Raw genomic sequence first — 71,591 nt, 5'->3', positions numbered from 1 at the left:
GGTAAATTTTTTTGAAAGAAAGATATAGGTTTAAAATGTATTTTAAAAATCATACAGTTTAAAAGTGGTTGTGTTGAAACCATAGTATTTTTCAAATATTTTTTTAACATGTATTATTTTCTCAAAATTTTTATTAAACTGAGTTATAATTACAAAAGACCCATGACAGTACATGCATGAAATCTCTTTAAACTACGTACATACGGTACCAAAATAATGATAACAATTACGTTAGAAAACGAAGCATATGATTTTAAGAGAAACAAACATTAAAAAAAAAAAAAATTGGACCGAAACCATCGAAGGAATAGAAAACCGTGACCATTGTCAAATATTAGAAAAAAGAAATGGTTATTCACGTGGATACTAACTTTTGCTGCCTAGAGAAAAGGAAAACTTCATCACACAATTTTTTTCCGTGAATTGTTTTTTCCTGCCAGGTGTGTAACTTTCATGTCCATCTTCATTTATGAAGTTTTCTAGCAAAAAGAGTTTCTTATAAGAGCAGCTAATCTCTGGAAGATGAAAAAAAAAAAAATCAAATAACAACATTTTCAAAGTAGTAACAGCATGTTTAATTTAGCTTACTAGCAGTCGAAAATCATGTTATGATCAGCTTTAAGATCTTCATGAAGATAAGGTATCCACTACACATAAAGTGATTTACTAGCTACCTATACCAAAGTGCTCCTACTACTTTATACAGAGAAGCCAGTTCCAAGAAGCAAGGAACTTGTAGCGGCTCATGATGGCTCGTCTAAAAAGGCAAGACTTCAAAAGATTCAGATCTTAGACACAGAGACTCACCTGCTTCTTCAACTAATTACACCAGTGAGAGAAGATTGGATAAAGCTGGAGAGGGAGAGGGAGGGAGAGGGAGAGAGGAGGGAGAGAGATGATTGTTGTTGGGGGTGGAGAGTGGCCAGCTATTTATAAAGGTTTCAACTTTCATGTGATTAACAGAAACCCAAAATCAATGCGGCATCTAATGGCATATACCCACTTAATGATAGTCAACTCTTTCACAAGTTTGCCTCTTCTCTGTATCCTCTCTGTTAATCACAACCCCTTCTTTATTGAATGGATATTTTAGCTTTTTTTATATATATATACTTGTGCCCTTTAAATAGTTATTAATCGTCATCTCTAATTGAGGCGTTGGTATGTTCAAAACAAACTGAGTTGTTGGTGGTCTATTTACAAAGAATTTAAGGTCAAGGACCATAAAGTTACTGGGAAAGTAGAAATCAAGGGATTTTCAGGATTCTTACCAACTAGAGGATTGGTAATGATGAAGTTGCTATAACCACATTAGATTTAGTGTTTAGATCTAGCAACCATGCTAAACCCGTGTCTTGGGTAGCACCCGGGTCTAGTAGCCTAACATGGTTCCAGATCCAAGAGCTTAGGTCTGGCAACCACGCCATTCCTAAATCTGACAACCCCTCATGATATTTATAATAAAATCATATAGAAACAACAAAAACATCCCTATATACAGCTTTGTTTCTTTTGAAACTCAAAAATAATTTCATATTTGAACTGTTTCAATAAAAGAAAAGATGGAGAAGCAAGCCCCTCAATACATGCATATCTTTCACCCCCTTAGGGATATGGTTGTATCTTTACTGTTGATTTTTTTTTTAAAGACAAAAGAAGCCCCCGTCCCAAAAATTAAAATTTTGTGCCCTTCAAACCCATGGCGCTTAAGATTTATGTGGTTCTAGACACATGGGGCGGGCCTGACGTGGTTGCCAGACCCATGTTGTTTAGGCCTGACGTGCTTCCAGACCTATGATGCTTGAGTCTGGCATGAGCGCTTGGGCTTTACGTGCTTCCAGACCCATGACGCTTGAATTTGACATGAGTGCTTGAGCTTGACGACGTTACCAGACCCAAGACACTTAGACTTGCAATAGTTATCAGACTCAAGTATCTTTCCTCTCTTTTGATTCACTGTCATTATCTTCATGATTTGAGTTGTAAAAAGTTAATAGAAAAGGAGAGAGAAGAAGCAATGAATAAAGAGAAAAAAAAAACGTTAACGAAATATTTATTCGCTCGTAAAAAGATAATAAATTGAAAGTAAAACTACTATTACAATTCATAATAAAAGATATCTTGATTTACATTGGTTTTCCAATACCATTTAACTTTTATTATAATAAAAACATAATGTAAAACTTGGGGATTCCATCATCCTTTTAAATAATTCTCTTGTCGTTATCTTCATCCTATTTTTTAATCTAACCAAGGGGGCGAGTCGTTACTTCAAAAGGAGAATTTAATCCTACCATCTCCAAATTCTTTCAATTGAATTCATTCTAACACCCATTCTCCTTTTCTAGGACTAAAGCAAAACCTAAAAAGGTTGTACTACTAACAAAGTCTCCCCCAAATATGGGGACTATAATAACACTTTAAATCAGTCTCTCAGTTCTGGTGGATTGCGGGCCACCATTGATTCTATGGGACAAAATTCATCTCAAACAGAGCATTTTCTCATCCTCTCATCTCCAAAAATAAATAAAAAGATAAGTGAAGACAAAAGAGAGAGAGCTAATCCATTTTATTAAGGCTGCGTTTGTTTTCCAAAAAGTAGTTTCCGGGAAACCACTTTCCAAACTTTCCTGTGTTTGTTAATAGAAAAGTTAGTCAACGGAAAATACTTTCCAGTTAAAGGAAAATTTAGCTTGGTTTCCAGGAAAGTTTTTTCTTTTTATTTTGGGCGGAAAATATTTTCCGGAAGTTGTGAAAAATTTAGAAATGTCATATTATTTACTGATTATATCAAATTTGGTCCTCAAACTTTTGATTGCTATATATATATATATATATTGTTTTGAATATATTTTTTTCAATTTCATCCTTTAGAATTTAATTTTTATATTAACTTTGGTTCTCATTTTTATAATTGTTATTTGCTTTTCCCAAATTATTTTTTTATTGAAATCTTTTATCTATCAAATTTGGTCCTCATTCTTTTAATTATTACTTATTTTATTTGAAATAATTTATGATATGTTAATTATTATTAGTTTTATTTCTTCATCTTTCAATTTTTTTTATTTTTAGATTTGATCTCTATTATTTTGATTATTATTTATTTTATTTGAGATAATTTATGAAATTATATTTTTTTTCAATTTCATTCTCATTCAATTTTTTAATTAGAAAGATTTGTTCCTCATTATTTTAATAAACTTGAAAAAAATAAAACAGTAATAAGTTATTTTTCACCTCATTTTCCATGACATAACCAAATACTGGAAAGTGTTTTCCAACTTATTTTTCATTACACTATCAAACATCGGAAAATAATTCACTTTCCTAGAATTTATTTTTCCAAAATTCACTTTCTAAAAAAAACTATTTTCCAGCAAACAAATGAGACCTAAAAAAAGTTTAAGGGAGTTCAGGGAATGTAGCCGTGAATTTAAATACTTTGTTGACCCCACCATGAAAATGATCACGCAGTTTTTTCTGAGATATACTTGTAGTTTGTTTTTTTTTTAAAAAATATTTTTAATATATTTGAGTTTTTCTTAATAATTTTATATTATTTTGATATGGTAATGTAAAAAATAAATTTTTTTAAAATAAAAAAAGTATTATTTTAATATATTTTTAAATAAAAAAATACTTTAATAATCCATTTCTATCAAAATTATAAATTAATACCTTGTTATTTATAGTTAAATGATTAGAAAGAGAAGGTCAGAGTACTGAGTTTCCTGCAAGAAATACGAGGGATTTTCAGAGCACCTCGGCGTCCCTCTGGTGTGAAACGATGTAACCTTAACAACTATCCATTGACTTTTAAAAATGAACATCAACGTGTAATTATAGTAATGTTGGTTGCAAGGAAGGAGACACAAGTAAGGTACAGATAAGCTGCAGGGTCCCACCCTAAGATGAAAGTTATCGGATTATTTGATAAACCTTTCGAGGCTCACCAATTTATTTTCTCCCTAAAATCAGGGTAATTCTATTGATGATCAGTGTAATGTTCCGGATTGCAAATGAGCACCTTTGAACCCGACAAATTTTATTCATAAAAACCAATGCTATATATGATATTAATAAAACATCAAGAATGTTTTTCGTTGAGTTCTTTGATCTGTATAAAACAATTTATGATGACATTTAAATAATTAAATTATATTTCTTAATCTTTATGAAGTTGCTAGAGAATACCTTAAAAATACAAAGAAAAACCTTGAGGCTTTCTGTTATTCTTGTTAAAATATATTCTTTTGCGCATCAGATTTGTTCCGATCCTAGCACACATATTGCTAGTTAAATATGCAATTATTTACTTCTTTTTATATTTTTTTTTATTAATGTAGATGTTTGGGTTAATTTGCGTATATTTCGATTAATCTCACGGATCTTAAAGTTAATGACCATGCAAGTCTCCAGTAACCATCATATTAACAATCACATGACTCGAACTTGAAAACATAAAAAAAAAACAAACACTTTTATCCCAAACAATTTCTTTTTTCTTTTCATATCTTCATCATGGACGTCGTCGTCGTCCTGCAAATCCACAACAGCTAAAGTCTATGGGCATCGTGGTTGTGTCATCGCATCATAATTTAGAACACCAGCAAATGAATCAGAAGCAGAACTCGATCTTTTTAAGGCCGCAGGATATATAGGAAAACCAATGTATGACGTGTCCACTTGATTGTTTATTCTGTATGAAATGCCAATTGAGTGCTTAGCAATCATGATCATCATGTCTCGTACATGCTATCCTGAGACCAGTTCGTCCAGAGTCTAGACAGCTACAGGCTGATATATTAAAACTTCGCAAATTTCGATGTCTACTTGGTTGTGGTTGACAATATTATGCATATATTTTATAATTGGTCCCGAAGCCTCTTAGAGCTCACCGTATAGCAACCCTCTACGTTTAGTCTCGTCTCGTTTAAATAATGTGAAATGATTGATGACTGACCAATCAATTGAATCTAAATATAATTAAATTAGTAATTAATTGAGCTAGAAGTTAAATAAAGAGTTTAATTGAAGTATTAATAATTAATTACAAGGGAGATCGGCGATTGTGAATAGTTAATTAGACATCATTTCTGGGTATTTCTTTCGATTATATATATATCTCATAATGTATAGCAACAAGGAAGGGCATGATGCAAGTCAAAGAGATCTTTCACAGCATATGCCATATTCCATGCCATACAAAAACTAAGAGTCAACACCCGTTACCACTTACATTCCCGGAATTACCACCTGACGATGGTTAAGTGGCTGCAGGCAAGGGCGGAGCCATGAATTTTTTTTATCTTGAACTATTAAATAAATATATAAATATTTTTTAAGATTGATTATTAATTCATGTACATAAATTTTTGAAGTTAATAGTAAAATTTTAATTCAAATACACTACCCAAAATATTAAAAAATAAATTAAAAGTACATAAAATTAAAACGAAAGTAAAAATAAACTCATTATTAAAGTTACATCCTTTGATGTTTTGTGGAATATAATTAATCTATAATCGAATCTGAATCGATATTGTAACAACCCCTTAATCGGGATAAAATAACAATCTCATGTCAACTGAAAAACAAAGTAATTAAATTTTTTCCCTCTTTCATTTCCTCCTTCCTTCACTTGATTCTTCCCTAGATTAGTGTTTTATAAGTTGAACTTTGTAAGTTTACGAGGTTATTCTTTCATTTTTTTTATTTTTTTCCTTAGATTTTTTTTTTATGTTTTTCCCTTACTTTTTTCTATTTCTCTCTCGCCTTTTTTTTTTATTCTGCCTCTGCCCAGTCGGCAACATATAAAAGAAAGGAGGAGCTGATTTGTTTTATTTTTTAATGGAAAATAACCATTTTACTCTTAATGAGTCATTTTGCTTTTATTTTACGATCTTTTTTTTGTTAGCACTACCAAGCTCCATTCATTCTAAAATTTTAACCAGATTTTATTCAACATATTTTAAGATCCCTCATAAAATTTCAGCTCGATCTGATGGTCGGATTGAAAATTATGTCCAATAACGTAAAACTGGTCAAATTATGATTTTTGGTCAAATTGTGATTTTTCATCAAATTTCTAAATTTCTCTAAAAATTCTGAAATTTTAATCCAAGCTAAAGCATCATATTAAAAGGCTCCACGTAAATTTTCAGATTTTTTTTATAATTTAATTGAAAATTATAAATTTGTTTTACATAAAACTAGTCAAAAAATATTGATAAAATCCTGAGGTTGTTGATTTGACTTTCACATGCATTCTCTTCTAACTATTTTACCTTTAAATCTGCTTTTTGGACGAACTTTTTACCATGTTAATGAGAACGGGTTCGTTGTGCTATTTTTTACCTTGAAATTTAATTTTTGAGGATTTTTAAAAACATTAGCATAATAAATTAAAAATATTAGTGAAATAATTTTTTTAAAAATAAAATAACATACTTTCAACCCGGTGTGATTTAGAAACACAATATTCATGACAGTTGACAATGTCGATAAATGAATCCCAACCTCCCTCTTTCCCCTCAATAAAAACAAACCCAGTCATGATATTTTGTAATTTCTTTATATATCATGATAAATTCAAACCGCTTTATTTTACCAAAATTTCTTGTAATCATTTTAAATTTCTTAGATTATTTTACTTGTTAAGCAGGCATTTCTTCCCATTATTTTTTTCAAGAAAATATCAGTGATATATAAATCTTGAAATCAACGGTTGGGTTTTGAAATTACTACCTTTCTTGGTGTGAAAAAGAAAAGGAAATGCATGCTGATAAACCTTGATATCTTTTTTTATTTGATTACAGAAAACATATTTAAGTTCAATAATATAATTTATAGTTCATAGGAAAGTTTAGGAAGCTGTTTGTTTTTATGGTTAAAACTGTTGGCAACTTGACATGAAAAAGCTTATGCACAAGCAACTATGATTTTTTGTGTGAAATGAATATATTATTTTCACACAACCTGTTAATAAAGAAATATCCATGCGTATTGCAGCAATTTCAACTCTGTGCTCACGACATCAGCCGGGAATGCAACAGCAACAAGCAAATCTCAAATGCATTTGACATTACCTAATTAAACCAAAATAAAGTGACCGTTTCGTTAATCTCTTTAATAAAAACATCAGCTTTAATCATCTATGAAGACATTCAAGATGTTACCTTAAGAAAACAACATTTTCAGAAGCTGTCTTACCCTAAACAAAAATAAAGCGCAATTAATTAAGAATGTAGGGACGTCAAGGTACATAGAAAGTCAATGTCTTCTTGTACTCAAGTGGATTGTGTGCCTTTTTTAGAGGATGGGAGTAATAAATTTCACATCATAGAACCACAGTTAAGCGTTTTCTATGGTTTGTTTCTTCGAAGTAGCCTCTAATAATAATGAAACGGGTATGCTTCGAAAGAATTTCAAAATGAAATGGATTAGGCCTTGTGTTCTTTGAGGTCGATAGATTTCTCTGTGGATGTGGACCGTGTACTGTGTCTATTTCAAGCTTGCCTAATGCCAAGGGGTTCTAATATAAATGTCCAAAGCGAAGAAAAAGGGCTAAGGCCCGAGAAATTGTGAGTGGGATGGCATTTATTAGTAACTAACTTATTCAATTCTCGAACAAATAAGCCCATCCTGACTTCGGGCATGATTTTTTGTCCATTCATGATCGAAGCTTTTTGGGCCTCGGGTGTGTGTGATTGCCGAGAAGCCTGTTCAAATTCACACAGATGAATGAAGAAACACACGGACGATACTATATATTTACACATGAACAGAGAATCCGACACAAATAATAAACAGATGGCAAAAATAGTGAACCTAGAGCTAGCAGGAAGCCAGCAACATCTTGGAAAAAGAAAGGAAGAGAACATTTTTAGTGGAACCCTCCGTCGTCTGCAATATTCTCAATTTTAAACTTTAAGGGACTCCAGGAACACTTACGATCGCCTCAAAGAGACCTCGAATTTCAATCCCCCATGATGTAATTCATGGATTCCCAAATTTGAAGTAACAAAAGTGGATTTTGGGCCACAATAATTTCAAATAGAACTGTCATAGCCCCACAAGCGATCTAAGATAATGAAGAATAAATTAACTGTCCAAAAGATCAATGTCAAAATCTCACACTAGATTTCCACTTGCGCACTATAACACGCCATTGAAAAGGTTAAGACTTGAAAGAGAACCCACTCTTTAAGATCATTGTTAATGTTTGGTAGGTACAATGGGCCATTCTAATCTAATTTATGCAATGGGATAACGGTCAACTTTGCAGATATATGCTACCACTATTCGTGTAATAGAAGAGATAAGCCTTCTTCTATTCCCCTGCGTGGCAGGTGCATCTCTTGTTGAAGCTGGCAAATGCCCGCAAGAAACCCATTTATTTATCTATTTATCGTCTAGATGGGGGCATTTATTTCCATCCTTGACAGACCAACACCCGCCTTTGGGACGTACTAGAGTCATGTCTGTAGTTCATGGTTTAAATCTTGTGTTTTTTCTAGTTTTCTCTCCTATTACAATATTCGTCAATAATTACATAATCACTGCAGGTTTTACAAAACAAACTTCTAATCCATGTTGTCAAAAAACAAAAACAGAAGTGCTTGTTCATCACCCGGGCAAGTTATCTCTTATTCAGTGTTCAAGATAGAAAGGTTTGCTGTTAAGCTCAAAAGGTAGTCAAGAAAGAAAATAAAAGCTTTAAGATGAATTGAATTAAAACCGCGTATGGGGGTCTGCCTGGAGAATTAAAATGAGATGAGAGGAGCTCTCTATTTTATGAAACTAATGACCTAAACTTCTGTTTTAATAACGCTAAATTACTTTAGGAATCTTCCATGAATTTTTTCTGCCACATCGCACGTTCCATTTCATTAACAAGTCTCGTAATCAGTAGATTAGAAGTTCCCATATGTGCTGGTCGATGCTTCGCAGCTTCTCCCTGAAACTTTCTTATCTTGATCACTCTCTTTCATAAGAATCAACCAACTCACATCTGCTCAATGGGAGATGTTTATTTTGGGTGTAATCAATATTAAATATCATTATGTGCATGGAATACTCGTATGTGATGCTTATCGAAAAACTAATTGACCAGTTTTCAAGCACTATATCACTTGGAGAAGGCATTATAAGGCAGAGTTGAGGAAACACCAGGTAACTTTTAATGATTCCTAGGTGCTATATCTAGATACTGCCACTCACAACCAAGACTAACTAAAACCTCAACATAAAGCACATACGTGAACGTCCAACAGTGCTGATGAAAGCATTAATCGAAAAATCAATTATCGGAATCTTTTCACAGCATCTTTTTGACCTTCTGTGCTGTAGATGAAGATGAAGGCTTTAATGTTAGAAAGACTCCAAGCCAGTGAACTTAATTATCAAGAATCAATAAACCTTCTAATCTGATTTTTCTTACTTCTAGGGAAAAGGAAAGGATAAACGATGAGAAGGAATTCCCCTGGCAATGAAACCTCCACTAAGACCTACACTAACAAATGACCATGGTTCTCCAAAACAACCACCTAAAACCCTTTTGGAATATTATTTGTAAATAAAATAACAGGTATGTATACTAGGAGGAGGGTGGACTGCATATACCTTGATTTTATGTGGAATGGTGCCACTCTTGGCTGTAACAGTGCTCCCAACACCAAATTTTGGCTTCTTCGCTGCGGGTCTCAGTATTTGGAAAGAACATTGTGGATTCTCATCCATGGTCATCTTAGCTATTTTTCATATCGCTTGCCTGCATATTTCATAATCTACCAATTCCAAAAAAATTCAGCAGGCCAAATATTAAAACATCACCTAGATCTCATTTTTTTTGTGCATATTGTCCAATGAGCTGTGCTATAATTATAAAGGAACAGAAGGGAATATATTCAGAAATGAAAATTTTCAACATTTAGGCAATAGATGAATGCACTCACCACTTTTATCCATAAAGCACATCTCAACACCAATGTCAAAAAATGTCATCACATTCCCATAAAGAACAGAGTTCAGGCAGTTTCACATAAGCCTTGATCACTACCAGTTCAAATTCCAATCAATATATACATAACAAATCCACTTTGAATTGACGATCTGCTTTGACTGTCCTAACATGCAAAGTTCAATTTTCACATTATAAATATGGTTGAGAGAAAAATAATGGGGTTTTATAAAAGGATATTTACCACAAATCTTGATAGGAGCTTCAAGCTCTAGAAGATTGGGCTGCTTCAAGAAAATCTCCCTCGAAGTGATGCAAAGTTGCCTAATTTCAGCCTCGGAAAGCTGAACCTGGTTTCCCCCAACTTCAAGCAACCTATTAATGATTCCATCAAGAACAAAAGGCTCCATTTTTTATTTTTTTTTGGCCTCTGTTAAGTCTTCTGACTAAAATAAAAGGGTGAAACAGGATTAAAGGGAATAGGATCTCTTTGGGGTCTGGGTTTATTTGTAGCGAAGTGTTAAAGAACCATCTCAACCTAAAAATTTAAGCTATTAGGTTGAGATAGTTCTTTGACATGGTATCAGAGCTTACCTGACTTACGTTAAATTCTTTCTTCCTCCCTCACCATGTCTATTGTAACTGTTGCTACTCAATTTTTGACCCATATTTTGATAAATTTTCAAATAAAAAATAATAAAAAAATAAATAATAATAATAATAATAATAATAATAAGGGCTTACATGTGGCGGTAACATAGAGCATCAGGGTTAAGGAAGCAATATATCAATGAGATAATTACTAAATCATATATAATTACCGCAATATAAAATACCATAGATATATGATTTGATTCGTGCTGGTTAGGGAAAATAATCACTGCAATTAAAAAAAAATACCATATATATAAGATTTGTTGGTGCTAGTTATAGTAGACAATCTCTGCAATAATTATTGCAATATTTCTTTAAATAGCACGTGTAGAGATTTTCTATATAAAAGAACACCTGGCCATATAGAAAAGGGAGGGAAGAAAATGGAGAAAAGAGAATTTTAGAGAAAAAAAATAGAGAGCAAGCAAAAAACCTAACCCTATTCTCTTTATTAAAAAAGACTACAGTGGCTGCCCCCGTCCTTGGCCAAAAACAAGCCAACAATCCGGCGCCCCCTCCCTTTTGATATATATTTTTTTTCTTCCCAAGCCTCCAGCCAATCCCCTCTCTTTTGGCCAAAAGCCAGAGAGCCGCTGGACACCGCCTCCCTTCCCCCTCTCCTAGCCAACAAAAGGCAGCCGCTCATCCTCTCTTCTTCTTCGACAGAGCCCCACCTTCTTCTCCTCTCACAGCCTCCAACAGCCGTCCCCAACTCTTCCCCATCTTCCTCCTATGGTCGCTCTCTCCCTTTTAAAAAATAAAAACAGAGCCGCCCTCCCTGCTTTTGATTTTTGCTCCCGTGAACCAGCACAAGCCTTCCTCTTCTCCATCCAATAGCTCACAAACGCCGTCCCTTCCTCACGCTAGCCGCCCACTCTTTAGGCAAACCAGCAGCCTCCAGCGACACCCATCTTCAAGTCCCACGTCTCTCCCCATCTGTTTCGGCCTTCTCCCACAAACCCATGGTTCCCTATTTCCTCTGTTTCTCTCCCAAACCAGCAGCCGTCCCCACCTCCTTCCCCACAGCAGCCGGCCACTAAACCTCTCTCAGCCTCCCAGCACACCACAGAGACCGTCCACTGCACTTCCTCATCTCCCTTTCCCGATCTCGCAGCAGTCGATCTCCTTCACCGCCAATCAGCCAGCTCACCTAGACCAAATTTCAGCCTCCAATAAGCAGCGGCCAAAGAAATAGCCCGAATCCAGCACCGTCGTCGCCCAATCGCAGGAGCTGCCACCGGGAGAAGAAGGAGAGAACAACAAACTGAGAAGAAGAAAGAAGACAGAAGTTAACAGATTTAAAAAGGAAAAAATACAAGAACAATCTGGACAGAAATGGATTAAAATCAACTGCCTGCGTTTTCTTTTTTTCTTGTTGCAAGTCACCGCCGGCGAGGAAGGGAAGAAGGGGTGAAGCCAAGTCAGATCCACCCTGTCCCTTGCTTTTTTCTTGCGGCGCGTGAACCCACGCGCCGCCAGTGGCAACGACGCGTGGAGGAGACGCGCCGCCATTGTTCCTGCAGTCCAGATGACCTCCCCTGCAATTCCTGGATTTTTGAGGGTCTGTTTTTTTTTTGTAATTTTTACATGCTGGAATATGGATTTAAATTATTGTTAGTGGTTTTGTTTAATTTCTGTATTTGTTTAACATATAGGTGTATGAGAAAAAAATATAATAAAAAGGGATGTGTGTGTGTTTGTACCTTTTTTTTTATGTTAGTAAATTAAAAAATAAAAAAGGATAAAAAAATTTATTTAATGTTTTAATTTGTATATTGTCAAGTATCTGAAGGACAAATAAAATCATGTTGTATTTTCCGTGAAAATGTAAGAATATGTTTCTACATATATTCTGGGATTTAATAGCTGATTTATTAAAGCCTTAAGAATTTGACTAATATGTTTAATTGCGATGAACTGTGATGTGTGTTTTACAAAGAAAATAAAAAAATGTTTTCTTGCGTGTTGCATACGGCCAATACCCTAACATGTTTTGAATGTTTTTTTTTATATATATAAAAAAATATATTGGAAGTTTTGAAAATGTGTTTTTGCATGGATTTCTTAAACACAAAAAATTATTTTCTTGCATTTCTGGATTTTACAACATGTTTGTAAAACTCCAAAGGGTGTTGGCCAATATTTCAAAAAATATAAAAATCTTATTTTGTGGAGAAATCATCTAGTACGTATTCACCATTAATGTTTGGATAAAGAAATCCTAAAGGAATGAATATCCAAAATATTTAATGGGAATAACTTGTTATTATTCACTGTTAATATTTGGATAAAGAAACCTTGAGTGGTAAATATCCAAAATAATTTTCTAGGAATAATAAATCCGCACACATCCTTGAAAGAAGCTTGATTATAATCGAGGACATTTCAATTTTTACTCCACGGTTTACGAGCCGTGAGGATATAAAACACTAAGGCAAAAATAGGCTTTTAAAGCGACCTAGATTTCTAAATTTTTGTCCCTCCTCCTGGCGATTTACGAGTCGCAAAACTCTTGAAATACTAAGGGAAAAATGAGCTTTTAAAGCACATGGAATCTCCTTGGATTTCTATCTTAATAAATTTAGTCTGAATCAAACACAGATTTCAAGAGATCTGCATTGGTTCTCCTTGACACTTTGTAGACATATCTAAAGGTATGATCTATATTGACCAAGAATTCTTGCTTTTAGACTTTGAACCCAAATCCATTCATCATAGCAAACCTATCATAGGAAAACTAATTAAGAGAACACCAACACCATAGCAATCATAAAGCAAACCAAACACCAAGCAGCTTACCTTAGGTAGGGCATACTAGGGGTGCTAATACCTTCCCTTTACGCAACCAGTCCCTTGCCTTAGAATCTCTGAAAGACCAGTCAGGTTTCCTAGTGACCATAATACTAGGTGGTGACTCCCTTATTCACAATAAAACAAAAGACCCCGAAACCAATCGAGGGTCGCCGCGACGCCGCGCTCCGCTCGCGAGGGTGCGACAGTAACAACCCTCTCCTCCACTCAAACATCTCCTTTGATCACCTTCACCAACTTCAATCCTGTTAAACTCACTCAGGACAACTATCCTCTATGGCTCCCTCAAATCGTTCCTCATCTTAGAGGCGGAAACCTCTTCGGGTATGTCAATGGCACTACTCCCTCCTACCTTCTATTGTTTCTTCCACCATTAATGGTGTTACCACCACTTCTCCAAATCCTGCCTTCTTACATTGAACTATGCAAGATCAAATCATTCTTGGTGCAATCAATTCAACTCTCACCGAAAAGATGTTTACCCGTGTTACACATTGCACTACCTTCAGATCTAACTGGACAACATTAGAGACATTGTTCACATCCCAATCTCGGGCACGCACCATGCAAGTTCACTATCAATTGGCTCACTATGCTGCCCGTGGAGGAAATTCTTTCCTCCCCCATCGTAGCAACCACAATTCTATTCTTGGTGCCCCACCTTCTGGACGGGGGCCTTCCCGTCCATTTTCCAATCGGCAGTCATATGGCCGGGGGCGTAACACTCACTCCTTTCTTGGTCGTGGCTCTTCCTCTCGCCCTGTTTGCTAAGTTTGCAACCGTGTGGGCCACATCGCCCTTGATTGTTACAACCGCTACAACGAGTCCTTCTCCAAAGACTCCCCTCAGCTCCCACAAGCCTATCTTTCGACAACTTCCCATGGTCCCGAACTCAATTGGTATCCAAACTCTGGTGCAACTCATCATATCACCTCTGACATGACGAACCTTAACCTCAAAGCTGAGGAATTCCATGGCTTCGATCAGATATGAATTGGAAATGTTAAAGGGTTGTCCATTCATCATATTGGACACACCCATCTCTTTTCTCCGACTCTTCAATTTGATCTTCTTAATGTTCTCCATGTTCCTAAAAATTTATTATATGTTCATAAATTCACATATGATATTAACACTTTCTTTGAATTTCACCCGGATTATTTTCTTTTAAAGGATTGACGTTCGAAGAAGTTGCTACTTCACTGCTCGAATAGTCATGGTCTTTATCAATTTCCATTCTTCAATAATAAACCATACCTTTCTACTTTAATTGGTGAACACGTATCTCTTTCTCAGTGGCACTCACGGCTTGGCCACCCTTCCCTCAAGCTAGTCAGAAAAATTTCTTCCTCCTTCCAACTTTCAGTATCCATTTCTAAAGTCACTAATCCATGCTCTGCGTGCCTCCACTCAAAATCCAAACAATTACCATTCTATAAGTCTCTCTCCCGCTCCATTTGTCTTTTAGAGCTCATTTATACGGATGTTTGGGGCCCTGCCCCCATTTGCTCTACATCTGGCTTTAAATATTATGTTTCCTTTTTAGATGATTTTAGTCGATACACTTGGTTGTATCCCATTTCTTGTAAGGGACGAGAACTGTTTTGTCATTGTTGTGGTTAGACAGATGAATGGAAATTAAGAAAATTCCACATCTGAAACTGTGGGCGCCACACTCTCCCTCGCATCAATTTATTTAACAAGGGTGGTTGGAGCTCGGGGGTACCAATTCAGATACAATATAATTTGAGGATTAAGATGTAAACATGCATAGAAGGTGTGAATGAAAGGAAAAATGTGTGGAGATGATGCATGAGTTGTCTTTCTTTAACTGACTGATGATGGTGTTACATGTATAGCTCTGATACCAAATCAAAGAACCATCTCAACCTAAAAGCTTAAGCTATTAAGTTAAGATGGTTCTTTGACATAGAGTAAGAATGAATGGTGTTATTTTGAAAAAAAAAAGATAAATGGAAAGCAAGTAGCGAGTGTTTCGAGTAGTAGAAAAGTAGTGGCTAGGTGAAAAATAGACCCCAAGAAGAAGCTCTTCCTCAAGAGAAAGAAATGTTGATAATGACAGCGATCTTGACGCTCGTTTTTTTTGAAAATTTTCAAGCGGGGCAGCAGGCTGCGACCACCTAATTGAAGTGTTTTTGCTTTTTTGGAAAGTGATGATGGTGGACCACTGTCCATTGCCATTTGAGAGCCCGACCTTATCTCCATCTCATATTCACTTCTTATGCCTTCTCTCTGGCCTGAAAAATTGCTACCTCTTGGGAGTTCTTTGGTGACCTTGAATATTATACTCAACCAACCGACACAGAAAAGGGCTCCGAAGAGAGGTGGACATGGTTACTTAGGCCCGTTTGTTTGCTGGAAAGTAGTTTTTTTTAAAAAAGTGAATTTCATTAAAGTGAAGTATTTCCCGATGTTTGGCAGTGCAATAGAAAATAAGTTGGAAAATACTTTCAAATATTTGGTTATGTCATGGAAAATAAGCTGAAAAATAACTTATTAATGTTTTATTTTTTCAAGTTTATTAAATTAATGAGAAACAAATCTTATAAATTAAAAAGTTGAATGAGAATGAAATTGAAAAAAAATATAATTTCATAAATTATCTCAAATAAAATAAATAATATCAAAATAATAGAGACCAAATCTAACAAATAAAAAAATTGAAAGATGAAGAAATTAAAATAATAATAATTATCATTTCATAAATTATTTCAAATAAACTAAATAATAATAAAAAGAATGAGGATCAAATTTGATAGATAAAAAGTTTCAATTAAAAAATGATAGGGGAAAATCAAATAATAATTATAAAAATGAAGATCAAAGTTAATACAAAAATCAATTTCTAAGGGATGAAATTGAAAAAAAAATATTCAAAACAAAATATATATAGCAATCAAAAGTTTGAGAACCAAATTTGATATAATCAGCAAATAATATGACATTTCTAAATTTTTCACAACTTTCAAAAAGTGTTTTCTGCTCAAAGAAAGTGTTTTCCGCTCAAAAGAAAAGGAAAACACTTTCCTGGAAACTAAGCTAATTTTTCATTTGATTGAAAAATATTTTTCATTGACCAACTTTCCTAATAACAAACAAATACAAGAAAGTTTGGAAAATAGTTTTTAGAAAACCACTTTCTGTCAAATAAATAAGACCTGGGATTTAAAATATAGTGTTAAAAGATAAAATATTAAAGATGTATAAAGTGATCAAAGGATAAAATATCGAGAATATTTTATTTCCGTGTAAGAACTATGTATAATGATGGAATCCAATAAATTTAAATTTAAAATCAAAATCTAAATTATATATAATAAATATAAAATATAATATTTATTTGTGGCATCTATTGATTATTTGTAAAACAAATAATAGAAAATAAATGGTTAGTTAGATAAAAATAAAACTTGCACGAGTCTTAAAAATTCTCTCCTCAACATTTTGTTACCCCATCCTACAGTTACCCCTTAAAGTTTACCCTCTATTCCTAAAGTTTTTCTAACATAGTTTAAACGAGATTTATAGGAAATGTATTAATGATTAATTTTTAAAGTGTTTATTGTTTTAAAATATATTAATTTTTTTTTAAATTTAAAATTTATTTTTAACATATCCATGTATTAAAATAATTTAGAAATATTTAAAAAATTTAATTTAAAATAAAAAAAATAATTTTTTAAAAAACAATTTTAAAATGCAAAAACAAGATAACCTTTTCCACCTTCGTGCAATTATAACCTAGGCTGCTGTAATAGGAAAAGTCAACGAAGCTTTAAATGCCTGCACAAGTTGACAAGTGGCCGCCGACATTTGCAGCCAATTCAGTGAAACATTTATGCCTTATGGAGTATCAGATTGAGCTTCTTGTCTCAGCCCATTAACTAGTTAGTGAGATGCACGTCATCACATGGATTTTTTTGGAATTATAATTAAAACCCAATTAATCTCGTCACATGGTAACTCCTCGACCAGCTGGCTTTTAAATTGAGCCGTGTTTCAAAATGAACAAGGTATGAGTTGATTCATTTCAGCATATGACTGAGGTAATGGCCCTGACCTGGGCTGACTTAATTTAATAATCTTGTTTTTTAAAAATTTATTTTATATTTAATTAAATAATTATAAATTTTTTTTAATAAATATGATAAAATAATGTAAAACCCCCATCAAAATTTTTAAAGAAAAGTAAATTTATTTTCATTGAATATTCATGAGCAATATTTTATTTCTTGTTTTTGCATGTTAGGTATCAATAATTGAAAATAATTGTTAAAAACATCATAAAAATAGTATTATTTAAGAATCATGATAAAATTAAATAGTGATTTCAATAACATGTTAAGCCCTTTTATCAGAATACATTTCAATGAAAATAAAACAAAATAAATTTATAGGAAAATACATAAAAATAGGCTAGGGTGCATAGGCAAAGGAATCGAGGCAGGCAGGCAGCACGCTTGAACCAAAAGAAAGAAGGGTTGTGCATGAGAGATTGTAAGGTTAGGCCCGAGTGCTTGACAACTTCTTTTTTTTTTTTCTTTTTTAAGGCAAAAAGTATATTTATTTAAAAAAAAAATAGATGGCGCACTCTCTATCAACCTAGATTTTCATCATTAGAGAGGTAGCTAGTTGGAAAATCAGGATAAGATTTTTTGTACCTACTAAATTATTTTTATCCTATTTCTATCTTAAAATACTTTTAAAATCTTAATAAATTAATTTCTCAACTTAAAGCATCCTTAAATTAATTTAAAAATACAATGATAATTCTCTGTCTATCAACCTAGAAAAAAATATCCTTGTCTGATTTTTCTAACAATATAAAAATTTAAAAAAACCTCAAGGATACTTTTCTCATAAAAAAAAATACAATAATATCAAATTTGGCTTTTTTTGCTCACAAAATTTAGGTGACTAATCTTTTTCTCTCTCTTTTATTGTTTAATTTTTGGTGACTCTGCTTTTCTCTTCTCTCTCAAATTTAAAAACTGAAATACGAGTAAAATAAAATTTCAGAATAAAACATAAAAGTTTCAAATTAAAAAACCAAAAATAAAATTAGAAAAGTCCCATAAGCAAATTTCTTAAAAAAGGCACTAGATGAACAATACCAATAAAGGGAAAACATTATTTCTTGCCTCATTTTTCAATTTTAGTCCCTAAATTTTTAGTTTTTTTTTTAGGCAATAAATCGATTTTTCTTTTGTAGAATCGAGTAATATTTTTTTTTTTTTACATCGTGATATCTCTATAAAAAAAATTAAAACAAATAAACAAGTCCAATTCTAAATCAACACAACATAAAAGAACAAATTAAATAAAAAATTCAATAATAAATAAATATGATTTTTCCTTTCTTGTATGTTCTTGTTAATTGGTTGATTATTTTTCTTACAATTTAGTAAAACAACAGTTATTATATAACTAAACTTGTGGTGATCACACTCATAAATTGATCTGTAATTTCCGGTTCCAGCAGTGTTTGGCACTGTGATTGAAATATATTTTTGAAAATTTTTATTTTAAATTAATATGTTTATGATATTTTTAAATATTTTGATGTGTTAATGTCAAAAATAATTTAAAAAAAATAAAAAAAATTATTTTAATACATTTTAAAATAAAAAACATTTATAAAACAATCATTAACACCCTATCAAACACTCTGTACATATCTGCAAACTTTCGATGTACAAGCCACATTAAGCAGCCACAATGTGAAAGGTTTGAATCAACTTTTGCTCGCAATTGTAACTTTTCCTTTCTTTTTCTTTTCTTTTTTTTTAATGTGAGAATTGGTGTTGCGGTGGAAGTGCAGCTTTAATAAGCCGGAATCCAGTGAAAGCAAAAGATCATTAAAATCATATATACCTTTCTTCCTCACATGGTGTAAACAACTTAGCATTTGCCCCCATTTTCAAAGCTTTCGACTCAATGGGACCTAAATGCACCCTTCACATAAAATCACACCTTTCCTTCTCACATGATACGGTATAAACAACTTAGCATTTGCCGACCTAAAAGCATAACTTGAAGCCCGATTCAAGTGAAACGCAAGAGATAATTAAAATGACACCCTGACATGTATAAACAACTTTGCATTTGCCCCCATTTTCAATTTTTTCAACTCTTTTGAAACCAGTTCACAACCTTGTACTTTTTTTTCTTTGAAAAAGTTTTAAATTAATATTATTTTAATATATATATATATATATATATATATATATATATATATATATATATAAACAATTTAAAAAAACAATCTACACTCCACTACTCCACTTCCAAAGAGACTCCTAAAATCACATCTTTCTTCCTTCACAGGGGCCATTTGCCCCCATTTTCAACATTTCCAACTCCATGGGACCTAACTTCACCCACCACAGTTATGTCTCAACTTAAATATTAAATTTACCCTTGACTTTTTCACTAAAATACGAAATGCATACCAATAAAAGATTTGACACGTGTACGTCGAGGAATGGTCCGAAACAAGTATTAAAGGGCAACGCTTTCTTCTGATTTTTCACGACGAGAAGCCTCAAAATGCAAATCACATCCTTGTTAGTGTTGTTCGTGGGAGTAGTTGTTTTAGTCACTCCCTCTTTCGCAGATTACTACAAACCGCCCAAGTATGAAACTAAGCCACCTTATTTCAAGCCTCCTAAGGTAGAGAAGCCATTCCCAGAACACAAGCCTCCAGTCTACAAGCCTCCAAAGATTGAGAAGCCACCAGTCTACAATCCACCAAAGATTGAGAAGCCACCAGTCTACAAGCCTCCAAAGATTGAGAAGCCACCAGTCTACAATCCACCAAAGATTGAGAAGCCACCAGTATACAAGCCACCAAAGATTGAGAAGCCACCAGTCTACAAGCCTCCAAAGATTGAGAAGCCACCAGTCTACAATCCACCAAAGATTGAGAAGCCACCAGTATACAAGCCACCAAAGATTGAGAAGCCACCAGTCTACCAGCCTCCAAAGATTGAGAAGCCACCAGTCTACCAGCCTCCAAAGATTGAGAAGCCACCAGTCTACAATCCACCAAAGATTGAGAAGCCACCAGTCTACAAGCCTCCTGTTATAGTGAAGCCACCACCCTTTCACAAGCCATTGCCACCTTATGGTCACTATCCGGGACACCCTCCAGTTGAAAATGCTGAATATATCAAGCCAAAAAACTGAATTAAACTTTATATATATAGATATGCAGGAGTAATATTAGTAGCTGAGAATAAGTGCCATGGCTGAAGCTCATTAATTAGGCTTTCGAGTGCGTTTTCTATATCGATCAGTTACACACTGCAAGTGAGGAAAGCTCTCGTTGAAACGTCTCTTCTTTTTTCTTGTAATTGATGAGCATATCCTAAACTTTATTATGTAAACCAGTGAACTTCATTCGCAGGAATATTTATGAATATATTCGATCTTGTGTATTTGGTGCGAGCGTACGACGTGGTTTTGGATGTTTAAACCATCTTCAAATATTAATCGCTTTTCACTGGTGAAATTAATCCATGTTAATTAGTAAGTGGTGATCCTTCCCTCATTTCAACCAATACATGTGCTTCTAACCTCAAGCGTAAAGAATTAACTACTGATCAATGACTGTCAGCATGTGTATTGCTTGTTATATTACCAGTAACATTATATTAAACACACTGCAGAGATCAAATCTAAACGTTTTCTAGTTCTTGAGAATATGTTGATCACGAATATATAGTTGTAATCGTGCGAGAAATTTCCATTGCAAGATGATGTAAAAAATATTAAAAATTGTTATAAAACCATCCCCCCTCGTTTAATAAATTAAACTCCTAATTCGAGAAGTTTCTTAATGCAATATTGAAGTTTCATTGACGAAATGGTCTTGAGGTGGAATCCTAACACTCCTACTATTTCTAATTAAAATTAGCAGAAGTTAAAAAAATATATATTAAAGAATTAATATAGAAATAAAAGAAAATACAAGACACATCTTAAAGCAAGCGGATTTTGGGAAGTACTCGGTAGTCATGAACTAAAATTTAATTAAACAGTAACTACAAAGCTAGTGCCAAATTAATACATGTATACATTAATTAGCTTGGGGGTAACGATGACATTGTTATTCACAGAAAAAAAAGTTTCATTTATCTTAATTAGCACAACGTCTACTTATATTGTATAATTCATAAAGTATTTGAATCATACAACAAATGTGCGTGTATAGTCGATACATTTGTTTTTTTTTTTTTTTCAATTAAGTTATCTTCTCTTATCGACCGTTGTTAAACTCAACATGGCTTATTAGGTTGATAAAAAATTCGAGACTTGAAACCTCGCTCAGACTAGATTTTTAATCAAACAAAAAAAATATTGATTTGACCAAGTTTGTTTAACTTGATTGTGTTTTAATGACCTGAGTAATTGTCAGGGTTGATCCGACAATTGATATGAAAAAGAGCCTAGATGGCTAAGTTAGTAGCTAAACTAGGATCAAAAGTCTCCGTTGGTCAGTTTATCCATGCACGGGTCCGAAAAGGTCCTGTTTGGAAATCTTTTATTTCAAGCTTCAACCGAATGTTGCTAGTCAATTCAAGAGAAAAATGCCCATCTTCGAAAAATGGCCATCGAAAAATTAAAGATATGAGCTAATTAACTGATTTCAGCCAGTAATGTTAACTCGGTACATTATAAGATTTGTCAAAGACTAAAGAGAATTCCTGTGGCTCTCAGCCTCTCCTGATGTCGGTACGTATAATACAACCCCACCTCCAACAAATTAATTTGTCTTGTTCGAGCAAGCTTTTAATGGACTTGGTTCGATCGCTAGTACTTGATATTGCGGATATAATCGAGGTCCTAATCCCACCGGCATCTTCCATTAACTAAATTGAACAAATCTTTGTAAAATACTCTCTGGAAATCCGTCGGTGATGTTTTAAAAAAATATTATTTAGAATAAATTATATTAAATTATACAAATTAATAGTAAAAAAACTAATTATACAAATAAAATTATATTAAACATCAAAAATATAAAAATAAAGTTAAATAATATTCATCTAAAGATTCATTATAAATTAAATGTGTTTCTAAGAAAAAAAAATTAAACTATAACAATGACGAAGCTAAAGGAGAAGAAGGAGATGGTGGAGATTGGTCGTTCTTGGGACGAAACGACCAAAAGAACGCGCACATCTATCATCACCCATCTTTAATCTAATGTCCATGACCATTAGGTGGAGTTGTTGATAATCCGCTGAGAGTTGAGTGTATTGTTGTTTCAAGGCCATGAACTTTTCAGACTGGGTGCTTGATACTGATTGGGAGCTCCCGACGGTTAAGATACTACGGGCCGCCCGCAAGTTTTTAGTCGTAGAGTTGGAGAGCCCGTACACTCGATTTTTATCAGGTCCACCAAATGATCCTACCTCCATCCACAAATCCGGATTGAAATCTGGATGGGTCGAAGGATCGTCCCCATATCTCTCCCTCAACCGGCTATTATAAGTCTTTTGAAAATGAAAAAAGAAATCATCATATTCAATTCTAGAAAAATAATAATTTATGAAATAAAATGGTTGAACGAACATACCACGAAATGTTGAGCGCGGTTGTCAATGAACTGTTGCACCATCTTTTTGCAATCTTCACTCCGCACGTGCGTCTGTAGAAACAACTCCATTGGACTCGACTTATGTCCAAGAGACATAACCTGTAAGAAAAAAATTTATTAAGTAACAACAAATTAATTAACGATATATTTTATTTAAATTAATCTTACCATCCGTTTTGCATGTGCAGCAAACGAAACGGAGTCGCCGATGTGCGTGGTCACCGAACCATGAATTTGTCGATTCCGGTTGTCAGCACCAGACTATGAGCGTCGTGTGAACTGCTCAGACGTCACATGCTCAATATATTGCAGCCATATATCCCCCAGAATGTATGGCAGTTTGAAATTTCTCCAAAGTGCCACGTCATTCCAGCCTTGGAGATCGTTATCCCTCGTGCACGTATTGGCCTTTTTTGTGTTTCATACCAAAAATCACACAACCTACTTCCACAGTGAAAATTTTGATTTTAGAACAATTTTTTTAAAAAAATATCGTATTGTTTTCGATATTACCTAGTTGCCGCGTGATTTTTTCACACCCTCCTCGCAACATTGTCATGGGCGTTGTCCCATTTGAATTTGTGATGTGTATAAATAATTTATTTACAAAAAAAAATTATTTACAATTATAATAATAATTTATTAAAAATAAGCTGAAAATTAAAAATTAACACCAACTTAAAATCTTCAAAACCATGCATCGATATAAGGTCTCAATTCAGAATGTCTGGAAACTTGACTCCATTGAAATAATAGAATTTTCATCGATGATTTAAACGCTGATGATATTATTCGAGCGGCCTCAATATTTGTGAACCTGAAAATAAATTAAATTAATAAAATATTGATTTATTATTGATAAATTATGTTATAATTAAAAAAACACTAAAATCAAACAGAAACAAATTTACATTGAAAGGTTATCCTTTGAATGTACTTTGTATTTATGGATGAATTGATTTTATTGTGAAGATACACCGAATGTGCGCTGTTGAAAATTGTTTTTAACGTCTGCATATGTATTACAGGTGGGAACCATTAATCAATAGCTAGCGTAACAGGGATCCGGTATGGAAGTTGATTTAGAAATGGAAAGGACCGGAGAAAATCAATAGTCTATTGACGAATGAGACTCGAGTATTTAGGAAGATGGCTGAAGATCGTCATCGTCATCACTGCCCATTGGAAGTAGAACTTTTCATGCATGTATTGAGAAATTTGCCCAAAGCTCAGGTGATCTGGAAGACTCTAGTCAAGCCTCGTGAAAGATCAATTTTAAATACAAAATAAGGAAGAAAGAAATTGGTGCACATCTAAGCCCATTATGGAAAACAGAAGGCCCATTTACCAATACACTTTTGGTCGATATAAGCATCGTTTGGGCTTCAAAACAGGCAAGTATGAAGACGAATGAGGTTAAGTTTCTTGCATTTAGAAGTTCATCAACTTTGTTATATCTCTATATTCTATACCACACCCCATAATCAAAACCTCAAATCAGTCCCGAGACTGTAATTCCATGCTGATTCAAGTCCTTAGAAAACATTTTTCTTAATTGGATTCTCAAATGTTCAAAATTTTCAATTGAGTCCCTATGTTGGATTTATCAATGGATTTCTATTTGAAATGCATATGATTTACACAGTAAAACGAGACTATTCCAAGTGAAGTTTGGTATTTTTTGTTTGAAACTGTGATGATTTTAACTAAGAGCACTCATTGAAAATATCTGGAGAGATCTAATAATTGTAGTTAATTGCACATAACTATCATAATTACAGAAAAATTAGCTAGATTATAAAATAATATTCAATATTTTTTAATATAAAATAATACTAGCTAGATTACAAAAAAGTTTTTAAACTAACGAGTAATAAAATAAATTATCACATTACAATAAAATAAACATATTTAATATTTTGTAATTTAAAAACATTATAATTAAGTGCTTGAAGTTACCACATCAATTGACCTTCGGCCTTCCTTCGGGTACGAATTGTAATAAGAGCAGTTCACCAAGGCCCAAAATCAAGTCCCTCAGGTCTCATGCAATAAGAGCAGTACCGAAACAGATCGAAAAGTCTTTGGGCCCTCTTCTTTTTCGCGGTCCAATTCTCAGGGTCCAACTATTTATCGGGTCAAAAACTAAAAGTTAGGCCCAACTTGTAATCATGTCAGCGTATGCTAGTCTTCTTGGAAAGCAGATTGTGATTTTCAACCCATAAAAATATTAAAGACAGAAATATTGAAGGACTTCCATGCCGGAGTCGGGTGGGGATTAGCCGACTACCCAAGAATTGGCTAATTTATCTACACAGATTTCTTTTTCTTTTTTCTTTTATAAATTAAATTTATTTTCCAGATATAAAGGACATTATAACCAAAGGTAATCATAGGAGTCCTTCTCGATATAAAGTGTGTTTATTTTTCCGGTTAAAAAATGATTTTGAAATTTTTTAATGTTTTTAAATTATTTTAATGTATTAATATTAAAAATAATTTTTTAAAAAATAAAAAAAATATTAGTTTAATATATTTTTAAATAAAAAATATTTTAAAAAATAACTACTATTATAATTCCAAGTAATACTTATAATTTCATTTAGATGGCACATTTTTATATATGTATTTTTTTCTACCTCAAGGCGAAATTTTTAGTTCGTTTATCTTCAAAAAACGGGGACCACAAATTCTTTTTGACATGGATATGACTCAGAGGTTAGGGACACAATCCTAGAAAAACAAGAGGTTAACGGAGAAACTATAAAAACAAGTTAATTTCATTGGTGGTGGAGTCAAATACTTTGAGATTGGAACTTGATGGATATAAATAAAATGAACATCTTTTTTTTTTCAAAAGAGACCTAAAGAAATTCTCTAAAAAAAAAAAAAAAGTAAAACAAGAAAAAGCTAAAATTTCCAAGAAACATGGGCCGAGTCAAGAGCTTGGGCACATGCTCCTTCCATAGGCACATGGATGCCTAGTATGTGGGCACCATGCAATGCATTACATGTTTGCCTAGTGCTTGGGTGTACCACACACCTATGTAGGGCGTACACTCATGCAATACACCTGAATTCTTAATCAACATAATATTGAATGATGAAATATAAAACAAAATTTAATAAAGAAAATGAGTCGAGTCAATTCAGGTTAACTTATCAAACATAAATTATAAGACTAGAATAACTCCATAAAAAAAATTATGAAACTCAATTTTCAATTAACCCAATGTTGAAAGGTAAAATTAAAAAAAATAATTTAAAAAAGGATACAAAAAACCACTTGAATCAATCGATCAAACTCATGACCCAAGTCATAAGATCAAGACAACTTTATATAATGTAAACTAAAAACATTATGCAACCCTAATTCTCAATCAGCCTAATATTGAAGGAAGAAATTCAAAAACTTCAACTAAAAAAAAAAAGAAAAAACCCGATTCAACCGGCCCAACTTGCCACCCGGGTTATAAGACCGTGATAACCCCATATAAAGTAAATAAAAAATATCAATCCCAATTTTCAATTAACCTAATTTTGAAGGACTGAATTGAAAAAAGTCAAATAAAAAAAGGAAAAGAATAAATCAAGTCAACCTGGGTTAACCTATAAAACTTGGGTCAGATGATTAGTACAACTCTGTAGAAAAGGAATTAGTTTTTTTTATAAAGTCAAATTCTCAATCTACTTAATGTTGAACGATAAAATTGAAACAAATTAGTAAAAAAAATGGATAAAACAAATGACCTGAGTCAACACGGCTAACCTGCAAAACTCACGACTCGGTTCATGAGACTAATATAACTCCATAGAAAGTAAATAAAAAAAGATTATAAAGTTCAATTCCTAATAATCTCAATATTGAAGGATGAAATTGAAAACAAAAAATTAATTATAAATGGATAAAAAATGACCCGAGTCAACATGATTAACCTGTAAAAACCATGACCCGAGTCATGAGACTGAAATAACTCTATAGAAAAAAAATTATGAAGTCATATACCTAATAAACACAACATTGGAGAATGAAATTAAAAAAATCCTAAAAACAATTAAGGATCAAAATGAAAAAATACTTTGTTTTTCACTATTCATACTACAATGAAAAACAAAACACTTGTACCAGACATGAATGATGAGTAAATGGTGGGCGGGACAATTCCATCCAAAATTTTAGAAAGGGTTCAATTTCGTATGTTTTTGGTGCTCTTTCCTATGATTCTGAACTCATACTAAAAACTTAGAGAGAGGAAAATAGATTAATTGATTGATATAAGCGTTATCCTCACTCAGAATAAGATATAAATCCTTTTCCTGAGAACAACAAAAATCACCATCTCGCTCCTTTTCCTTTAGGCATTTCAATTTCAAATTAGTTTGATAGCCAAAAAGTTATTGCTCATGAGCCTAATGCTTGTTCTAAAAAAACATCAATCGACCTGTACCTCTACTTGGTTTCGCCCAATCTTTATCATTGTTATATATAGACCCCTACCATTCATTTTGAACAACAGAAAGTGACTAATCAAGTTTTACAACGAGCTTTACAAGGAGCTATATCAATTCCTAATAGTAAGAGTAGTTAATCAAGTTCAACCTCTAGCGTTCTTGTCATGAACAAAAGAGTGGTAAGGCAAACACTAACAAAGAGATGGTGATTGTTTGGGTATAAGAAAAAGTCGTTATTATGGCTTGTTTATCTTATTTTACTTGAGTTCATTATTTAATTAGATGGAGTTATCGATCGAAATTAAAGAAAAAACTAAAAGGTGTAAGTTAAATACTATACACCCCATATAATAACAATTTAGATTGAAGCAATGTTTTTCCTTTTTTTTATGTTGCAATGTTGAAAGAAGATTTTGATGTTAAATGATGTTCGATCACACAAAATCAACTTTAATTTTCTTCATTAAATATAATTAGAAGTATAAAGATCGAAATTGACACCCAAACAAAATCCAAGACTTTTTTTAAAAAAAATAATGTAGCAAAGGCGCATTTTTAGCTTTTAGTCCTTAAAGTTTTTTTTTTCATTTTAATCCTATTTAACAAAAATTTTACATTTTATTCCAACATTTTATTTTCTTTATATTTTAGTTTTTGAGCTTGAGAGAGGAAAGAAGGGTCCCCGAAAAACATGAAAGAGAGAGAGTTTCAGTTGGCTCAATTCTATCCATGAAAAAGATCGATTTTAGTGTTAACAAGTTCTATTTGATGAGAGTAATTTCATTGATATGTTCTTTGGCCTTCATCTTACTTGAAAAAGGTAGATATAAGCTAAGAAAAGTTTTTTTTTATTCCAGGTTGGTTTTGAATTTCTTGCCAATTTTTTGGTTGTTTTAGAGCCATTAATGAATTTGTTCAAGTATCTAAGATGTTTTTAGATGTTTTCAAGTAAAAAATAGTTAAAAATTAGATTTTTGCCACTTTTTAATGGTCATGCTATGAACTATACATGACATGTGGTTTGTGTCATTTTAAAGAAAAATGAACGGATATCGCGTCTCTAGTCTAATTTAATAAAAAAACTTAAGGCTCACGCTCATGAGTTGACAGGATCACATGCCTAAGTTCTTTTTTATAGGGCTTAGACATGCTGGGTCACTCAGACCCGTGTGCCTAGCTTTTTTTCATTTTCTTTTTAATTTTATTGTTTGACATTGAGTTTTTTTTTTAATTTTATTTTTCATCATTTGCCTTTTTTTTAATTGATCTTTGTGATCTGTTTTTGCTTGTTTTTCTTGGGATTATCGCGGTTTAGGACAAACATCCTAATATTTGTTTGGTTTTTAATTCTACGAGCATCTATTTTTTTATCATACAATTAAATAACAGGTAATTTCATAAAAAAGTTATTGAACCCAGTTGGGTGCATGACTTATATCACTAGATTGACATTTTAACCGGAGTTCTCTTAGGTCTTCTTTTTATTCCTTTTTTTAACATAATTTATTTTTTTATTTTTGTCTTTGTAATATTGAGTTGATTGGAAGTTAAATTTTATAATTTATATCAACTTGCTTTTTATAGGTTATCACAGATTCATGATCTGAATTGCGAGTTTAACGGATTGACCTGGATCTATCCAATATACTACTATCTTCAAAAAATATCATCTTATATATTATTGTCTCTATATTAAAAAAATATGTCTATAAATCTAATTTTGAAATCATTTAAAAAAAAAATTCTTTTGAAATACACGTTAGACACGTCTTAATAATTTGTTCAGACCCATGCTATAATGCAAACCAATAAGCTAATAACTTTTACACGTGGTAATCTATGCTAAACACAACTACGATGATTAGAAGTAAAAACATAAAATAAATCTTTTCTATGAATTTTCTAATGTTAACAGATAGGAAAAATATATTGTTTGAGACTTCTTTTATGAGAAACAATTACATCCCTAGAAAAGTACTTTCAAAGAGAAAAGCTTTTTTTTTAAAAAAAAAAATGCTCCGAAGTGAAAGGTATAGTCCATGAACAGAATGCCGACTGGAAATAAAATCATAAACTTAGCGGTCACTCAGGCCCCAAAAAATTAAAAATGAAATAGCTAGGAAATTAATCAATGCAGGTAGAAGTTGACACGTCATTAAATATTAGCCACTAAAATTGAGAAAAATCTATGGTTAAAAATATATAATATTAGTGGTTTTTTAAAATATTTGAAAATATTTTATTTATTTAATTTTTTTTTGATATCAGCACATCAAAACAATTTAAAAACATTAAAAATATATATAATTCAAAGAAAAAAACAAATTTAAATTTTATCAAAAATACTTTTAAAAGGCAAAAATAAATAGACACTTAGCAGATCCATCATAAGAACTTGACCATTATTAAGACTATTTTGCAAGTAATTTTAACTTTTGCGAGGCATGGAGAAGAGATAAGGTTTCACTTTCGAATTCGAGTTTCAAGAATCGAAGTGCACTCCGTGTGTTCATATTCCAGAGGGAAAAACTGAACGTGCCTGCTCATGTCTTGTTGACATTTGTTCAAGTTTTGAGTGAAAAAAGAAAAGTGAGAACAGAATTGAGACAGAGTGAGATAGAAAAACCTAAATTGTCTCTTTCCTTAAAAATACATGGCCAAGTTCAGTTAACCGAGGAGAAAGGATAGTGATATATCCGTTACCTGTCAAAGTGACCATTCAATTCTATCAAATTGAAGACAAATAACGATCCACGTTGAATGAGTAGATATTGACCACTCATGACTCTTAATCTTGGTGTTGAATTTGGAATAATCAAATACCACGTGACGAATGGTATGGTTGCTGCCGAAGTTTCTTGGTTCATAAATATTTGCCTTGCAGGCTAGTTGTTTCGACAATCTTTCGAAAAGAAGATACGAAACCAGAGAAGAGATGCTTGCTTGAATAGAAACTATCAACAGATGAATTGATTATTTATTGATTGCTAATAACTAATTTGTTAGGCCGAGAGTATGACGTTAATTAGATATTGTAATTAGTTAAATCACAATTCGAAATGGAAGACGCCTCCGAATAATAGTAGATTAGATCACAATCCGACGAGGAAATAATATTTTCAACCAGCAAAGTACGGTGTTAATAATAATGCTTTACAAGAGGAAATTCGGTGGAACGAGTAGAAGATAGGGACGATGAAACAATAAAATATTAACCTGTTCGTCGGAAGAATTGTTTCTTAACGAAGAGAGGTAGCCATACTCCACCTAATCCAAATATCATTAGCTGTAAAGAGTTATTTTCTCGAGTCTCGAACTCAAATTAGACCCTAACAGTGTTTTCAAGATGAAATGTAAGACCCTTTTCTTATTCTACTGCCCCCTGTTTACAAAGATACTTTGCAATTTGCATAGGTCCGCTACTTGTCAGTTTCGAAGATTGCTGATATTATTATCTTTTCGAATGCTATCTATCCCATTTGCTTACCATTTTTTCTTATTATTTATATACTCAACAAGAATGTTCCTTCATGACTGAAATTCGATTAACACGTGCACATTGATTTTTCAAAGGACGAAAAGTATTGTCTAGTTGCTGTTTTAGGATAAAAATCAATGAAAAAGAAATGTATTTGATTAAAGAAATATAAATAAAAATATAAAAATAAATGTATTTCTAAAATAATTTTAAAATGAGTTTCTATACTTTAAAAGATATATTTAAAAATATAATATTTTTTATTTCTAAATATCCTTATAAAAAATTTTCAATTCTAAAACTATCAAACAAAAACGTGGAAAAATAAAAATGATTATTATTATAGTTTTAAAACTTAACTTAAAGCTCGATTCGAGACAAAGCCTGAGTTAATGGTAGAGGCCCAGGTTAACATTAGAATAAAAATAGTTATTATCATAATTTTAAACCTGATTCGGGTGTTGATTCAGGGTAAGACCCGAGTCACGAGTAGAGTTGATCATTGATCAAGGTCAATATAAAGATAAAAGTAGTTATTATTATAGATTTAAAACCCGACTTGAGGTTTGACATGGGACGAGGCTGGTGTCACGTGTTAGAAGGATGAACTTGAGTTCACCCGAGTCAACATAAAATAAAAGTTGTTATTATTATAGTTTTAAAACTGAATTCTGGGATCAACACAAGGCAATACCCCATTATAGACCAGGAAAGTCAACCCGGGTTGACCCAAATCAACATAAAAATAAAAGTTATTATTATTGTAATTTTAAAACCCAATTCAGGGGTCAACCAGGGCAAGAACTAGATCACAGATCGGGAGGGTTAACACAGGTTAATATAGATCAACGTATAAATAAAAATATATTTTTATATATTTTCAGATTGTTTTGATGTGCTGATCTCAAAAATAATTTTTTTAAAATAAAAAAATATTATTTTGATGCGTTTCTAAACAAAAAAACACTTTAAACTGTAACTGGTATCACAATTCCTAACAAGCCGGAATATGTTTAATTAGTGTTTGAAAACACTAGTTTTATTTATCAATAAATTTTGGTGACGAATGCCTTGTTGAACTGCAGGAGGGCAACTTAACTTTGTGTAGATCTGGGTATTTTTACCCAAAACAGAGAATGAAGCAATTTTTTACTCTGTTTAGCCGAGTCTCTGTGGAACCATGTTAAAAAAGTATTTCAACGAACGGCAGCAAGTCACCTCGTTTTGTTTTGTTTTTTTTTTTTTTTTGTTCCATTGATACGTTTTTTATGTGGTATATTAGGCCCACGTACAAGAGAGATACAACAATCTTCAATCCCTTTACAAGGGAAAAAGGGAGAAAAGAGAAGAGAAAAAAAGAAAAATACACATGTAGATTCAGCATATGATCAATCCTACCATTTCAATAAATTTCATGGAAGGAGAAAAAAAAATGAAATATATAAAATCAAGATACTTCACCAAGGACTCGCAGCCTTTCCAGATGAATTCAACAGTTGTTCCAAATAATCAGCACCTAGATCTTCCAAAACCACTACATTTTCTATCCTTGCATTCCTCTCTTTCTTGCCCCTGCTTCCCAATTTCCTTCTCATGGAGTACTTTCTCTTTAGAGCCACCACAGGTGAGCACCCATCCTCATAATGATGACTACACTTCATATCCTTAAGCGACTCCCTCACTCTTTCAACTGGGAAATTTAGTATAGTCCCAGGTCCTCTCATCGAAAAAGCAGCTTGATCATAAGCCAAAGCAGCTGCTTCTGCACTGTCAAATGTGCCTAACCATACCCTTATGCCATTCCTTGTGGAATCCCTTATCTCTGCTGCGAATTTGCCCCATGGCCGCCTCCTAACACCCCTGTAGGACTTTTCCTTGTCGGGAGTTTTTTTGGCAACTGAACTGACCTCTTCTTCCTTAACAATTCCATTACAGAAAGTTGTTCTTGATGTTTCTTGAGTAGCCTCCGAGATTAGTTCAAAAAGAAGCATTTCGTCGGAGTCATTTTCATTGAAAGGGAGAGAACTTTGGTTAAAAGATTGGCTATAAAAAGAGTCTGGTGATCTAAAAGAAGATTCGGATGAGAAATCAGAATTTGCAGAGTGAAAGATGGAGGCATCCATTTGAATTGGTTGGGGATTTTTGGTTTGTGTTTTCTGTGGCCTCTTCGTTTTCTTGATGTCTATTGGGGTATGCAAAATTTGAAGTCTTGTGCACTTTATATAGTATATACCAACAAAGGGAGGCAGTCAGGTAGGCAGGAATTTGAGCTTTGACAGTCATAAGAGTGAATGAAGTATTTACCTAAAATGGTAAAGAAAAGTGATTCCGTAGTAAGATATTGATAACTGGTTTTTTAAAATATTTTTTTATAATAATATTTTTAAATGAAAAAACAAATACAATCTAAATTAATTTAATTTTTTTTCAATTAATATTTGTTTGCAATTAAGTTATTTTGCTCTTTATTTATTATGCAAGATCTCAATTTTTTAAAAAAAAAAGATTGTAAGAAAATCTTTTGTGAATATATCACGTGGATATTCTACATGAAAATTAGCACTTGAAAAATAATTAAATTTCAATTTAAAAAGCTAGTATTCATATAAAAAACAAAATATCCTAAACAACGAAGAAGATTGGCCAAAGTGAATATGATGGCATTATGTTTAATCATTTAATTAAGTCTGGGATCCGCATCGCCTATGGGCTAAAATTGCTGATTTGTCAACTGAAGATAGATTGCCAGGTCAGAACGGCATTTGTTATGACATCATCTCAATGATCTCAGTTTTTATCTGTCTCAGATTTGCTGGTTGGCATAGTTTTGAAACCCGTCTGGTCTAGCTGCTCAATTCAAAATTTAAAATTAAAATTAAATTGAATTAAAAAAAATAAAATAAAATAAAATCCAATATGATCTGATGACTTAGTTGACCTGACAAAATATGATCATAAACTTAGTTGCAACCCATTGATTTTTATTTTTTTACTAAAACGATATTGTTTTGATTTAAAAAAAATGACCTGGACAACCCGGTCAAAATCCAGAAACCAGATCTTAGATCAGGCCGGATCTAAAAACTATGTTAGATGGAGCATTGTCCACTTGCCACCCACGTGGAAGATAATGGTTTTTTTCTTGATTTATAATTAAATCTAATCTAATTTTTTATATTTAAAAAATTATAAACCTAAATTTATTTAATTTTTAAATTTAAGTGTGTTAGATATATATAGGATTAATTTTTTTTTCATATTATATATATTAACAAGTTTGATTTTTTTTTCCATGTATTAAGCTTATGTTAATAACTTAGCTCAAAACATATTATAGATTATAACAAATAATTTTAGCTTAATAAACCAACTAAATCAATTAACTATAATAAAAGAATCAATTGAGAATATATATATATATATATATATATATATATATATATATATATATATATATATATATATAACAATAAATTAAGTTTGTTGTTATATAATATATGAGTTACGTTGATTTGATCAATTTTTAAAAACTTTAATACATTATTTAAATTGTAATATTTATTTTTTAGATATTTTAGTTGGCAATTATTTATAATATTTATATTAACTAATTTTGAATAGATAAGTTTGGAAAATAATTTAAATATTAAATAAAAGGTTTTTTTTACACCTCGAATTTTCCTATTCTTTCTCATAATCGGGATCGTGACAAATCAGGATTGGCTCCTGCATGTGCCCTCGAAGATGGTCTTCTCCATAGTCTCCACTTGAGAAGCCATCTCTCCCGTCGGTAAGTTACTTTGTTTCGCTGCCATGGCTTCACCTTACGAGTATTACAGCAAAACAAAAAAGAGTATAATTACTTAATCCACTCCAAGTATTTTTCATATAAAAACAAAGATTAGATACGAAAATGTGAATAAACTTACTTCAAATTCAATAATAAAATTACCATAATTGTGGTTTTCAATTTCCAAAAATGGAAGAAACTCCAATTTTTTTTTCCTTTTAGAGTTATATATCATCAATGAGCATTAAAAAAAGTTTGTGCAATCACTCAACTAAGATATGTACGTTTGATGTGATAAAATTATTTATCAAATAAAAACCAATTCTATGTGATAAAATTATGTCCTTTTAATTTTCTTGATGAAAAATAATATTTGAAACCCAGTATTCAAGTGCAGGGCGTTATTGTATTTGTATATAAGCAAACAGCTTTCGGATATTTTATAAGCCAAAGACAAAAAAAAAAAAAACCATTTCATTTTGAGGGGAAAAAAAGAAGAAAAGGAAACCAATTTTTTATTTGTGTTTAAAGTTTTTCTGCATGAATTATTTCTTGGTTTCGCAATATCTGTTTTTTTTTTTTTAGATTATGGATTAAATTACAATACTAAAAGAGTTAAAAAAATAAAAAAAATTCAAAGTTTAATAGTTTTGGAGTTGAGGGATCATTATTAACAAAAATTAAGATCCATTAGTATTGTTTTCTAGAATAGTGTAATAATATTTTTGTTTTTCTATCTAAAAAGCTTTGCACTGACTTTTAAGAATATTATAATATTTCACACGATTTATTTGTTATTTGTAAATTGAACAGGACAAATAAATATTTTTTTTATTTTTATTACATAGTAAAACAACAAGGATACTTTAAAAAAAATATTTTGTATTTTATTCGAGTTAAATTCAGAATTCCGAGGGAAATGCATTTTGATTTAATAGCGTTATTGGAGGAGTACTTCCCCCGAAGTTGAAGAGTGTTTTAAAACTACTTTATTCATTAATCAAGATGAATATTTTTTGAGCGATTTTAATTAAGGGTAGATTCTTAATAATTGATCTAGTGTATTCAGAGAACAAAAAAAAAATTCCAAATACTAATTTGAAAGTTTATATCCAGAAAATTAAAAAAGAAGAAAAACATCTTTGAACACGAAATGTACATGATTATATTCCCATGAATAGGGACTTTCTTAGTAACTTCCGATTTGATGTTGTTGCGTTTTGTTACGCCTCTCCTCTCTCATCTTTTACTATGAAACATTGGGATTCATGTGAATGATGTCGTGATCATAATCATAATCTCCAGTCAACTCTGATGAAAACTTCTTCTAATACATGTATAATCTAAATTACTTCACAAAAAACAAGTAAAAGAGCTGCAAACTTTTCCTTAAAGATTGTTTATCTACTATCGGTGATCCAAACGTATTATTATCCTAGATATAGAGCCTATGGATCATGATTTTGAAAATTAATTTTGTGATTTTGAAATGGTCCGGATACACGCCCCCTTGAAACCCAAGGAAATTAACATTTCAAAGTCGCCAAAACTGGGAGATAATTGTTGAATGTTTGAAAGTCTCCCAGAAAGAATGGATACTATTTTGTGGATGGTGACCACCTCTTCTCTTCTTTAACGCACAAGAAGCTTTGATGTTCACGCATGATACGCAGCTTCTTGGAAAGCCCGTTTCAAGAGAGCGGTCTTTTCAGATACAAATTGATCCAATAAAATTTGGAAAATTCTTATGTCTTGACTGAGAACACCATTAGAATCTTGTTTTTCATGTGGCCCTATATATTTTGCAGTACTTTCATCTGTAAATATTCTTCGGTCTATTTTTTCTTCCTTGTTCAGATACTACTGAATTTTGTGTCTAGCAATTTTTAATTATTGTCCCAATGCGACAAGGGCAGAAATCTCTTCTTTGCTAGCCAGCGCGCAAGTCCTCGTCATTTTCACACCATGCATCTTTGTGCATCTGAATGAGAAGCCCTCCACCGCTGGAAAAGGAAAAAGGAAAAGGTTACTGAAAGAGACTAAATTATAAATACCATCCAACATGTCCATAGAAATCAGAACAAAGACGAGTGTAAAATGATACTCAGAGGTTCTTCATATGTAACTTTGGAAGAAAAAGAAACGTCTGGTTTCCACTCCCCATTTTCTTTCCAGATCCTGACCTGTTCAGATAGTGAGAGTAACATATGTTTATACACACACACACACACAGAGCATCAGTGGTCTCTACTCCTTCCTCTACAACCACCGCTTGGCCTTTGATTCTGTTTCGTAACCACAAATAGCATTAAAAAAAGAAAAGAAAAAAGAGGATCTAATTAAGGCAGGAGTGACACTCCTACTTGACTGCTAGTTAATTAGGCGAGCTATGATGCCAACAGATTCACGGTACATAGTCGATTTGTAGATGTTCACAATTCTCTTTGCGTCCATGTCAAGGCCCCACTACCAGTGCTCTTTCCACTAAACCAACGACCTATTCTCGGCGGTCTCATTCGAGCCATCCCACAACCTGTCCGGCTATAAACTTTGGTGGTTCCCCGTTGCTCTAATTGCTTACAGAATATTCCCAGCATAATGTTTGAAATCCGACAAAAATAATTTACACCCTTGCTATTGTATTGGCATTTGCAAAACTGGGTCATCTAAAGATATTTGCCAATTTGAAAAAAAAACTAAAAAAGAGTGCAAATTATATTTTAGGTTCTATTTGTTATGCTTTCTGAAGAGTATGAAAATAAATTTTTTACAGGTATTTTCTATAAACAATTTACGATAAAATAATTCGAATTGGAAGTAAAATAACTCTTTTGAATAATAAAGACGACAAAAGTAAGAATTAATAAATTGAAAATTAAAGATTTTGACTTTTGATCAAATTTCAAAACGATTTTTTTTTATTCAAATGAAATGTATTTCTATCTAAAAATAATCGTAACATTCTTTGAATCAGATTAAAAAATAATTTATATCGATATATAAAATTTATATATAACAGATAAAACCTTAATCTACAATATCAAGATTATATCAATTTTAGTCATTTTGGAAAAATCACCGTTTTGCTCTTTGTTCGTGGCAATTGATGGTATTATTCTCTGTTTTTTTTTTTTAGTTTAACGTGGGTGTCTAGGCCAGTTTGTGCGCACCTCAACTAATCTCACGGACCCTAAAATTAACGATAATGTAAACTTTCAGTGACCATCATATGAGCAATCACAAAACTTAAATCTGAGACCACAGAGGGAATAAACCTCTTGGTCCAAATTCTTGTCACTAAATCACCATTTAGATGGTTTTATTGTGTTTTAATTGGTCGATCGGCACCAAAATAGATGAAATGTGGATCAATTCATCTCAATCAATTATATAGAGAGACTAAAATTGAACCTTCTTTTTTGTTCTTTGATAATTTCGTCCCATTTGGTGTTTTATTGTTCACGTCATTTCACAGCACCAAATCACAAATATCTCCCAAACAATATTACAATATTAAAAACCATATTTAAAAAAAATAAATTCAATAATCAATTTCATTTCAACAAGGAGAGATTCGGTCCTCTTCTAACGTGCAATTATTGATTTGACCACTTGACTGACATTCTAAATTTTGATACCAATCGACCAAGTTTCAAATGCATGAAGGGTAAGACAACCAATTACCATAAACATAGATGATACAAAGGCGGTTTTGTCATTTTAATACAATTGTTAAATGTCAATAAAATATTAATTTTTTTAAACTCCTTTGTTGAAAATATGGCAAAACAAATTGTAATATCACAATATATAATCATTAATATACCATTGGTTAGCACTGCATCACGGATTAGATAAATTATTTTTAAAAATGTAAAAAACATATTCATTCATTACTAATGTGTTTTTTTAAATTAATAATTAATTAAAAATTTGTTGTATATTGGATGATATTTTTTTAATATTGTGACGGTGATTTTTTTAGGATATTTTTTTATAAAAATTAAAATAGCAACATATTAGATCAATTTAGATCAAATCGAGTTAACTTGTGAAACTCACATATCATGTAATAAAACAAATTAGAAAGTTCACTTCTTAATTAACTCAACGTTGAATGATAAATTGATAAAAAAATATATTAATTAAAAAAATAATTTAAGTGAATCCAGGTTAACCTATAAAATACACACTCGGGTCATGCATCTCACTGAATTTAATAATTTCTTTTATCTTTTAGATTGTTTTTTATTGAATTATACAATAACTAAATGTGTCAGATTTTTTTGTATAAAATAGTTTTTTAAGAAAAAAAAGAACGGACATGTCGGAATAAAATAACAAAAACATGCTAATTTTTTAAAAAATTAAATAACAAAAAGATATTTTTTAATTTTAAATTAAATAAAAAAACAAATAATTAAATAAAAAAACAAATGTTTTATTTCTCTTTTAATTTAAGGGACTGAGAATGCATTAAATAACAAAAAGAAAAGGCTAGGCATTTGGGCCAACCCATACACTTGCCCATAAAAAAGACCTCACCCATATGCCAAACTTTTTTTTTCTGAACACGTCATGCATCCTCAAATTGTTTTTTATTTTTAAATAGATGAACGATACGTTATCTCCATCCCTAAACTTTGGTGACCATAGGGTTACTAAAAAACTAAGGTGGAGGTTTTTTCACTCTAAAAATTACCCTAAATACCTATATAAACAACAAAAATTCAAACAATAAGAAAATTAATTAAAAACCTAGAAATCAATCTGAATTAAAAAAATCTCTTTAGCTTATATTTACATTCTCAAACAATGAAAAAGACAAAGAACACCTAGAAAAAACCATTCATTAAATAAAAACCGTTAATATTAAAATTGAATTTTTTTTAATCAAAACAAATGACAATCAAGATTTTTTACTATCAAAATCCAATGACTCTCTTTCTCTTCTTTCAAATTAAAAACTAAAAAAAAATTATATCAAAATTGAATTTTAAAAAACTATAAAGACTACAAATTGATCATTTAAAAAATAGGAGGACAAAAGTGAATTTTTAATGCCAATTTTGAAACCCCAACCTAGTTTCGTTGCCCGTTTCACTTTACTTATCTTTCTTTCAATTCTGCTACCAGTTAACAAATCAGAAGCAATTGCATATCAATTTTGCAATTGAATGACTCAATCAAGCAGAAAAATATTTGATGATCAAAATGAAAAAAAAATCACCGCTTGAATCCATGGTGAATTGTGAATAGAGTGCATTTTATTTTCACCCCACCTTTTAGTTCTGTACTAGCTATAGGGCCCGTACCAGGTTGCCGGTTGCACTTATTTTATTTTTTTTGCATTAAAAAATATTTAAGTTATGAGAAATTTTTTTAATGGCCAACGCGTTAATATTAAAATCTTCTTTTCCTGTCTCTTTGCTTATATTTAATCAAACTAAATAAAATATAATGAAATGACCATGTATATTTATATTTAATCAATTAATTTAATTTAATTTAAATAAAAAATAAAAATAAAATATTTTTATAAAAATCTAATTTTAATAAAAAACAATAAATAAAAAGACTCGAGATAATTCAAGTTATTTTTAAAATTATTAAAAAATTCATATACAAAGAAAATAAAAAATAATTATGGAGCCTAGTCTTCAATTAAAACAAAAGAAATAAATCTGAAAAAAAAAATTAAAGGACTACTTTGAGAATTTATAGATAAAACTCCGTGCCTCCATTTCCTTGGAAAATCACAATCAAACCCTATTTTTTCTTTTCCTTGTTATATGCTTCATCTCTTGCTTCTGTATATTATACAAAAAGGAAAAAAAAATTTAAAGAACTCACAGTTCACAGTACATGTCTGATCTCTTTTAATTTTTTTTTTCTAATATATATATATATATATATATATATATATATATATATATATATATATATATATATTGATGGAAAGCAATAAATGACATTGACCAAAGAATAAAATAGTAGATGTGTACGTGGACACCTTAATGTTTTTTTAAAGGAAAGGTTGGTGAAACAAAACTGGAGTTCTGTTGATAACACACGCTGCCTAGGAATGAAGAGATTGATGAGCTGATTCAAGCACAGCCTTTTAAATTTAATGTTTGGTCGCCGGGCACCGCTGCAAGCAATGCTCAAAGAGTGCAACCGCTACTTAGTCGCTTATCTTTTTAATAATATTTATATCTGTAAAATTAAAATATTGTCTCTCCATCACTTGATAACATAAAAAAAAAACCCAAAGAAAAATACAAAAACACACCTAAATATAAGTAAAAAAAGAGTTTATTTTAAAATTATTTAAACCCAAATAGAAAATACAAAAACACCCATGTACACTAGTTTCAAAAGATTTTGATTCTAAAGGTAGTATAGTTATTTTACTATGCATTATAATGCAAAAATACTGAATTTTCCCTTTTTAATCTTAAAATAACTAATATATCCATGTCATCAATAACTAGTTATTTAATTATGTTTCGGAATTTTAGAGTAATTTCTTATATCGTTGCAGTGAAGAATTTTTTCTCTCCTTATCCACTGATATGGGAATGATGTGGGAACAAACAACAAGAGTTGCTTAAATGCATGCACTTTGAAAGGTGGGAGACATCTATGATGTCAGATGTCATTTTCTATCAATTTAAACCAAGAATCAACAACAGTAAAAGCTCTTCCTGAGTAAACTTTGATCGAGAGCCTCCGCTTTTCAACTCTTCATTTATTTATTTTTGTAAATCAGTTCCACTCTCTTAAGTTGTAACATTGATCATGGCATATATTCCACGGTTAACAGAGGCTTCAAAACATTCTTAGCAGATTAAAGCAAATTTAATAAAGAGCGAATCAACCAAAAAAGGTGAGATTAATTGAACCAGTCAATACATTAATCAATAGCTTAAAGATTCAAACTCTCACTGTTTCAGGGTACATGAACCGGTACCTAAGCCTGAAAAATGTATATAAATAACTGAGAAAAAAAAATTATATCAGTTCAGTTTTGCTTCAATTAAGCGAGTGATTGTCAATGCGATTAGATATTAAATTAATATTTTTTTGATATTTTTAAATCGTTTTAATGTTTTGCTATAAAAATAAATATTAAAATGTTTTTTAATATATTTTTTAATAAAAAATACTTTAAAAAACGATTTAATCAGTATAGAAAAAATTTCTATCTCAATCTCAGATGTCCCCGAAGTCAAAACCATAGTGCAGAATAATTAGTAGCAAGGTATGTGTCCATTACTGTGACAATTTCATGAGTTCAATCTTGATACCCTCTCTATCCAACCCCATCAACCTCAAACCCTTTATGCTGTTCACATTATAAACAAGCTAAAATAATATTTTTCAATGCTACCACGTCTTTTTTTGTTTGGGACGATGAAAAAGAAAGACTTTTCATCGTTTATGGCTGGGATCAATGTACCTACGATATCGATAAGGTAGGTGGCAAATCATAGTTTTTATCTTATTAATTAAGGTTAATTGTTTTTTTTTGTATTCTTGTGATTTACCAATAAAAAAGCGTAAAAATTACTAAAATATGTTTGATCAAGAATCTAATCGATTGGATTACCGGGAAGAGGTGAATTATGCATCGCCGCCTCTAAGAATTTTTTTTAATATGCACGTGGACTAATTAAAGATTTGGAGCCACCAGTCACAACACGTCTCACTTTTCTTTGTATAGAGTTGATTATCAGTCAAGTCATGTTCAAAGAATTATATTAGTCAAGTTCAAAATTGTGTTTCTTCATTTTGATCCAAACTTGAAGAATTATAGCTCAATTTAGATTGTTCTAGAAAACCTTAGGAACACCAGTAGCGTTATTCTACACTTCTCCAATTTGTTTACGTTGTGCTCATAGAATTGGCTTCGACTTCTTCTATTTGAGGATTTAAAATTGTTTATTTTTATCTTCATTTGAATTGAATTTTCTTAAGTTTTGTCTTCAGGATTTTTTGTTTAGTTCATGAAGCAGTTTTTGACTGGTAATTAAGATTCAAATTGAAGAACTGAAAAAAAATGAAGAAAAAGACGAGATACGGCTGGATTGGGCTGGCTCAGCACTCGAAGCTGTATCTCTCAATGATCTTCGATCGCCTCCTCGAGAATTGAGATTCCATGCGCGGAAAACTTTTGGGCATGGACATCCATACAAAGTTGACCCCTAGCAAAAGCAGTGTTTTATTTTAATTCAAATTGTGATAACTTGTTCTGGAAAAGTATACTATCATTTTTAATTGATGTGTTGAAGAAACATTGTTATAGAACCAAGGGATTGGTAGGCAAAGGCTCGTTAAATTCGAAATCTTAAGTTCGAATCTTGTTGTTGGTTCGGCGTACGTAGAAGTTGCATTATCACATTTCGGGGCATAAAATAATTCATGTTTATGGGTTGGGTTTAAAGCCCAAAATTGATTAGACATGCTTTCCATGTTAGAAAATTGGGGTGTGTGTTCGTTAGAAATTAGAATTCGATAACTCATGATTTGGATGGCCAAATTAAATTGATTTATATCAATAGTATATTTGTGTGCATACGCAGATAAGTTTTTTTTTTGTTTTTTTACATATGTATGTAACCTCTAATAAATTTATTGTTATACAATATTTTATAAAATTGATTGAGTTATATCGTCTTTAATAAATAAAAAAAACATGTTAAAATATTAACACACTAATTATTATTTTAGATTATAGTTTTCTAGTTAATAATAAGGTTTTTGTTTGAGTAACAAACTCAACCCAATCATTTACAGAATTATTTTAATTTAGTTCATATTACTAGACTAGCATATATATACATTTTTTCTAATATCAGGGCATATTATCTAAACACAAAAATAAATGGTTTTGATATACTTTTTTCACATTTAGAAGATTTTAATATACATTACATGTGAAAAAAGATAAGTTCGTATACCCACTATATATTATTGTTACAAACCTCTTATTCCGGAAACATTTAGGAGGGGCTAATTTATAATTTCTTAAGGTATATATAATCAAATGATTTATATAAAAATAAGGATCAAAATAAACTTTATGTATAATTTATTAGGAAGTGGAGGTTCTATGATATATCCTATCTTTTAGTTTTTATTAGGCTTGTCTGATTACTTGGAAAGTTAGCTATTAAACCAGGAGGCGGCTTCTCTACCCATAAATAATTAATTGTTGAGATTCATGATGTTGATATCTATGATATATCCTTTCTTTAATAGATTGTTTATGATCTAGACTTCTTACTTTTAAAAAATAAAAATTGATTATGTTCTTGGCTTCGTTGCGCCTTTAGAAGATGATGATTATGGAGCATTTCTATTTTAAAGTGACAACACAATTTTGCTCATTCGACTCTACGTGTTAAAATCAATGTATTCGTTTGAATAAACCTTCTAATTTCTTTATAGAAAATTATGTTCTAATCTAACTTAGATTCTTTTAGGTTCTCAAATTACCATAAAAATACTTTAGTTTTGGAAATGCTTTAAAAGTAGGTAGACTACATCCTAGAACCTCGAAGGCTTATAGGTCACGAGACTCATGACACATAATTAAAGAATATATATGATAATCTGTTTTTTTTAAAAAAACAAAAATACTAGATTGAGTTGGATATCTGATGGATGTACAACAATCTCTTTAAATCCAATTTGAATGATTTAGAAGAAAAAAAAGAGGTGGGTAGAAAAACTTGTTCCCACTAATTACCATGTCGTGCATGAAAATTTTATTCTAGCAACAAATCAGATTGAAGAGCCATGGATACAAATAAATTGAACAAAAAAAAATCTCACAAAATGGACCAAAAGAACCCCTCAAAGTAGACCTAAAAAATCCTCAAAAAAAAATCCAAAAAAACATAGGTTCGAGTGTGGTAACACGAGCCCAAACAAGATGTATGCCCACCCATCAAGAGCATTGGACGCATACCTATGCAGGGTGTATGCCACTACCTTTAGGGGTTACTAATTGATCAAAATAAAATAAACCTAAAACCCCCCCAAAAGTGGACAAAAAAATTCCATTAAAAGAAGAAAAAAACCCAAACAACACCAAATGAATATAGAATCAAGTATATAGCCCGAGCCTATGCACCTAGTGCATAGGCGCATGGACGGCCAGTACATGGGCGCCATGTAAGGTGTACGCCCATGCAGTGCACTGGGTGCATACCTATACAAAGCATATGACCATGCAATGCATAGGCGTATACTCATCTGGTGTTGAGCATGCACCCTAACATCCTCTTGGGCTTGAGTTATCTCGCCTGAGCTTAGTGTGTTTGGATTCTGACAACGTGTCAAGACCTACTTTCACCTCTAATGGACTTAAGCACCTTACCTAAACACAACACTCGCCAGAGAATTTTTCCTGAACCCAATGTGAGTCCCTCAATATTTATATTGATTTGAGACATTATTTTAAGTAGGATATAACTCAAAATATCACAAAGGTAAAATTACATTTCACTCTCCTTTTCTTCATAAAAGAACAAGATTCATGAGCTATAAATATCCAATGAACCCTTTAAGGACTACGTTCACAATTTCTTCATTCTTAATATTTTCAGCATATATATTTTCAGAGCTTGTCTCTTTAAAACACCATTGCACTTTCTCTCTGCACAAAGTTATTGATTTTATCAATAGAGAGTTCTTATGCCCACCAAATAAAACTTTTTACAGGAATTAACTATTGATCATTTGACTTACAAAACACCGACTACTACTATTACTACTACAGTTACCGATCACCTAACTTACTAGGCATCACCTGCTACTACCACAATTATAGGTTACCATAGCTTACCAAGCGTCACTCGCTATTAGTTACCAGCTCCCTGAACTTTTCATATCAAGTTACACACATGAACTAGAAAAAACAAATCAAATTAATTAAACTAAGAAATCAACTAATTATCCGCCACATTAATTTTATTTCAAAACATTTTAAATTTTAGGAATTATCAAAGAGGCAAGAATCAGAACCATCAAATTAAGTAACATATCTATACAAAGAGATTTATTACACTTTAAAAATTCCATTATAGGAAAAGTCCAACAATCGAATATATATGTAGATTGCTCGATGCGAGAACCTTCCTAGAAGTTGGTATGTTTTTTTATGTTTTTTATTCTTTTTTAATTTTTATTTTATTTTATTTTATTTTAAAAAAACTCTAAATCTAGATATTGTCAAACCACGTTGTGGAAAATTCAAACATCTATCGTCAGATAGTACATCAGCTCCGAAATACATATATAGGCATTCACCAAATAATATGACTCAAATACGACCATCTTTGTCAAGAACCAAATTTGAAACAAGGGCATGGAAGAGCCTGATAAAGGGAAGGAAAAGGAATTGAAAGGGAGAGAAGAGGTTCGATACCGGGGTGTTCGAAGGAGACCTTGGGGAAAATTTGCGGCGGAAATACGAGACCCATCAAGGCAGGGAGCAAGGTTATGGTTAGGGACATTTGATACAGCAGAGGAGGCAGCTCGTGCTTATGATAGAGCTGCATTTAGCATGAGAGGTCATCTTGCAATCCTCAACTTTCCTAATGATTATCTCTCTCAAGTGATAGGATCTTCTCCTCGTCGTCCACCAGTTTCATCATCTAGTAGTGATGTTGGTGCAAGCGAGAGTTTTCAGAGGGGAAGCTCATCGAGTGACGGACAAGGAAAGCAAGTTATCGAGTTTGAGTACTTGGATGATAAGATTTTGGAGGAGCTTCTTGAAACAGAAGAGGAGAAGAAGAAACGGCAGCAAGATTGAGTTTTAGTTTTTTCTGTGCCTGTTCCTTTCTTTTTTTGTTCTTGATTTAAGCTTATTCAAGAATTTTTTCAAGAAAAATCTCTATGATTTTCATATTATTAGTTCTTACTTCCACAAGATGAATAAGATTGTTAGGGATCCATGAGTTACCCAACTACTGGGGAGAAATGGCGTGTCTAAATTAGTTGACAACGATAAATTTGGTATGGAATTCTTGAAATTTACATGTAATGATACCTTGCCCCTTTAACTCAAAAATATGTTGAGCTGCTCACTCGTTGCCCCTCTTCAGCCGAGGGAGAGATCACCCATGCAATACGGACCTTTTTCTCACCAATCCAGTAAATGTAATTTTAATTCCTAAGCTCATAGCCTTAGCTTCTTTTCGTTTTCATTTTTTTTTTAACATCATACAAAGTTTACGATTTGAAATCCTACCAAATCAAACCAAAACTGTATGGTATGAAGTATTCTTAGCAGTTGGTTAGTTTGACGAATAAAGATCAAATCTTGCTCATATTCTCTCTGTCTCAAAGTCATTGTCCTATACATGTCCCAAAACTATTGCGTGTTATCAAATAATTAAACTATTAATTACTTGATTTTACTATTATATTTGTAATTATAACTTTCTATTTGAATTCTTTCAATCCATGTTTTGCGAGATTGTAAATGGACCGAGAGTGTGCGGCTCATTCTGGACATTTGAATCATGTCGATGGGTTTTTCAATTGGGATTGGGACGAGTGGCTGCATATGAATGTATTCCAAGTTGCTTGCATTGAAGACAGAATCCTTGAATTTACTTCTACCTGTTGGGTGATCTGATGTTCTCGTAATAAGGAAGTTATTCAAGGTAAACTTGCTTCATCTTACTCCCAATTCAGTCAATTGAAAGATCTCTTGATAGCATGTAAACAGGCATTTGGAGATGATAGCGCGGGAACTTATTCTCAACAACAAGGATGGATCTCTTGGGCTAAACCTCCACGAGGTTTTATTAAGGTGAGTGCCGATGGAAGTTCTTTGGTTAATCTGGGCAAAGCTGGCATGGTGGACCATGGCTGATCTAATCCAAGGTGAAGAAGGCAATTGGATCATGGGTGATTTTGCTATCCTTTGTACAAAAAAAAACCCAATTTCTTTCTCTTATTTATATTCAAATACGGTAATTTGAAAATAAATGATATTTTATGCTATTAATTGCACTTCGGATGAAAAATTAAATGATATTGAAACTTTGAGACGGAAGGAGTATATGAAACGCAAAACTAAAGAGAAGAAGAGACATTCCAAATGTTTGGAATCATTTTTATGGTACAAAACATGCTTCACTATAGCAGAGAAAAACTAAACATCAGATCACCTAGGTTTACGATTATTGAGTTTCTTAACCACCGGTTATCGATCTAATAGGCCATGAAGATTTCAAAAGCTTTTCATCTTTTGCATCTGGATTTTCTTCACATTTGGGTTCTGTGTGTTTCTCTCATGTTCAACGCGATGCAACTATATAGCAGATGGTTTTGCAAAACAAGGTATGACAACTATAAGTTGTGAATGTGTAGCATTGCTTTGATCTTCATTTACTCCATAATCAATTCCTCCCTTCTCATCTTGAGTTATGTCATTGATGCTGTTCAGGTTGTTGGCTTACTTGATTGTAACTGCTAGTACAGAAGAATTTATAGCATGGACATAAAACTGTATCATATGTTTATGTGGTGTTCTAGTTATGCATTTTCTCTTGGTTTATAATAACTGCTGACCCATGAATTTGCAGAGTTGTTAATCTGTATTAATTCCACTGTCAATAATTTAGTTTCAATATAATGAAACCAGTGGTGAAATTTATATATATTGATGAAGGTCTGGTGTGTGAGAACGGATGGCTCGTTTGTTTTGCACTCCCACTGACGGCTGGAGAAGAGAGAGGGATATAAGCCGAGTTTGTATTATGTTAGACATCAACTCAAGTAAAAATTAATGCAGAATCCGAATGAAGCAAATCTCTTCTTCATTATATCAAATATTATCTAGAATCGTAAAACGAAGAACAAAGGTTAAGATAAATTGTTGATTATATACAAATCATGCAGCGATTTGCTTCCAAGATGATTATTAACGTTGTTTAACAGTTCAAGCTCAATGAGAACTGGTGTTCTGATTATAAGAGAACAGAATATACACCAAAGATTTTGTAGATATATATTGCATATATAGTTGAAGGGACTAAGATAATTCAGGCTGAGTTCCAGCTTGAAAAAGAAAATGTTAATCTCAAAGATGTTCTTATCAAATATATATAAAATTTCAAGACTAAAAGTGTTAATAGTAACTACCAATAAAAGCTCAAAAAGAATTGGAATCTTGTTGATCAGCATTATGAAATGAATTTATTGTCTTCATACGATATTCTGCATCCAGTAATTTAGAGCTAATTGTTCTTTTGAAATGCGAGATCTGATGTAATGGTGGTGGCTACACAGAGGGCTACGTGTGGTGTGATTAATCCTATTTCTGGAATGAAAGAAGACGGTAAAGCTTGCAAGCGAACTCCTGATGGCGGATTCCCTGTTGAACATTTATGGTGTTTAGATGTTGACGACATGGGGACAATGAAGGTTGGTTTATTTAAATTTCAGTTTTTGGTTTATTAACCAAATAATTTAGTGTCTCCTTTCGCTCTTTTTTCATTTCTTTTTATATATTAATCCAATCCAACTTTATGCAGAACAAACCTGTTTATTTTCATGCTCTTCAACTTGAACAGCAATAAGTAATGCCTATGCACACGGCTAATACCTTTTTGTTTGTTATAAAGTTTTTTTTTTTTTTTTGGTTTTAAAGGGTTTTTTATATATATAAAAAGTAAATTCTTGTAAAATATATTATTTTTTATTATTTAACAATATCATGAAAATAAAATAAAAAATATTTTTCAACACTTGACTATTTATGTTATGAAAAATAAACTGAAAAATAATATTTTTTTAAAAAAAACTACTTATCTAATATACATAAAGCATTACTAATCATTTAACCACTTATAATAAAAAAAATAAAAAAAGATATTTATTATATCATATATATATATATATAATAGTTTATTTTATAAAATGTAACTATACTATATATACATACACATACGTGTGTGTATTTAATATAAACATTTGTTTTTGAAATATTACATTTTGAGTAGAGTTTTGACTAATTAAATTTATAAAAATAGTGGAATTTTTATTTTTATTAAATATTTTTTCAGTGTTTAGAGAACATTGAAAATAAGTTTTTTTCCCAATAATATCCTATATCCTATTTTTACAGCACAATTTAATGATTCAAAATGTATAATTATTGTATAATATAACATGTTTTGTATTATAATATATTTTCTAGCTATATTATCTAAATTAAAGTATAAATAAACCAAAATGTCAAATTAATATATTTTTATATTGTATATTAATATATAATTAATAATATATTATTTCATATATAAATATATTAGTAATTTATTATTTTCTAATAATATTATATTTTAAAGTGTTTTATTAATGTCTTTACCACTTCAGTTCAGTTCTTAAGTACATGTCTTCCACTTTCTTAAATTATAAAACACTCTCGTTTTTCTGTGATTAAAAAGTGAATTTTATTAACTTTTTTTTTTTTTTATGATGTTATAAAACGCGAGGCAGTCAAGTCAAGAAAGTACTTTACAAGACTAAAGAGAATGCTTTCCAGCAAGTAACAAGGCTTAAGTTGTGAATGTGGAGGCATCTCGAATTTCTGCTTTGGGTTGCCACCTTATTGAAGGTTGAACTTGTTTTTCTTCTAGGCTTTTCGTATGGGTAACTTACACTTACTAAGCTCGATCTTTCGGCGTCACATTAATTTTTATCTGGGCTGAGCAGGCTCTAAATTTAGGTACTATCGAGAAACAAAGAAATGAACCACCGGATAGGCCAGCGCTTCCAAGTTGGGATTTTCTTATTGTTTAAATTTAATCCGTGTTCTGATTTTTCCTAAACTATGTCCAATACAAAATTATAACAACAAAAACCATGGGAATATCACAGCAATGGATGCCTTCTAGAAGGCTAGGAATATTCCAACAATGATATTTTCGAGGGACTACTTATGCATGCTAATCCCATTTATAAAATGTAATCAAATTGAAACGATAAATACTCAGGCGCCCGTTGGGAATTGGAATAGACTACATAGCAAGCAAACTGTTGGGGAATTGTCTGTCATTCCATGATCATTTAATCATGTACACCCACAGACAGAACTATATTGATGTACATGATCATTTAATCATCAACGTGAAATATGTTATTCCATGGCGAGATCTTATGCTATGATCTCCAGTCTCACAGCAGGTGATATATATATATATATATATATATATATATATATATATATATATATATATATATATATATAACACAACCCTACTAATGACCATTACTTCACAAACAATTTTTTTTTTTTTTTTGGTTTCTAATTCCATTCAGAAACAGAGCAATGGGGTACTATAAGGATCCCCCACTGATTTACTTACTCCTCATGCCATGATAGTTGGTACATGTCAGCTGCACAGTTTTACGTTTTCTTACTCCCTTTCTCTTCTTGCTCTAGCAGCTCCTCGAGCAACTTATCATCCAAGCATTCGAACTCAAAAACCTCTTGTTGCGTTGATGATGAAAAGGAAGAAGAACCTGGATAGCCTGAAGAGGAAAAGGGAGTAGAACTACTGGAACCAACGCTAGCATTACCGGCCATATTTGGGTACTCGTTAGGAAAATTGAGAACGGCCAAGTGCCCTCTCATTGCATAAGCTGCTCTGTCATAGGCTCTTGCTGCCTCCTCCGCCGTGCTAAAAGTCCCCAGCCACACCCTCGCCCCTTGCCTGGCTGAATCACGTATCTCCGCAGCGAATTTTCCCCATGGCCTCTTCCTGACACCTCTGTACTTGACCTCTCCTCCTTCATCCTTGCTCTTTGTTTTGTCCTCGTCCATGATCGATGTTGGTTTTATTTTTGTTTTGTTTTCGGTTTCCGTCTGTTTTTTGCATGGCTAATGTTTACCTGGAAATAGCTTTTATATGGGTGCCAAAAGCCAGGTTTGGCAGGGTTAGAAGGTCAACAACATTTGTCCACGTGAAGAAAGTCTCATGGTCATACTTATTCACACGTGTAAGAGAGTTTTGGTCCAATGAACCTAGATGGTCAAGGTGATGGCTTTGGAGTTTAGAACAACCTTTTCAGTGTTCTTTTAACTTTATTATGCTTCTTTGCGACTTGTTAATTATGAAAAAATTAAGATTAAAAATTGGAAGGGGATTCTGTTACGTTGATCACAGGTTACATATGAACGATGAGATCATTTGCATCATCATTCTTCTCCTATTTTATTTATCATTAATTAATTTGAATGCTTTTTTTTTTTTTTCTTTTTTAGATTTGATTCCCTTGTTGATTCTGACTATAAAATACATGTTTCTGCATTTCCAAGATGAATTCTTGTATCTCTGTCAGAAAAAAGAATAAAATAATCCATATATATCAAATCAAATATAAATTTCTTACCAATTTTAGGGTCTGTATAGCTGTTGATTTGATTAAGAAGGTTATTAATGAGACATATGTGTGATTTGCAAAGTAAATAGCAAGGAACTGCAGGACTTGGGTTTTAATTTTGCATTGTCTTAAGAATCATAAGAAACCAAATAACAAGAAGAGAACGATTGCAATTAAGAACAAGAGACGTCAAAGAATTATGCGATGTAATAATTATAAAACTCGGCGTCGGCAATTATCTAATTCAAGGCTCTAGTCATGGTGGGATGGGTCATTCCAAAATAATACTGTTACAATTTTTTTAAAAAAGTTAAAACATCATTTTGAAAAACAATGGGTTTTGACCGATTCCAGAGTTTACTTAGGCTCTAGTCATGGTGGGATGGGCTAACATAAAATCCGACCTGAAATCTTATCAAGTCTTAAATTAACGAATTGATCTACCGGTACATATTAAATTTAATAACACGGCTAATAATGTCACTTTATTGTTCTTGATATATATCAAAACAACAACAACTTTATTTGCTTTTAAATTGCATGCTCAATGTAAATGTAATGTCATTGCATTTTGGTGAGTTTCTTGCATTTCTATCTTCCAATAGTGCTAGTTTGGTTTCATGAGAAGAAGGGGGTGATGCAAATCAGGAAGATGTCCCTTAAAACATGGGGTCTACTGGTGGATAAAGGGCTTTTGTTAGATATAGAATTTGTTTTGAAAGCACATCTCATTTATGATTAACTGTTTGTTATTTCTTTCCTAGATGGCTATTTCTTTCCTAGTCAAGTTAGTCATTTGTTTCTTAGTTTATCTCCTAGATTGTAGTCCTTTGGCTGGACATTTTATTAGGGATGAAAATAAAGAACAAAGTGTTTTTTTTTACAAGGATATTAGACTTGGAGTAATTCCTATTATAAAGAGATTTAGTGTTCTTCGTTTATTCTTTTTGGATCTAAAAGTGAGGTTAAACCAGGAGGTTTTGCATCATTTAGGTATCAAAGCATTCCATGCGTGTAATCCGTAGTGGTAACTTGTATAATATGTCGAACACTCACATTCCTAACAACTCAAATCTTGAGCGGGCCAATCTACAACAACAAATCACCCACATCACTACTATATTGAAACAACTTTCTCACCAACTAGATGTTATGGATAAGTGTTAGGCTCGAGAGGGACTTAGATCTCCTAATAGGAAGGGGCATGGTCAATTTCATAAGGATTCACTTGATGAAAATAACATGGATGATAAGGAGAATTTAGAAGATGAAGACATCAGAGAGTTCGTGAATTATCAACCTCGATTTCAATATAACAAAGAAAAGTTTCACTAAAACCATGATAGGCGTGGTTTGGATTATCAACTTTTTGATGAACTCACTAAAAGGATGAAGGTGGATGTGCCTGACTTTGATGGAAAATTAGAGCCTAATGTTTTTAAGGATCGGTTAATAGTCATTGAAGATTATTTTGACTGGTTTGTTGTATTGAAAAACTGAAAGGTTTGTTATGCCAGAATAAACTTGAAAGAGCATGCATGGGCTTGATGGGGAAATGTGGAAGAATAATTATGCTTTACTCAACATCTATCAATTTCTAGCTTAGAGGAGATCAAGGAACAAATAAAAGAAAAATATCCACCCATTGATTATGAGCAAATGATGTTTAAAAAAAATGTTACAATTGAGGCAAGGATCTTTAAATATGAATCAGTACACAGATCGTTCCCATTAGTTGACTATTTATAAAAGGATTATGAAAACTAAATAGCAAATGTTGGCTCAATGCCATAATAGATTGTGTGGCGATCTGCACAAGGAAATGTTGATTACACAATTAATTAATATGGAAGAAGCATATCAACTAACATTGTGTATTAAGAAATAATTGGGGGTTTTGAGTGGAAAGAAAACAATGTCAATGGATTTAAGAACAATGTACATAGCAAATGTTTCATTCCCAAAGCCATCATTATTGTATAACAAACTAGGAAATACAATGATGGGTGATCAGAAGGGAAAATTGAAAGTTATAAATGAAGGTCCACGGTGTTACAAATGTAAGGGGTTCAGACACTATGTTATTATTTGTTTTACTATAGATAAGAAACTAACCTTTATTTATGAGAAAGAATTGACAAAAATGAAAGAAGTAAAGGAAGAAGAAAATGAAGGGTGTATTGATGATGATGACAATGAGCATTTAAATGCACCAAAACTACCTAGCTTTGTGATCCATATAGTAATGACTCGGACTAAGAAGGAATTTAAAGCTAATCCTGAGTGGCTATGCACCAATTTCTTTCATACGTGTATAGAACCTGGTGGTCGAGCATTAAACATCATCATTGATAATGGCAGTGGCATGAGTGTGATTTTTAATCAACAATGAAATGTTTGGGCCTGAAAAGTAATAAGCACCCTATTCCTTATCGAATTAGTTGGAGCAATGAGAATAATTTGGTCTTGGTGAAGCATCGATGTTTAGTGAAGTTTTCATTGGGAGAGAAATATGTGGACAAGGCCTGGTGCAATGTCATTCCTATGACTGTTTGCCACATGTTATTGGAATGACTTTGACTTTATGATTAGATGGTTTCTTATGACAGGTATACTGCTATTTACGTTTTTAATTTTAAGGGTAAGGAGTTTGTTTTGGTTCCATTGTAGATTTCAAAATTTGAGATAATAAGAGACATTGTTCTAGTATTGATCATGCATTAGTTTTCTTGAGCTCCAACTGAAGAGAAAATTGTGAAGTTAAGTAAGATGATGGTTTAATTTTCATTGAGCTTGTAACAATACTAGGGAAATTCAAAGATATTATACCCGATGAAATATCACACTAACTTTCACCAATGCGAGATACACAACATGCTATTGATCTCATTTTCGAGCCATTCTTACCCAACCTATCACATTACCGAATAAGCCCAACAGAGAATGAGAAACTTAACCGATAAACCCAACAACTATTGGATAGGGGTTTCACTCGAGAAAGTTGTAGCCCTGCATTGTTCCACTATTGCTTACACTAAAAAATGATGTTAGCTGGAGGATGTGTATGGATAATCTGGCAATTAATAAGATAATGATGAAATATCAATTCTTTATTTTGCAGCTTGATGACATGTTGAACTTGTTAACAATGAAATACCTCTATTTTTACAAAGATTGATCTTCGCAGTGGATATCACCAATTCATATATGTCCTAGTGATGAATAGAAGACGACCATCAAAATAAATAAGGGATTATTTGAATGGCTAGCCATGCCCTTCAAATTAACCAATGTACTAGACATTTTCATGTATGATATAACACAAGTTCTCAAGCCTTTCCTGGATAAACGGGTCATTGTGTATTTTAATAATATTTTAATTTTCAGCAACTGTCTGCAGGACCATCTAGCCTATATTAAATAAGTATTGAATATTCTGAAGGCTAAACAACTTTACATTAATCACACCAAATGCTCATTCATGAAGAAGATAGTCTATTTTTTTTTGCTTTATCATCTTTGATTAGGGTGTTGAAGTTGATCCCGTTAAAGTGCAAGCTATTCAAAATTGGCCTACACCTCAGGATTTCTCTAAGGTCGAAGCTTTCATGGTTTAACTACATTTTATTGACAGTTTATTCAGGGTTTCAGCACTATAATGGCTCCAATTACTGAGTGTTAGAAGGTTAAGAACTTCTCTTGGAGTGCAGCAACCACTAAGGCTTTTATTGAAATTAGAAAGAAGATAGGGCAAGCACTAATTCTAAAATTATCGTGTCTTTTCAAGGTTTTTAAGTGCCTTGTGATGCTTCACATGTAGGAACTAAGGTGTCTTAAACCAAGAAGGTCATTGTGTTACTTTTTACAGTGAAAAACTTAATTACACTCGTCAGAAGTATTCTACATATGACATGAAATCTTATGCTTTAATTAAAACTATTAAGCATTGGCGTCCCTACTTATTCCATAAAGAGTTTATTATTTATATTGATCATAACTCTCTAAAACACCTTGCCTTCTAAAGTAAACTAAATGCAATAGGATGACCTTTTTGGTTTAAAACACCTTGGATCGTTTTTTAAAAATGTCTCACTTTATTTCGTGTAACAAGACCTATGATGCTTCAAAGATAGTTGTTTTATTTTTACAAGAGGTTGTCCAATTACATGGTGCCTTGACTTTTGTTGCATTTGACATGGATGAAAATTTGTAAGTTACTTCTCAAAGATGTTATGGAAAAATATGGGGACAAAACCAATGTTTTCTAATGCATTTCATCCCCAAAGAGATGGTCACATCGAAGTGATCAATCGTAGTTTGTGCAATACATTACGATGCCTTGTCGTTGATCATGTCATCAACTAAGATCTTACATTTCCACATGTAGAATTTGCTTTCAATAATTCTATGAACAGGTCTATAGGAAGAATACCTTTTGAAGTGGTTTATGGTTTTCGACTTTATACTCCCTTAAATCTCAATCCATTGCCCTTACCTTCTAGAACAAGTGAAGCTGGACTTAATTTTTCTAACTATAAGAAATGTTCTTAAAGAGGTAAAACAACATCTCTCTCTTAACACTGAGTCATATGCAGTTTCTGCAAATGTAAGGCGTAAAGATAAGCAATTTGACATTGGTGATATGGTCCTTAATCACTTAAAACCAAAACATTTTCCTCTTGGTGGTTTTACCAAACTATATACTCGATGTGCTGGTCCTTTTTTAAAAGTCTAGAAATTATACACCAATGCATATATTATATACTTAATTATCCTTAGATTTTGGTATTAGTACATTCTTTAAAATTAAAGATATCACTAAGTTTAAAGATGATGCAGATGAATTGGCTACAATTTCAACTACGAAGACCATGAAAGCATGTAAACCTCATGTCCCTAACACAACTGCTTCTCGAGATGAAATCGCCTTTATCCATGATAACCAATTTGTTTCAACTCGTCAAGGAAGATAATACAAATTTTTAGTGCAATGGAAAAATCGACTCACTTCATATTTCACTTGGCTATAGGATACTAAACTTTAACGGTTGCATCCAGATTTATTTGTTGACTATATTCATTATAACTTGTCGAAGTCAAGTTGGCTAGGGGACCTGATAGTTGATGCAAATCAAGAAGATGTCCCTGAGAACTTTTATTGGACATAAAATTTCTTTTGGAAGCACTTGTCAATTATGATTATCTATTTTTTATTTCTTTCCTAGTTAGCTATTTGTTTCCTAGTTTATTTACTAGATTGTAGTTCTTTGGATGGACAATTTATTAGGGATGAAAACAAAGAATAAAATATCTTTTTTCTTTTTTTACTTACAAGGATGTAAGATTTGGAGTAATTATCATCACAAAGAGATTCTATGTTCTTTATTTATTCTTTTTGGATCTTAGTGTGAGGTTGAACTGGGGGTTGATTTCTTTTGGCTCTTGGATTAAGGGTGTTTGAAAGTGTAGTAGTGGTTGCTTTTCAAAATATTTTTCGCTTGAAAATGCATCAAAATAATATTTTTTTTAAAAAAAAATTTTGACATGAGCACGTCAAAATGATCTGAAAATACCAAAAAAAATATTAATTTGAAGTAAAGAAAAAAATTTAAAATTTAAAATTTAAAATTTTTTAATAATGCTTTTTAAACAAAAAAACAAACAGGCGTGAAATCAATTAATCTTTTCTAGCTTTTTCTCATATTATTTATAGCTTTTATATTAATAGCTTTTTTTTATTAAATGAATTTTTTTTTAACCATAATTAGTTCAATATTAATTACAAACCCTTCTACATCTATAATTAAATACTACATAAGTTATCGCTGTCACAGTTACAAACCAACTTCCTTAAAATCTTTTATGTGTAAGAAAGTTATGGGAGTTAATTGGAATATCCAAAAAGAAACAACCCAAAAAAACCAGTTCAATTAAACTTTTTGGACAAAGCTAAACCATTTAGATCGACGACACTTGCACTAATATCCCCCTCATTATGGTTAATTCATTTGCTGTTCACATGCATAAATATCTCAGCTTGAATTTATTCTTTATTTATAATAAAGGGAAAGAATCAAAGTTGTCAGCTTGAACTGCAATGGTTAAAGGGATTGAGTTTTTTTATAGCAAGGGTAAATGCCAGAATTGCTCTCTTAATTTTTACCCTCCTCCCAACAACCCCTCTCTCTAATATATGTATTTGAGCGGTGAAAAGCACAACGCAAAGACCCTTCTTTCTCCTCTCTTGTTTTTTTCTTTTTCAATAATCCTATATTTGGTTATAAATATAATATCTTTAAGAGTCCAAACAGTTATGAATTTAGATTCATATAATCTAAAAGTCATCGTTAATTAATTTGTTTGATTTTTTGCCCTCATCATTGAGGTTTTTTGTTTTTTCATTTATGTCTACAATGTTGTTCAAGAATCCATGATGAGTCACATAACAAATTAATTTATAATTGTCTCTTAATTTAGAGGGAGACATTGGTATATGATAGTAATCCTAACTTTTTGTATTATTACTACTGAGACCTGGCGGTACTTAAGTGAATCATTGTCTTGTTGAAAAGGGATCGATGGCAAGAAATTCTTGGTAGTAAAACACATAGAAAAAAGTATGATGAATATTGATGGTGGCATACGATGAAATGCCATAAAAGTTTATTTTATTTGCCATAAAAAATAAGTAGCATGATGATTGATGGTGGCATACGATGAAATGCAAGACCAAAACATATCCAAGACTTTAACTGGGTGCGTGGTTTAGTTAGGCGATGTGTTAACCTATGAATAATATTAAAACGTAGGTGTCATGAATTTAAATTCTTAACCTTTCATGAAAGAATAATTATCTGAGAATTTCGTTTATATTACATTAGTGTAGGTAATTTTCATGATGTTATTCTTTCTTTTATATGCTGGTCTTGTGGGTCCACACCACTCCATTTTTTTCTAGAGAAAAATAATTAAATCCACACTATGTGCGTTCGAAAGGGGCAAGAAAAAAGGGTAAAGTATTGGAATTTTGCTTGCTAATGCCAAAAGGTTGTCGCCTAGCTAGCTAGGGCACTTGTTAAACCTCTAGGGTGGTATTAGCAAGAAAGCATCTTGCTATATTTGAAAAAGATCATTCGTGCATATATCATGGCTCTGCAGCTAGGTTCATCATCTTTGCCCATCTAACAACATTCATGATTTTGTGATCCATTGCATGGAACCGAATCAATAAATAAATCAAAACGATTCTGTGCAGAAGGAATTCGCAGATCTTCCTTTTGCTTTCATGTTATGATTATTGTTTTATAATATGCAGAGGAACTTCAACCCAGGCTGCACCTCGGCAAAACTTCGTGTTCCCTTTAACAAGTGCTTCTGAATTTGTATGATTCTCTGGCAACATAGTAATCTTGACTTTCCCAAGCTACCACTAATTTATGGCTTTAAATAGAGACAGAGTCAGTCCTATCAAGGAACTCCAACATATTAGTTATTGTAAGAACCAAATTTAACAGGTTCAATGGATGCAGATATCACTGTCATTTTGTGAAAATGAGTTCAATGGATGTAGAAATTACTTGCAAAGTGTACGATTTTCAGAAAGCATCGGTTTGGGCCGGAAGATATTTTGATGAAATCGATCAAAAGTAGGTGATCGAAGAATCCGTGATCGTACTAAAAAAAAAAGTGTGATCAAAGAATTCGAGTGTTTATATTTATACTGGTTATAGTTACGTTACACTTTCTTTGTTGCGGGATGAATGAACTTTTTTTTTTTTTTTTTGATAAAAAATAAATAATAAATATACAAGCTTTTTAATTTTTTTAATTTTAATTATAGATCATAAAATCTATGAGAATTATTTGTATTAATAAAGATCATATATATTAATTAAAAAAATATAACTGTAAATCATAAAATTCACACTTATATATAATAAAAATTATATATATTAATAAAATTATATAAAATTTCAAGTTAATTTTTAACATCGCTAAAAAATGAAATAATATTGTAATTGTTATAGTGAAATATAATTTTTTTTAGTCCATGCAGACTAAAATTTCCAAAAACAAAACGTGTAAAGCAAAATACATTAAAAAACAAATTATAAAAAAAATTAACAAAAATACAATATTTTTTCTAAAAGAAATGAAAAACTAAAAAAAAACATTAAAATCATGAACACAATTTTCCAAGTCCATGTAGACTAAATTTCCAAAAACAAAACGTGTAAAGAAAAAAATATTAAAAAATAAATTACAAAAAACTAAAAATAATGAACAAAAAAAATCAAAAATCAAAAAAACATTAAAATCATGAATTTAACATGCATGTCATAATTTGTTTTTTTTTTTTTAATATCAAGTATGAAGGCTGCTCCGATATTGTTTTTACATAAAAAATTAAAAGTGTTATTTGAAAAGCCTATGTAATCATTTAACTAAATAAATCAATAATTATTTATATAAATAAAAAAATTATTAGCAATAACCAAGAAAGAATTTCAACCACTGTAGTCAACCTTTGGTTCAAAGTTTGTATGATAATTTTAATTTTATCATGAACAATTAAATTACACAAGTATCTTTACCATGCAAATTTATTAGCATTGGTTTTAAGAACTTGATTATAATTTCCTACTAATATTTTTGTTATTGTTATTTAGTTCTAGAGACATTATATATATATTATGAACAATTGAATTACTCCATTAAAACATAATGTTATTGTTATTTTACATTATGTTAATGTTAATAGGTGGTCTTGAAAACACGTGAAAATCCAGCAAGTCTACAATTCATTGTCTCTTTCCGAGTATCGGTTTAATAATGTATAATTTTAGAGTAACAAAAATCCAAGTGTTCAGATTCCGGGCCATATGTGAAACCTAACAAACACCGAGCCCATTAACAGTTCTTCACTTATATTTCCAAATCGGAGCCTTGAAAGAGCATGGGCTAATGGAAAGTACCTATTTGGGTTTTAAACATCTCGATCTGCTTTTCTGAGTCTCTCGGAGTCTTTGCGACTCTTGGCTCTGGTGTACGAAAACTTTCCTTGTCCACGTACTGGCAATAATCTTGATTTTGGGTTATGCTTTCGATTGCTCTCCACCGGTAAAGAAATTACGATACCTCACCTCAGTACCATAGAACAGGGGAACATCGGCATTAATTCAATAAAGAACTAATTGATCTAGAAAATGTCGCTAGTTATAGGCTTGATTGGGATCGTTGTTAAAAGTGATAGAAGAAATTGATGGATTTTCCTTAATAGGTTTAAGAACTGATACAATCGTGTTAAATAATCATCATTGTTAAGTTTTTATGAACTCAATAAAAAAAAAAAATGAACGGCGTGTGAATTTCAAGCAAAGGGTTTGGAAGATTAAATATAGAAACAGTAGAAGCCATTGTACAATTTTAAAGAAACTAAACAATGCTCGAAAAATGTCACACCGCCTACTTATTCCCTCCAAAAATAAATACACTGACTTGTTATCATTGTTATTGTTTTGTGCTGTAGCTAGTCTCAGACTGCTACTTTGTTCTGCGTCAAAGATTAACGGGACCAAAGGTTTCGAGCGAGGTAATTAAACAGTGTACAAATCTGCAGCAACCAAACTCCAAGCAGTTCTTCAGTGAAGCAAAATTCCAAAACTCCAGCCAATATAAAGCATATTCAGATGAATCACCAGCAGCTTCAATAAATACTAAATCCACAAAGACAACTCCGTATCAAAACCACAATTCCTAGATACATCTTGTTCAGTAAGACCAGCAGCCACATGATTCACTTAATTCGTGCAAGGTAATTAAGTGAAAAGGTCACAGGGCTCATGCGAGAAGAGAAACGAGCAGCAAGGATGAAGATTTTATGATAATACCATGACCTAATTATAGATACAACTAACAGTTATGCTTCATTGAAGTCTTTGATCCCTACAAGGAGGGAAAAAAGATCCAAAGCCATTCATTTATGATCATGTACGTAGAACCCCCCCTGTACGACCAAGCTCATTAAAAAAGATCCTTCCACTTCGCAATTAATTATATGCATGCCTTTTTTTTTTTTCAAAACATTTTCATATCATTGTAATATACTAATCTTAAAAATAATTTTTTAAAAAAATAAAAAATTATTATTTTAATATATTTTTAAATAAAAACTACTTTAAACCACAAGCAATACCACATTCCCAAAATAAACTCATACCAATCAGTAAACTTCTCTAACAAGGTCAAAGAAAGAAATTAAATACAGTAGACTTCAAATAAAAGAATCAAATTCAAATCTCCTCAATTTGTCAACTTTTGAATTTTGACCAAGCAGTTGACTGGTCTGTGATATATTATACTCATGCAAAATGCAAGCATTGCGTGGACGGCTTCTATGTCTGCACGTGTAATCACATGCACTCCCATCCTTCTGTGGTGAAATTGGTAAACAGCAGAGAAATTGCAGAACCGAAAGAAGGAGAAATACTGGCACTGGCTGTGCTATCATTAACTTGTAAAAAAATATTCGGCTCGCAGTCACGTGATACAAACCCTGCAACGTAAGCTCCCACGTGATATGATCCCCAGTTTTTGTCCATGTTTGTAAACAAATGGCATTGTTTCTTTGGGCCACATAATTAGGAACACCATTTTCAAGTCACAAGTGAATGAGTGCAGTGTCGGTCAATTTTAGAAGAAGAAGAACAGAGCACATGGAAAGTCCACTGACACATTTAACTCCGTATCTCTATTCAGGAGAAAAAAAAACCTGACAAATTGGTCGAACCTCACGTTGGAAAAACCAGGATTTTTTAAAAAAATTTGGTTATTTCTCGTTTTGTTTCTTCAATCTAAAACAGCTCCTCCAAGGGAAGTAAATTTGCCAGTTGCCGCCTACTGTCATGTACCATACGTTTTCTTTCTTAGTATTGATTCGTTTCTTTATATTTTTAATATATTACAATAACCAGGCCTATTTTAATTTAATTTTTCTCTTTATATTTAGGTAATACTTGAGATTATGATAGTGGTTATTTTTTTGAAGTGTTTTTTATTTGTAAATATATTAAAAAAAATTTATTTTTCACATCAAAAGATTCAAAATTATAAAAAAATTAATTTAAAACAAAAAAAATTAAAATATTTTCAGAAACACGCCAAAAAAAAAAACGCACTCTGTTGTGAATTGCAAGCAACAGACTTGCAGACCAAGGTTTTTCGGCTTCTAGACTTTGGACATGGTAGATGGAATTAGTTTAGAAATTATGGGAAGGAGCTCCTTTTATTTTAACGAGATGGTATGCAAATGGCTCTCAGACTGTCAGACATGCTGATATAGTTACCCCATCATAGCAAATATGAAAAAAGAACATTGTGGTTGCAAAATCTACTTATAATGCTTAATGAATATCAATTTTTAACAAATTCTAAAATATAGTCTCAATCTCAACCAAAAAACAAATTACGCAGTGCTGAATGCGCTTCTACTGTCACAACAAAGAGAGAAATCCATCAATTCATATAATAAATTAAGAAAGCTATATAAGCTGCATGAACCAAAAGATTTGGCTCGGTTTTAAGTTAATCTTAACTTTCTTAATGGGAAGCTAACCAGTACTTTAGACACGAATTTAAACTTCTGTTAAAAAAGCAGCTCCATGAAGATCGATGCCTGTAAGTGAACAAGAAAGAAAACACGTGAAGACTCGTATTTGCGCAAGGTCTTATTTCACCGCACCCACCGTCTAGTGTAATCGTACCTGCCTGCCTGGCTACCAAGGGAAACATTCTTCTCTTAAACAAACATGAGACTTTCATCGTTTGGTTGTCTATAGAAACGTTCGGAGTGACAGCGATGTGAATGCAAGGGAGTCGAGATTTCTTCGGCAGGGGCTACAAACTTTGACTATAGAATTCAAACTTTTTGAAAATGGAGACTGGTTTTTTTCACACGCAAGCATTGAAGTGTCGGTCCTGCTTTTATTGGCGTTCTATCATAGGATTTCTTGCACACAACGATTTGACTTCTCTAGCTCCCTAGTTGCTAGTGATATCGGCCCTCTCAAACAATTTGTTGACAAAAAGGCTTTTCCTTGGGACCCATTTGAAAATTATATGATCCCCTCGGATTCGAATTAGAGCGGAGGGAAGAATCTAAAAGGTAATATTTGGGACCCAATGGAGTAAATGCAATATAAGATATACGTGTAATCCGTGTCTTTGTCTGGCAGTAGTCAATGGAAGGTAAACAATAGTGTTCATGGTGGTGGCTTGCATGTGGGCTTTTGGGACCTTTTGCTTTAAGATGATTGATGATGATCCAGAAGGGATGAAAAGTCAAATCTCTTTGAATAATTACCATTCAAAAAAGAAAGAAAAAATAATCAAAAGGAACGGGAGAAAGCTCATGAACTGAGTTACTCGTTTATTGGCTCATTCATTTAAATAGAGTTGGTGTGATTAGATTTTGAGTTGATATAATTAACCAAGTTCACTTGTTAGCTCATCAAGATAGGCATGATGAGAATTCTATCAAAGGAAAAACTTAAACAAATGATCTTGTTCCTAGCGGACAATACAGTGAAGACTGAAGAGTATTTAGTATAGGACTTAATCAATTGCATAACTGACAATAAATAATTAATCTACAGTGAATCAACGACTCGTCAACAGTATTAATCACTCATAACAGCTCCCTAAAACGATGTCATCGTGCCATTTTATGATACGTGTTAAATTGTCTCCTAAATCTTGAAAGGATTAACTTTCACTCGGTTGACGACAAGAATGAATAAATAAATCAAATGAAATCGGTTGATAAAAAGAAATGAAAACAAGGATAGTTTCTTTCTTCTTCTTTTTCAGCTGTCTTCGAGGCCCTTCGGGGCAGTGGTGTAACCCAACTTTTATGAAATTTTATATTTTATTTTAAATTAATTTTTTAATATTTTCAAATTGGATTTAATATTAATATGTTAATGTCAGAAATAATTTTTAAAAAAAAAATTATAGTAAACACCCCATTATTACAGTAGAGTTTGAGCTGCAAAATAACAAGACACCTGTGAAAGAAATTAATAGTAACATTCGACAAGTGAAAACAAGGTTTTAGTCGCTTGACGATCTTGAACAGATTCAGATGTGGCCGAATGGTGCGGTGTATATTCAATTTCAGCTGCAAGTTGAGACTTCAAATCAGCTATGGGCATGAGTCTCATCTCAAGAAAACAATGTGCCAATGGTGTTATCAGGAGGGGGTCCCTTGCCAGTTTTACTTGGACGAACATGTAGAGTCTATCTTTATATGGTGGGCAGCCGCCCAGCCTATGAAATCTCCACTCTCATCTTATATTATAGTATTAGATTTATTAATTAGCCCTCCATGGTCCATACATTGTGGTTACTAAAAACCAATAGTGCAATAATCGAGACTCTCCCCAATGGGAACCAGAGAGAAATCCACCTCCTACGTATGCTTAGCTCAGACCTTCTGTCTTAAAATAAAATTTTAGTTTAGTAATTTCAGGCAAAATTTCATTGATTTTCAAGGCTTTCATGTCCGCATATAGCACCTCCCCTCATTTATACCATCTTGATTTTCTCTCTCTTGTCTCTCTTCTCCACGTACTTGCATCTCTCCTGAGACCCGCACATATTAATGTCCCTTTTCAGATCTTTCTTTCTCAATAGTAACAAGCTGGCTTTCTCTCTTCCTTGGCTTTCCTTGGTTTGAATTTTCGTTGGGTTTCGAGTTCATAAATTAAGGTCGGTTCATGCTTGTTCTTATACGATAACTAATTTGCATGTTTCTGTGCATTATATTCAAGATCTAAACGAGCCAGTTGGTTTGCCATTTCTGCTTAGCAAATCCATTTCATGGATCTTGTAAGAAAAAGCTATGGTTCTCAGTCTCTTCCACCAATGACAAGTCCAGTTGGTGGCTCATCAATATTTGGACCTCGTACTCAGTCTTCAGATACAAGTTTCCCAATTATTGCCATTGCCATAATAGGAATTTTGGCAACAGCTTTATTGCTAGTTAGCTACTACATCTTTGTCATTAAATGCTGTCTGAATTGGCACCGCATCGATCTTCTAAGGCGATTCTCCCTATCAAGAAATAGAAATCACGAAGACCCTTTGATGGCTTACTCTCCTTCTGCTATAGAGTCTCGTGGACTTGACGAGTCAGTGATAAGGTCAATCCCAGTTTTCAAGTTCAAGAAAGAAGGCAACAACGTTAGAAACTTTGGAGAAAGAAGCTTCTGTGAATGTGCAGTTTGCTTGAACGAGTTTCAAGAAGCTGAGAAACTAAGAAGGATACCAAATTGTAGCCATGTTTTTCATATTGACTGCATTGATGTTTGGCTTCAAAGCAATGCTAATTGCCCACTTTGTAGAACAAGCATTTCGAGCACCACAAGATTCCCAATTGATCATATTATTGCTCCAAGCTCTACACCCCATGATGCAAATCCTTACAGTGAAAGTGTCATGGGTGGAGATGAAGATTATGTTGTCATTGAGTTGAGTAATCACAACTCTACAGATCAAACATTGCTTGCAGCACAGGAAAGATTGAATTCAGGAGAGTTAGCAGCGCGCTCAATTAGTCCTTCGCCAAGGAAGATAGAGCAGGGAGTTGGCCACAAGAAAGCAAGGAATCTTAACAAGGTTACCAGCATGGGAGATGAATGTATTGATACAAGAGGCAAAGATGATCAATTCGGATTGATTCAACCCATCAGGAGGTCCTTTTCAATGGACTCGTCCGCAGATCGGCAGCTCTATTTATCAATTCAAGAGATAGTGCAGCAGAGCAGGCAAGTTACTGAGGTCAGCTCTGTTGAAGGTTGTAGTGGTAGAGCCAGAAGAGCTTTCTTTTCTTTTGGTCATGGTAGAGGATCCAGAAGCTCAGTCTTACCTGTTTATTTGGAGCCGTAAAGCCAAAATATTTTCCATTGATTATTTTTCCTTGTATTTTGTTTTTCATTATAAGGGTATAGGGATTTTAATTAGATTTAGACATGTTAAAGGGCATAGGATTTGTGACATAAAAGTATTTAATTGAAATATCGATTTTTCATTTTATTCGACTCTTGGGTTAGTGCAATTGCCTTTGGCCAGTTTTAGTTAAAGGGCTTAACAGCCATGATAAATATACAAGTATAATTGATAAACATAAAAGTTTTTTTTTTTTTTTTGTGCTTTTCATGCTTGAATATGAGCTACTGGTCCTGGCTTAAGCATTGGAACGGGATTCACATTACAGTATCTGAGCTGAGAATAGTAGCAATATGGATTGTCTGAAGTCGAGGGAGAGCTCACACGATAATTTTAAAGGAAAAGGAACCTACAAAAGCAAGGGAGAGGTGGGAGGTCCCTTGCATTGATTTAGGAGTTAGCTAGAGAGGGTTTTCTTCAATTGAGATAATCATAGAGGGGTCAGACTCTTGGTGCTGGTGGAGGGAAAAAATCACAAAAGAACAAGTAAAGAGGAATTATAGAATTGCAAAATTAAGGTCCCCTTCCACTGATTTAGGAGGAAGAGGAGTCCTTCTCAATTGAGATAATTATGCCAATAGTCACCTACTTCTTGAGTCATTTATTATAATTCTAATGTTGGTGGAGGAGGGAGCTACAGTGTTTGGTCATTGTTCTTGCTGTTCCTCAACAGCACCTACTTCCAACCTGTAGGAATCATCCATTAACGTTTATGTTTCCAATAACGTTAAACAAGTATAGAGGTGAATTGATTTTTAAAAAAAATGTTGAGAGGTTAGCTGAACATTTGAATGCATAAGTGTACGGACCCTAGTCTTTGTTCAGCGTATTTCTAGATGTTTTCTGGAAGAGCAGCTCATGCATTCATATATTCTGAATAATCAAGATGAATTTAATACTCTTACAAATCATACTAGACTTATAGACTTGCTCCTCCCTTTTAACATCATCTAACTGCAAGATCTAATCAAATAACTATCTCCTAATAAGAATAAAACTTACAAGTTTAAATTCGAAAATGCATGTACTAGTTTTATCATGTTCTTCACCAAAATCCCGGTGTGGAATATCTTACTAATATATTCATGAAGTTAGTGGTTGAGGATTTTTGGAAAGTAGCGGAGAATCTTTCAGCACGATTAGCAGTACTCTTCTTAAATCAAAACGATAAGAACAGCTGGATTTTGAAGCTGTGCATCAAAACTAAAGATACATAACACATTTGTACTCTTGATTCGAAATATGAGACAGCAATTTAATACCTTGTTTGAACAAGCAATTTAATGTTGGGTTTTTTTCAGCCTTGGTATTCATAAGACATAAGGAAGGCAAGATCTTGGAACATAGAGTTATGCATATGGATTATGAGTTGGAAAATCAGAGCTTCCACGAGTCCAACCCAAAGGGACAATGAAGACGCAGAAAATTCAAGGTGTACATCAAAAACATCATCCATGTCTTGATAGTTGCAGAAATGTGCGTAATATTCTATAACCAGGGCCATATATTGGTCCCTGATCCCTCTGACAGTCTAACTACAAAACCCATAACTTCAGTTCTTCTTTTGCTCTGGTTATATTATCACCAGACACAACCACTGACCTGATAGATATTACAATAACTGCGGCTCTTCTATCTGATGATTCTGTGGCCTTCAATTTTCCTAAGCCATGTTCTTGCATGTATGGGCAGAGATAGCATATCTGTGACACGCTTGAGGAACCCGTGGGATGTTGGGAAATCTAATGAATATGAAATTGCCATTGCTTACATCTATCACCATAAAACAAAAAAGAGTCAACCAAAGTATCAAAACACAGAATGAAATTGCTTAGACCGAAATTTAATTAATGGGTTTTTCTGAATGTTTGAACCGAATCCGATTTTTCTTTTTTTCCGTTGCAGACTGGTTTGGAAGAAGAGAAAAGTCGATGAGAACAGAATCAAATCCACCTGGATAGGAGGAGGCCCAGAAATCTGGCTCAATTCTACAACTAAAATTTACAAGGACCATTTTCAATATAGGGATTGACATCCAAGAATGATTTAGAGCCCAAATCATACATAAAGAAGGGCCTAGCTTCAACATTAGCTTCAGATATTAGAGCACAGATCCAAAGAAAAAGTACTAAATTAAATTTAGAAATGTATAGTATTTTATATTTAAAAATATATTGAAATAATATTTTTTTATGTTAAACAAACTCCTTCTAATTCCTCAAAATGTAGGACTGAATATATATTTTCAGAAAGAATAAGGATTAATTAATCAGATTTATTAAATTAATAGGACTAATTTATAACTCGAGAAATTTTAGAACGCCAATTATTACCCTCCTTTTCCATTTCCACTTCTGACATTAGAAGTGTCATCTTAGATCTGATACAAAACCACTAACTTGCAATATGAGAAGTTTGCGATCAGTTAGTTAGCAAATTATGTCGATCATTGTGCTCCTAGATTCTAAGAAATTAAGGATTCTAAGCTTTCTGCAAGCTATTGGCAAGGTAGTTTGCTTGCTTGAAATAGTGCCTTAAGCTAGGTTATTGAAGCATTAATTGTCCTAATCTAAAATTAATTAATTTGTCCAAAATCTAAATTATATCTTGCTAAATCAATTTATTATGACTTCAACCTTTTGACCACTATCTTTGCTTCATTTTGCTGTTAAATATTGTGTTTCCTGTAAATTAAGATCACAGGTAAGGATCATTGACATTTAATGTATACGGATGGCATTAGTGAGTGATGAAATCCGATTCTATTTATGAGCTTGAAGACTAATTAAGTCAAGGTTTGGGATAAGATTGTTAATGATAATTTGATTTATTTTTTTTGGTTAAATGATTGGTGAATTATGTTTAATATATGTACAAAGTCCTCTTGAATTTATAAACTTTTCAATAATTAAATTAATATATATAATATTTAAAAGAATAAAAATATATCTTTGTCATTGTATTTAAAAAAAAATCAAACTTGGCCCACAAAGGTTATATTAGTTTTTTTATATAACTTCTAAGATCTCTTTCTTCACGGAAGGAGAAAATGTGCATATATTAACCAAATATTTTTATCTTCTCATGATAAAATATATCTGATATTTTAAGATAAAATATATATGTGACTTCTTAGGATAAAACATCTCTAATTGTGGGACTGACGGTTCGCCAGATCCACATAAACCTAAGCTTAGCACCTGGTATAGCCTGAAGATGATGGATCTAACGGTTCATCAGACCCATATAAACTCGAGCTTAACACCTAACTGAGTCCGAGGATAATGAGTTTGATGATTTGTTAGGTTCATATATGTCTAGTCTCACCACTTAGCTGAATTCAAAGACAATAAGTTTAGTAGTTTGACAGACTCACAAATACTTGAGGTCAGCACTTGGCTAATCTCGTAGACGGTGGATTATTACTCTAAACTATGTTCATTTATTTAGAAGAAAAGAATCAAGAAAAAAAAATATTAATCCATCAGTTGGGATTCAAATTCCTTTTCATGCTCAGTTTAATTGATGCAACCCTCCTTGTTCAGTTCTGTATCATGTTCATTTCGTTCTACGTGAACTTGCTTGGATTGGAAGAGAGCATATAATAATTCTGTGGAATTTTTGTGCCTGTGAGCAGTTTCTTGGCTTTTTTTGTCCTGTTCTTTTCACAAGACTTTATATATTTTCAGCCCCTGTTGAAGCTTAGGCGGTAAGGGTGGGATCATAATTGTTAGCTTATAAATTTGGATTTCGTCGTCTATAATTGAGGGGCTTACATATTTTGTTATGCATTGCTTGTTGGTTTGTGGATTATTCGCACAATCAATCTCCTATACTATCTTTTCGTTACTCTCTCTCTCTCTCTCTCTCTCTCTCTCTCTCATGTTCATTTTCCTTTGACTTACTGCTGTTATCTACCAGGTCTTGCTTTTCAAAGAAGAAACAGGTAGCTACTGTAGAACGAGAAGTGGATGGTGATCTTGTGACTTTATGTGTAGACTTACCTGCAGTGATCACACGAGTTCATGTTCACTCAATTGGTTTCACTTCTTCATATGCCTCAGCTTATATTTACTCATTAAGGTCTTGCCAGAATAGTTTGGTAGTTGCTGAAGCAAGGGGAGAATTGTATATCGGTCAGCTTAAAACCCTAGGAAAAAGACTAATGGTATGATTTCCTAGTTAGATTAATTACGAAAATGCTAAACCATTCACATAAATTACAATAGCTCAAAATTAAATGATTGCTCATAAGATCAAAAAGACAAATTCTTCTTTAGCAGCAAGCAGCTGGGTGCTCGAGTCTGCAGCCTGACCCTCTGTTTTTTTTGCATAAGAACGTGTGCTAGTAACCTGAATATTTGCACACCGTGCATGATGTTAACATTTTAGAGCCAGCAGG

The 71,591-nt window shown here is 32.4% G+C and overlaps 6 protein-coding genes and 1 long non-coding RNA gene across 7 annotated transcripts in view; 3 read left to right on the top strand and 4 right to left on the bottom strand.

The window, feature by feature from the left end:
• Positions 1–915, bottom strand: part of LOC133695860 (probable inorganic phosphate transporter 1-3) — a 3,671-nt gene extending 2,756 nt beyond the window's left edge. The window contains exon 1 of the mRNA XM_062117826.1: positions 808–915. The gene's annotated coding sequence lies outside the window, so the exon portion shown is untranslated. The remainder of the gene's footprint in view (positions 1–807) is intronic.
• Positions 916–7,957: 7,042 nt separating this feature from the next.
• On the bottom strand, positions 7,958–10,454 carry LOC133695995 (uncharacterized). Its single transcript, XR_009842585.1, has 3 exons — positions 10,209–10,454; positions 9,960–10,125; positions 7,958–9,791 (listed from the first exon to the last, which is right to left on the bottom strand). It is a non-coding gene; the product is annotated as an uncharacterized LOC133695995 (long non-coding RNA).
• A 9,545-nt stretch (positions 10,455–19,999) lies between these two features.
• LOC133696806 (repetitive proline-rich cell wall protein 2-like) lies at positions 20,000–20,638 on the top strand. Its single transcript, XM_062119085.1, has one exon. It carries the CDS (start codon positions 20,000–20,002, stop codon positions 20,636–20,638), a length of 639 nt encoding a protein of 212 aa, XP_061975069.1.
• An 11,700-nt stretch (positions 20,639–32,338) lies between these two features.
• Positions 32,339–33,189, bottom strand: LOC133695730 (ethylene-responsive transcription factor 1B-like). Its single transcript, XM_062117663.1, has one exon. The coding sequence runs from the start codon at positions 33,105–33,107 to the stop codon at positions 32,442–32,444; it is 666 nt and encodes a 221-aa protein (XP_061973647.1). The 5' UTR covers positions 33,108–33,189; the 3' UTR covers positions 32,339–32,441.
• A 12,917-nt stretch (positions 33,190–46,106) lies between these two features.
• LOC133695924 (ethylene-responsive transcription factor ERF098-like) lies at positions 46,107–47,077 on the top strand. The gene has a single exon (XM_062117901.1). It carries the CDS (start codon positions 46,152–46,154, stop codon positions 46,596–46,598), a length of 447 nt encoding a protein of 148 aa, XP_061973885.1. The 5' UTR covers positions 46,107–46,151; the 3' UTR covers positions 46,599–47,077.
• Positions 47,078–51,010: 3,933 nt separating this feature from the next.
• Positions 51,011–51,658, bottom strand: LOC133696006 (ethylene-responsive transcription factor ERF096-like). Its single transcript, XM_062118003.1, has one exon. The coding sequence runs from the start codon at positions 51,621–51,623 to the stop codon at positions 51,207–51,209; it is 417 nt and encodes a 138-aa protein (XP_061973987.1). The 5' UTR covers positions 51,624–51,658; the 3' UTR covers positions 51,011–51,206.
• Positions 51,659–65,575: 13,917 nt separating this feature from the next.
• Positions 65,576–67,276, top strand: LOC133696758 (RING-H2 finger protein ATL16-like). Its single transcript, XM_062119033.1, has one exon. It carries the CDS (start codon positions 66,062–66,064, stop codon positions 67,127–67,129), a length of 1,068 nt encoding a protein of 355 aa, XP_061975017.1. The 5' UTR covers positions 65,576–66,061; the 3' UTR covers positions 67,130–67,276.
• The last annotated feature ends 4,315 nt before the right edge of the window (positions 67,277–71,591 follow it).

This window comes from Populus nigra, chromosome 6 (genome assembly GCF_951802175.1).
Source record: "Populus nigra chromosome 6, ddPopNigr1.1, whole genome shotgun sequence".
In the NCBI taxonomy this organism is placed as follows: domain Eukaryota; kingdom Viridiplantae; phylum Streptophyta; class Magnoliopsida; order Malpighiales; family Salicaceae; genus Populus; species Populus nigra.
Note: the sequence above shows the minus strand (reverse complement) of the source record. Positions and strands in the feature narration are given on the sequence as shown.

Bases quoted from the DNA above. Each gene is read 5' to 3' on its own strand.
- LOC133696806 (XM_062119085.1), top strand. From the start codon at position 20,000: ATGCAAATCACATCCTTGTTAGTGTTGTTCGTGGGAGTAGTTGTTTTA.
- LOC133695730 (XM_062117663.1), bottom strand. From the start codon at position 33,107: ATGGATGCCTCCATCTTTCACTCTGCAAATTCTGATTTCTCATCCGAA.
- LOC133695924 (XM_062117901.1), top strand. From the start codon at position 46,152: ATGGAAGAGCCTGATAAAGGGAAGGAAAAGGAATTGAAAGGGAGAGAA.
- LOC133696006 (XM_062118003.1), bottom strand. From the start codon at position 51,623: ATGGACGAGGACAAAACAAAGAGCAAGGATGAAGGAGGAGAGGTCAAG.
- LOC133696758 (XM_062119033.1), top strand. From the start codon at position 66,062: ATGGATCTTGTAAGAAAAAGCTATGGTTCTCAGTCTCTTCCACCAATG.